The following is a 55041-nucleotide window of genomic DNA, read 5'->3' as shown; positions in this document are numbered from 1 at the left end:
GCTTTTTCAGGGTTCAATAATTTAGAACTTGAATAGTGAACATTTTGGTGATTTCCTTTCTCAAAGTGATCAGGCAGAAAAGTCAGGAGATTATAATAATCCTTCTATAACTATTAATATTGGTCAAGTGATTTAAACAGGGGAAATATCAATGCAAAAGTAGATCACATGCATGAAATAATTCTTGCAATGTTTGGATGATGCTATATTATTGATTTATCTATTATATATATATATATATATATATCAGATTTCTAGTGGATGATGTGCCCATAAGGAGGTATCCAAGGAAGAGCGCTGCAACATTTCCTCTAAGGCCAATGTGGGTGTATGGTTCAATATGGGATGCCTCATCATGGGCAACTGAAGATGGAAAATACAAGGCTGATTATAGATACCAACCATTTGTTGCAAAGTACACCAATTTTAAAGCTAGTGGCTGCTCCGCCTATGCACCGGCTTGGTGCCGGCCGGTCTCTGCCTCGCCATCCCTGTCCGGCGGCCTAACCAGCCAACAATATAGAGCAATGAGATGGGTTCAAAGATACCATATGGTCTATAACTATTGCAGGGACCCCAAAAGGAACCATGCCTTAACTCCAGAATGTTGGAGCTAGTGAACTTGGTAACAGTTCGTTTAAATGTTTACTTCTCTCGTGAAAGAATTTTACTATTTGTCCACTTTTTTTCTTGGTGTCTTGAGATGGGTCCCACTTGCCGACAAATGTTAAAGCAAGGGTGGCTGAGAGTCCAAGGCTCCTAAAGAGAAGAGGAAAGAAGAAGAATTCCTGTATTTTTGGTGTGCGTGGCGCTCTCTTGAGTGTATATCAGCTTGGAAAAATACGAAGGAAGAAAAAAATTTTCTATAGAATAAGAGATGGGAGAATGGGATGATAAAGGAGCCAAAGATATGGGGTCATGGGGTTTGAGTGTGTTGTTTCAATTTTCATTTCTCAATAAAGGCAAAAGTTTTTTTTTTTGTTATTATTATTTTTCTTAATATATAGTAAAATTTGATTGAATTTCTGTGTCTGAAATGAGTGAGGGCCATGAAAGTTGGGGCACTTCAGTTCTTCTTGATACTTCATGGTTTGGAAGCATATGAAACATGGGTCGATCAAAAACGAGATCATGTTAGAATATGATGATCAATTATTCATTAGGGCACAAAACCCATGAATGACTAAATAGATTTATGGGGAATCCAAGAAGTACACCAAAAACAAATTGCAGAAAAAATACTACTACGACTACTACCAGTAAGTGGTAATATTAATAATGCTGGCACATGACAAAAACCAGTAAAAACTTGTGAATCAACAGTGACAAAGTTTTGGATACCCCAACCCCAAGTCAACTTCACTCTGCCCTTTTGTAACCTGACTGTTTTCTTTTCTCTACTTATCCATTTCATTAGACTGAAAAATGATTTGGCCTAATCAGCAAAAAAAGTTGAGAGCTCCAGAGTTTGTTTCTGCAAACTGCAACTCCCAAAAGCACCTGTCATAGTTTGCCTTGTTATATATTTGCAGAAGCTTCAATTCCAATAAGAGGATGATTGTTGTCATTCTTTTGTTTCTCTGTTGCTTTACTGCATGACATATTAGGCCTTGTAAAGCTGACAGCTCTTTTTTTCTTTCGATCAAGCTCGATGAAGATGGAAGGAAAAAGATTCCTGAGGGCATTGTATTGGTGGGTTTTGAGGATTTGATTTAATGCAATTTTCAACTCAATTTCTAATCAAGAAAGGCGGCCAGCCAGCAACCTAGCAAATAATCTAAAACAAGCTTGACACTAACGCTAAATAATAGCTGCAACTGATAGAACGATGATTGGAAAAAAAACATGAATTTGTTGTCTTGATCATGGCAATTATCCATAGAGTAATGAATGCAATTAGAGATGCTTTGCGCAACAATAATTCAAACGAAAGACCCCATGTTGGCTAAATGGAAGTATGAAAAGCATGGGGTCGTTAGTGAGGAGCTTTACAACTCTCAAAGTTTAAAATGGACAGAATGAAAATGATAGAATGTTCCCAAACCCAAAAATATGCGATCAAGCAAAAGTCCAGATCTTTTGCACTGGGCCTTTCGTCTTGTTGGCATTTCCTAATAATTTAATTCATTATGATTTCTTTTCTTTTTCCTTGAAAAATACAATGACTTCTCCTCTTTTTGAGGTCTAGACTAGACAACGATTAATGCCTCTAAAAAGGAAAATATTGTATCTTCTACCTCAGACTGGTCAGGATCCTTCCTCAAATTGTATCGAATATTTCGTCTCATAGTTCCTGGAACTTCAGTCTTGATTACATAATTTATGCAATTGCAATGTAAATATAATATGAAAAAAAAAAAAGAATAAGAAGAAAATTTCACACAACTGCACAAACAAATTAAGCACATTCGGATGTTAGCAACTATATATCACAATATTGTTACTATACATAGCTGTTCGTAAGGTTCCATTTAACTAAACCATCTAGTGATTGCAATGTATAACTATAATACAAAATAAGCAAATGGAGTTGACAAAAAAGAATGCTCACTTGCTCAAAAAGGTTTAAAAAGAAAAATAAAATTAGAAAAGCTACTACAAAATTGAGGATTAGCCCTATTATTCAGGGAACGAGTAAACTATGGGAATTGATCGCCTCTGGGAACGTTCAGAAACCTGCAATCATGTACGAGGCAGTCATCATAGCAATACTCTCCCAACCATCAGATAGCCCTAAGCCTACCGTCACTAAAAATGGTGTTCTTTTCAACAGATTCCCAGTTGCCATCTGAAAAGGTAACCTGAAACAACTACAGAAATGAAGTTCACCTATTTTAGATCACGATTCCTGAATAGTTGCAATATATCCTCACTTAAACAACCTAGCAAACCACCATTGAAGGTTCGTGCATACTTCACATCATGAATAGGATGCTTTGGCAATTTAAGACGCTGAACAACAGTAAAAGATGGCAACTCTTGCAAGACCAATTCACCAGTAAGTTCATCCCCTGATGCAAACAAACACCCATGATTCTCTATGTTCATAATTGTAGACCTTGGTAACCGAATATCATTGACATTGGCACATGTAACACCCAACTTCTGATAACTGTTGCTTCCAGCTCTCTTCAAATGAACATGGGAACCCTGAACCCCTCGCCCAATAAGTGGAGTCAGTAGGGGTTGAGAAGATGCCATCTCATTAGGAAAGTCAATTCTTGGGCGATATGAAGCAATAATGTCATCACTGCTAGGGCAATAAGAAAGAGAAATACACACTCCTTGATAGCCAGTCTCCGAAAGCAAAAATGGCCTACAAAAGAATCAACCAAAAATTTTCAGACAGCATAAAAATTGGAGTAATCAACTACAGAGGAAGTTACCTATATTTTGGCCCTAAAACATTGTTAACCTCAAGGAATCAAGAATTTGATAATGTTATGATAATATACACAGGAAGCATATAACTACATTTCTTAATCAAATGATACAACTTACCTTTCCTCAGAACCACCAAAGCTCCACTGACAAATGCCAACTGAGGATGCTGATAGAATGGCTGTAACACGTGAAGGAGCAATTGAATTGTGTAAAGAGTGTATGGTATGAACTGGGTTGCTTGTCAGCCCGTTCACAGATTCCATAGGCCTTGCAGTTTGGCGCATATCGAAAACCAAAAGTGAGCCATTCTGCATAAAACTTTAAAAGATTAGTTCAATCTACCCAGCTTCATCTGGACAAGAAAACAAGCACATTGTTAAAACCTGCAGCCCAGCATATATTTGATGTGAATTGTTGAGATCCCATGAACACGACCAAGCAGCAGCCTGAAAGTCCAATGTCAGAACTATAAAAATTTAACAATCATAAAGCAAGTATTAAAAGATCCAGTCATCAAAGTCATGATAAAGCTAAGAAAAGGGAATACTATATTGACAATATTAGTAACTTGAAAGGGCTTAAAAAATGGCCTTGACATGTATGAATCAATACATACAAGTAGCAGAAACATGCCTTGAAACAGAAAAAAAAAAATACTAAACACACTAGTTCTTACCCACTGAAGCAAGGATGAGTAGAGTAGGCAATACGATATTTCTAATTGAACTTGCACATTCCAACTCATGAACCATGTGATAAGTTTCAGGGGAGGATTCATCTTTTAAAGAGTTAAACAGGGCTTTATCAAGTTCAGTTATTTCAATCACTGCTTTTACATAGTACGCACTCCCAGAAATATTATTTTTATCTATCAGTTAACACCATCATCTGCATGCAAGCATACTCACACAAAAGTGAGGATCTTATGCATTGCCTAAAAATCTGAAAGCAACTTAAATACCATCAAGTAATTTATATGCTCCAAGCAAGAAGACTTATTCTAATTCACAATTTTAAATGCAAATATATCATTCTTTTCCATAGTTATCACAATATAAGTAAATATGCTCTATTAAGGGGAAGGATAGACAAGAATCAGAAGAGTTCTCAACCTAATCAGCATCTTAAATCAATAAATGAAGTTATAGCTGACAAAAGGAATTTTTACCGGTAGATCATAGGCAAGGATAACATTGTTGCTTTCTGTGCTGCAACAACATGAGTGGTCAAGTCAATTAAGGGAAATTGCGGAATAAGTTGTAGATAAATTTTCAACGCCAAGAATTGTGCCACCTGAGAACTGATAATTTCTTTCCTAAGGAAGCAAAAAGCGCCAAGCTACGACCAAAGGGACAAATGCGCAGATCCCTTACAGCTTTGGTACCATAAGGCAATGAAATGTCTTGTCTCTCATATGGCACTACCAAGCTCATCTGTGAACCCATGTTTAGAAATTCAATAAGAGACATTCTTAGCAGAAAGTCCAGGTAGTGATAATATAGTCACATTCCATGTTGAAGCTCAGAAACTTTACTTTGGTAAGAACATGTGTTCCACCCAACCCTTGCAGTCTTCGTGTCATTAATAAAATTTCACTTGAAGCATCTACATCAAATAGCCGTGCACCATCCACCTTCAGCTCTTTCTGCAAGATTAAAACAATAAAGGTACATGTTACATGGCAAGAAGAAGAAAGAAATTAGCCTGGGGGAGGAACTGGCAAGGAAAGAAGAGAAGAAAAATTCAACCTATCAAAAGTAATCAAATTGAAGTTACGTTATGAAAGAGAATCAACTGCGTATAAAGCAAGATGCCAAATATTATAAACATTCAGTCCATTTTCTAACCACAACAAACAAGATTAAACAGAAATTTTCTAAGAGAAAAAGCAGACTTTAGGTTTGTATTTCCAAAACCATGTTTTCAGATATAATGTTTCTAATATGAAAATCCTTAGAAAAGTGAGTGTGAGAGAGACGTTATTAAACTAATAAGACATAGAAAGAAAGTTAAATGAAGCAAGTTTTATAGAGAACTTTGAGGAAAGCATGGAAAATTTAGAAAGAGCTATATCCAAGTAATGGTAAATGCCATGCATATTTTCACACATAACCATGAAAATCAACTGTGTGCAACTTCAAGAAAACAATTGGGGTTTCATAGCTAAGCTAATAAGTCACACACATTTAAGTGAGTTGTCAAGAAAAAGAGGGATGTAGGAAAGGGGAGAGATTAATACCTGCAAAATGAAAGGTCCTTGCCCATTGAACTCTGAGCCTGGGCTGTGCCCTACAGAAAATGATGAATAATTGAATATTATACCAGAATTAATGAAAAAAAAAAAAAGAGGATGGCGGTCCCTTAAAAAAGGGAAAAAGCACTAACCCTTGTATGTCATATTTAATCGCTTCTATTGAAGAGGAACATAATATAATCTCATGGTTAAAGATTAGAAGATAAAGATATTTAATCATATGAGATTATCTCTTCTCTAAACAAAGGCAGAAAAAGGATTACCAAGAGATTGTACTTGATGGCCTCCCATTGAAGGTGCACGTCCTGATTTCCCACTCTGCACATCCAATAATAGCTCCAAAAAATTTGTTTTCTGCAAAGCCAAAAAGTTCAAGACAACAAACTACTTTGATTATTATTTTAAGAAACAGGTCAACCTGCAAAACATATGAATTATATGCGTCCAGCAACCAAAGATGATTTCAAAATTTTATTTCTAATTCTATCACATGATCTGAAAATCCATTTGCAAAGAAGATTAGAGACTTCAAAATCAATGGTACACCCAATAATATTTCCTCAAACTCCAAACCATACACAACACTTCCTCATAAAGAACATGCATATAACTGACAGCACTAGTTGCTGTAAATGTGAGATAGGATTGCTACATGGCCCGTGAAGCACGCTCAAACTTAAGGACCTAACTGCTATTGCATAACACAGAGCACAAAAGAAAGTGCAGGTGAAGTGGAAAAATCAACATGCAACAAATGAACAGTAACCAAAATGCAACAATTGAGCCACATTAAAGATTTAGTAAAACAGAACTAACATTTACTGTACATGTGCCAAAAATAAGGAGTACTTAATAAACAAATTCAACCAAACATCGTAGTTTTATGAGTATGTATAAAGAAACAACAAAAGCCAATAACATTTATGACTAACATACCTCTTTAAGCTGGTGAAGTTCTTGTTGCAACACAGCTTCTCTCTTTTTCCATTCAACTTCTCTCTTTCGCCATTCAGCCTCTTTATTACTCAAATCAGCACTCTACAAATTTCTTTTTTAGAATAAGATCAAAAAGATTCATAAAATGGAACATGACAAAACAATACCAAGTTAAATGACATCTTTTTCTTTCTTCTTTTTCCAGTAAAAGGTCTTACCTTCTTTTCAAGAGAGATGCACTTAGCTTTAAGAGATCGAATTATCTGCATAAAACAAGGATACACCATTAACAATAGACTTCTGTAATGTTTTTTGAAAAAACTATCCTCGGAAATTTACTATGACCTGTTGTGATTCTCCATCAATAGCAACAACCCGTGATGCAAATAATTTCCTTACATCCTTTAAGGTGCATTTCCTGTTACATTGAGGACACTGAAGAAAAAAAGATGACAGAAACAAGAATGTTAGATAAATATATGACCAGTCCGTAACAATAACATGGTTTGATGATGAAAACTACCTTTCTTGTAGTTCCACGTTGTTGTAACCATTTACAGATGCATGAAAAACCAAATATGTGCCCACAAGGAAGACAACTACGGCCAAAACAATTGGAAGATTGAGCATATTTAGTAGCCAAAATGTAACATAATGTAACATTAAAAAACAACCCACCTTTTATCTTCTATCAGTAGAACACATACAACAATACAATCTTCGATTTCATAAACTAAAATGCAATACAGGTTCAATTGTAATTATTTCGTAGAAAAGCCAAGTCCGATACTATTTTGTTTTCCAAAAAAGTTAAAAGTTTTTATTTTTAATTATTAAAAATTACAAACTAAGGAAGTCATATTTTGGCGCCAACCACGAAAACCGAAACGAATTTCAATTAAAAACCCCAAAGAGGAATAGAGAAATGTACTCACCAGACATGATGGTCACCGATTGTAGTCCAAGCTTCCAAACAGATGGGGCAAAACAACCCATCAATGTCGCCACGATTCCATTCGTTACCTTGAGAATTTTCCCCACTCTCTCCCAAACTCGAACAAATCCTCCCTTCTACTCCTTTCTCTCCGTCCTTGCCGGATACCCTAGGCGACTCCATCACTGGAATGGACTCTTCTTGTTCTTCTTCTTCGGAATCTTCATCGCTTTCTTCAGTTTCTTCGGAATCTTCTTCTGATTCTTGATCTACTACAATGTAGATGTTAGGGTTAGGGTTAGACATTCGGGGATTTTGGATTCAGAATAGTTTTTTTTTTTTTTCCGTTTGCGTAGGGAGTCTTTGGCAGAGAAAGGGAGGCAACTGGAAGAAAAAAGAAAGGGAAAACGTTATCAGCGTGGGTACGAGCCAGTAAGGCTCCATTTATATGGACCGGAAAAATGATATAATAATAAATTTTATTTTAATTATGATTAAAAAATTTTAATAAAAATTTAATGTTGATTTTATTAAAATTATTGTTTAAATTTAATTGAATATGTAGTGAGCTTAATTATGTTGTATTAGAATGCGATAGGATCCAAATAATATCTAAAACTTTATTTGAATGAATTTATTATAATTATGATTTAAAAAAATTATTGTAATTATAATAAAAAAATTTTATATTAATTTAATTTCATTTAAATTGACGTTTAGATTTATCTTAAAAGTGTGACAAATTTAATCGTTCCACTGAAAATGCGGATGATCCAAACGGTACTAAGTCGGCGAGTGAAATTTTGGTAATTTTTAAAATGGGCTATCGGGTCTGAGAGCTTGAACCGACCCGTAAAATTTGACCTCGAGTCCGGATCTAACAACCAAGCCGAACCCGCCCATTTCATTAAGCAACGTTGAAAAACCGCATCTCAATTTCGAAGAGCAGAAAGAAAAAAAAAAATCGAAAATTTCCAAAGTGAAAAATCTAAAGATGGTAATTTTAACAATCCATTTTAAATTCAATTCTTTTTCTCCTTAATTCTACGATCAAAAAATTTTTTTTTTGGATTTTTCAGGTTTGTATAGCTTGCCTATTGCCGCTCTTCCTCGTCCCGATCGTCAACATTTTGCCTCTCCTCTTCGATTTCATCATGGTAAAATTATTTGATTTTAAACTATTATCTTTTTTCCTATTTGATTAATTCACCTCTGTTTTTGATAAATTCCTCTTCTTCTTTTTTCGTTCAGGGTAAAATTTTTAGGCTTTTTGGATGGGAATACCGGATACCGGAGAGGGCACCTCCGGCGTGTCCGTATAAACCGGCTGCAAAAACGGGAAACACTAGCAAAGTGAGTGATTATTAATTGCCAGCTTAAATTGTGAATCTTTGCTCTAAAGTTTGTTTATGCTGATTTATTATAATTACTGGAGGAAATACTGATTGTTGAGGGAGTTAGAGTTGTTAGGGTTTGATTCGCCGCCATTGGAAGATGCCAATTATTTTGTCTAAAATGCTTAGGTGAATACTGGAATCTTTTAAAGCATGGTTTTGGACTTTAAGCAAGTGAAAATTAAAGCAATGGAGGCCAAATGACGTGCATAAGATTGATCCCTTTTTTTTGCAATTGGGTGAAAGAAGTGTTAGGGCTTCCAAATATTTCATTAATGGACCTAGAAGTTCAATGCCTAATCTGGCCATTGCCAGAGGGATATCCTTCAGTGTTACTTATAGCTTTTATTTTGATCAAGGCCCTCGTAAATGGGTGGTTAATGTATCAATCTATTTTAGCAACTGTGCTTGCTATTGAGATGAGGATGGAGCTTTTGTGCTGTAGACAATCACATTATCTAGCTTACAAGTTTAAATTGGCTTGCTTGCTAGCCTGTTACCTTATGGTTTAGCAGTTTGGAGAGACAGGGTTGTAGCGGATATGAGGATGGAAAGGATAGGTGAAAGGAAAATTTATTAATCCCATGATTTGGTCAGAGTGGGAAGGAGATGAGGGTGTAAAGAACTTTTGCTTTTAGTGTAAGGGAGGGGAAGCGATAATCTAACTAATAACTTTGTTATTTTTCTCTTTTGCTTTATTGGATGAAAGCCTGATAAATAGATGACAAATTTGGGAATATAATCTAATTTTGAAAATTGTTTAAACGTTCCATCCTCATCCCCCTCTCTTCCCAAATATCCTAAGTTGAGACAAATCAATTTTGACCCTTGGAACCAGGGTTTTGTAATTGTCAAAGACTTGAACTTTTATAAATAACTTGAAATGAGGACATATTTCTTTGGCTTTTCTAGTTTGTCACTTGCACAGGTTTCTATTTTTCCTTTTGTAATTTGCGAAATCTCGAGTATTCAGGGCTAGGCAGGTTCAAGTCGGGGGAAATTTCTTTTCTAACAGGTCGGAGTCGGGTTTCATAATTAAAAAGTTTGAGCGGGACCAGTCAGGGATCGGGTAGAGTGTATGAAGGTAGGGTCGGAAGCGAGGCAAGCAAAAATTCACCCCAACCCAACCTATTGCCGTCAATAAGACTGATAGCATTAGTTTCGTGGAGTTAGTCTTGTATCATTCTTGCATAGAATATGCTTGTTTGTATTCTTTCCGAGTTTATGTTGTGCGCAGAACATCCTGCGACTGCCAACACTAATCAGTCTTAAGGCTGTATATTTTATAAAGCTGTTGGTCAGAACTCTAAATAATCATATGTTTGCTATCTGGTTGGTGGTGGTTTCTGCTGCTGTCCCGGCTTTGGACTCTCCTAGTTTCTGCACATTCTGGTGTTTAGCTGTACTTTATGTCCTTTGATTTGCTTAAGTTTTCCTGTTGTTTTGACAGGTGGCCCCGGAAACTGAAACTGGTGCAGCTGAGTCTGGGTCGAAACCAGTGGAAGTGACAGATGGCAAGCAGGACTGATGCTGAAGTTTGGAGTGCTTTCCATGGAACGAAAATCAGCCATAAACATAATGATCCTGTTGAAGATAGACTTCCTAAAAGCTGAAAATTTTTTGTTGTTACGATAAGATGCTATGATCATCGAAGCTTTAGTGAAACAAGCATTTGGAAGTTATGAAATCTGTTGTGATCCATGCTAGTCTTGGTTAGAGTAAACCTGAAAAAGAAAGAAATCTTTCCTCTATAATCCTCCTCCAAAGGTAAGTCCAATTGAAGCATCTGTTGTCTGGTCCATTAGCCCAAAAGCCCACATTCCAGCACCATGGCCCTGTCAATGGTCCACTATGACCCATTCTTGACTTTTTTTTCATGACAAGAAAAGAAAAAAATCCGACATTTGACTAACCTACACATAGCAAGTGTCACCGGCCTATTCTTTTTTAATGATAAAAAACTCTGTCGGCAACTTAAGCGTACATTTTCTCTGCAAAAAAAGTTTATTTTAATATGGTATAGAACCCAACTTTTTATTACAATTTTATGAAGCACGTGACTAAGTGCTAGCTTAGGACTATGAGAAAATTGGGTAGAAATTAGATTTTCAAAAACCCCTCAAAATGTAGGAATGAAGAAAGAGACGGTAGTTGAACTGTTTAAGTGGGCATCTAAATAGAATCATGTGACATGTGTTTGACTTTGAACTTAGGAAAAAAATTAGCAAGACCATGTGGGTAGGTTAGCAAAAAAGAAATCTTACGGAGACAGCCTAGATCTTGCTGTAAGAAGAAGGAAATATAGGGGAAAATGCCTCGAAAAAGAGTCAATCTAGTCAAAGAATTTTGTTTAATTCGAAAATCTTCTAGTCTTGAATGGTTTACTTAGCTGCTAGGGTAAACTTCGAAATATAAATATAATTTTTTTATACAGTGAGAATGGATAATTGCAATATTAAAAAACAATTTTTTAAAGATAAGGGATTTTATTTTTTACTCAATGTTATTTTTTATTCAGATCAATTTAAAACAAATTTATTTATATGAATTTTAATAAATTCATAAAAAAAATTATTTTTTCATACTTTTTAAATATATTCAAATTCAAAACATTCAAAAATATTATGCTTGCAAGCTAATATTATGAAAAATTTTGGTTTTGATACTATTCGGTTCATCACTGTAGTACGACTAAATTAGCAACTTACTGCTATGTTGGCTTAACACTATTGATTGGTAAGTTGTAAAAGAAAAATAAAATAAACCAAAAATTTATTCTTTCAATTGTTAAAAAAATAAATATGGCATCAATAAGGATATATAATTATTTGAATTTTATAAGGTTTATTGAAAATTTTGCTCGGTTTTATTCGGGATTTTAAGAGGTTTAAGTGTATAATTTCTTTATTAATGTATAAAAATATTAAAAAACTGTCGCTTATAACATTTTGCAAATTTTCATTTTAAAATTTTTTGTAAATAAATATTTTTTACTATTTAATTTAGTAAACAATAAGTAATTTGATATATTTTAATAGGTTTTTTAAATTTTCCAGATTTTTTTTTTTGGAGTTTTATTTTTTATTGTTTTATGTTTTTCCTTCTTTAAAAAAGAAACCAACACGAATACCAACAAAATTAAAGGGCCTAACTGAATAACAAATATCATTTAATTAGACCTTCAATTAGCCCTAACATACCATTTCAATTGAAAGACGACTTTTATATATAAATATAAATAAAATATATATATAGATGGCTTAATCAAACATTTTCCCTAAAACTTTTAGGACAAAATGGCAATGCGAAGCTTGTGTCGTCTACCCTTTTCTCTGCTTTCCTTTTCATGTTCCATGGCCCAAAGGACACCTTAGTTCACATTAACACAAAAAAAAAAGAAAATGAATAGAAAGAACAAATGACGAATCTCAATGCATCTTCTCAGAAGTTCAATGGGAATCCATGTCCACCCACTGCCTTAAAAGTCTCCTATGTCCCACGCTCACCCACTAAAATTCACAATCTCACATTTCTTTAATTCTCAACTTGCTCCCTTTTTTTTTTTATCCCATCACTATCTCCCCTCCCATTTTCATTCAAAACTCAGTACTTCCAATTACTCTATATATGAATCCCACATTAATATTATTAAATATGATAAAAATATATATAGAGATACTATCCAAGTTTGATATTATATATTAACGTTTTGGAATGAGGGGTAGGTACAATGCATAACCCATCAATCCGCAAACTTCTCAAAGTCGTTGTCTAATATCACTCGGTAGTCCAACAACCCACTTCCCAAATAATAAAATGCGCTGCGAAACACATGTTTAAAATAAAGTTTTAAAGATAATAGGGTGTTATAGTTTATTTTTACATAACTTGAGGAATCATTTACCAATTTAAAAAAAAAAATTTCTATAAGATGGGGATAAATACGTGGGAGATTATCACTAGGTAGAAAGATTGTTATTTTATGACACAAATGACAATTCATTTTGTGCATGTTTTCCTTTCATTTTTGGTTTCCTATAAAGGAGAGGTGTGTTTTAAGCAAGCGGATGATATCCCATCATTTTCAACCGATCTTGGGTCACAAATTCCTTTGTTTTATGGTTCTTTTTTAATTAAAATTTCATATTTTGATGGGACTTTCATTGCTTCCACTTGTTCAATTGGGGTTATTTTAGGCACCCATTTTTGAAATTCAAAAGCCAAAACTGACTTTGATTGGATTATCATAGCTTTGCCACCTTGGCCCTGCCTGACTAGGATATGTTGGCGAGCCAAATTTGAAGAATTACTTTCTTCATTTTTTTTTTCCTGTTATAAAGGAGAAAATTTGAAGAATTTAAAATCTTTATTCGAATTTCAATTTCGTTCTTGCAATATAAGTTATGTATTAGTAACATACTTTCTTATTCATTAGTTATTGTTAAGATGGCTATTTTCTTTAAAAAAAATCATAATTTAAGATAAAAATTTATAAATTATGAGATTTAAATCTAAATTTATTAAATACATATGTTAATGATAATTATATAAATTAATTGAATTAAATTTTAATTTTGTTAAAAAAAATTTGAAAATAATTTATTAAGCAGTATAACTTATTTATGATAAAGATAAAATATATTAATTTATGATTAAATCTTTATTTTATGATAAATATCTCTTACTCTATGCATTAAATATTAAATCAAAATTAATACAATAATAAATCCAAAGCTTAAATTTATTGGTTTATATAATAATTTTAAAAAATATAAAATTCAAATCATATCCCTTATAATAGCTCTTTTTTTATCTTCATACCGCAGCTTTTTTTTTTATATAAAAATATAAATATATAGTAGTGTTGCTTTTGTGGCAAGATAGTAGCGCTGCTTAGATTTTGAACACATAAAAGTGAGCTTATTTGACAGAACGACTTCAAAAGATACAATGATTAAAGAGAAAATTATACTCTATGTGCTTTTGCAAAAAGGGAGACAGATTCATTTAACCTAGCGTCTATTAGTCAATTGGAAACTTTTCTTGTATACCATGGCGATCAAATTTAATTATTAATAAAAAATTGGAATTTAATTGTTTTTTCAAAGTTTGTGATGAACAAATTTGAACTTCATTGAGAACTCCACGTTTAGAAGGCTAAATTATATTTCTAAAGTGACCCTTATTAAACATTAAATTTCATATACTCGTCACAAGTTTTTTTTTTTTTATTTGCGGAAAGAAGAATTAAACAAGAGATTATGCAGTAATTATTGGATCATATCTTCGGATATATTTTATTGCAGGTTTGCTTGACAAAAACATGTAATTTACAGCATATAAATCTACTGTGATCCAAACTCGGTTCTCTAAATACAACTAACTTCAACTTAAATTATGTTAAATTTGACATTTAATTTGTAATATTTGACATTCAATTTTTAGATATATGATAATTTAAAAAAAATTTAAATTCATTAATTTCGTCAATTGCCATTAAAATTTGATGAAATCGCGATGATTCAGGTGACAAATGATCCGTATTTCTTAAAGATGACATATCTTGCGCAAAAAATTTGAATATATATCCTAAACAGCAACATCAAATTTAAGAATGACCCATTATTCAAAGAGGTACCTTAATCATGTTCTAGCCTTGACAACTCTTAAACCGTTAACCTAAATGCCAATTTCAAAACCTGTTCCCGTCAATTGGGTAACTACTATTTTACCCAAATATCTCACTTATTAATGTGGTGGCGGCGGTGGTGGTTGGGGGGAAGGACGGCGTCATTGCACGGTGTCAAATGTGACCTCCATCTCTCTTTTGTGGGCACACAAATTTCATTTCACTTCGTTTGAGTATCATCCCCAATTATAATTGTTGCATTGACGATTACAACAATACATCAAAAGCTGAAAGGATTGGTGGCTTCATGCGTACCGTCTGTTTTGTTCTAATTGTTTGAGACAGGCTTTTTCTTCTTTCACCCTATTCATTCATAGCTTCTCTGTGCATATCTGGTCCAATTTAGCTGGAATTGGATAAATATTTTCAAATTGGACTTATCTTAAGACATTATAAAATAAAAAAAATATTTTTTTATTTAATTTTAATTTAAAAATATCAATATAAACAATATTTTTAAACAAATAATCAAACTTTTTCTAAAAAAAAGTCAAATTTAGACTAATTTTAATAAATGATGAGATTAATTTTGATAAAATTAAAAATAATAATATAAATTATTATAATTATAATTAAAAAATATTATTATAATTATGGTTAAAAAAATTAATAAAAAATTTATACTAAATAAATTTTATTAAAATTAACATTTTAATTTAATTAGTGGTATAATAAATTCAATCACACTATATTAAAACTAAGGTGAAATCTAAACCTAACTTTAGACAAATACCAATGGAAAATCAAAGTTTGAACTAGATCAGATTCCAAGGTCCCTCCCTTCCAAACCAAAAAGTGAGTATCCTTTTTTTCCATCTAATGCATATACTTTTTCAATATTCAAAGTCCATCTAATTCCCACGTTAATTAATCCAAATTATTACTATCCTCCACATTGGTGAATGGTGCCTTATGGCCTCACCTCTCTCCATTAAAAATAGTCACAGGTACAACTCCTTGAATAAATCATTATTGATGAACGAAAATACTACATTATTACTTAACTTTTTTTTTATAAAATGTTAATTAATACTTAATAACACTGATTAAAATAAATTTTTTTAAAAATATATAATTAATACTTTTTTTAAAATTGACAAAAATAGTATATTAAATGAAAAAAATAAAATAATAATTAAATAATCTTTAATAGGTGTTTATATACATATATCAATTAATTGGATTTTTTAAATAATAACCCTTGATTTAAATAATTAAGATTTAATTTATCCTAATTCTATTATAAAAAAATATACCTTTTGTTTTTTTTTGTTTATATTTTTAGATATTTTAAAATTATATTTTTGTAATATTTAATTTTTTAAATTTAAAAATTTTTAAATTCTAAAAATTTTATTAAGTTTTTATATTAAAAATTATAAAAATTTTGAATTTTAATACTAAATATAATAAAATTAAAATTTTATAAAAAGTAATAACATTCAAATAATTTGAGCTAAAAGAATTTTCAACGATGACGTAGAAGTGACATATGACAAAGGTAACTTTTCACGAAACCTCGGTTAAAGTGCAATAGAAAGTCACGTGACCCACAGGGACCATCCAGAACATACAACACGTGATGGCGACTGATGGCCCGTGTGCGGGTGAGTCACGATCGGGTAATTGAAATACTGACCACGGAGTGCTAAAAACAGGTAAAATCAAATATCTCGCCATTTATCGTGATATGGAAGAGTTTTATTCCAAGGTCTCCGTAAATGAATTAAAACATAAGCATTTTTATTTTGTATTTTTGAAGATTTAAGAATGTCCAATGATGTTGGACCGTGTCAGTGCCACACAATACTGTTGGAAAATATAAGGATAAGGTGTCCCAAAATGTTTTTTTTTTGTTTAAAAAAGAAAAAAATTAAATTAAAAAGAGGATAAGGAATGATTGGGGATGGTTTTGCTATAGAAAATGCTCAAATTTGAGAATTACATTTTTTTTTTTACCTTTTATGTATACCCCAATTGTTTGTTTTGAAATTTTGATTAATAAATTTCCTTTTCTAAACAATCCTCAAATTGATATTTGCTTGAACACGTCCAAATCACAAATTTTTTGTTATAAATATTTTATTTTTACGTTTGATTATCATAAATTAAACTTTAATCATTGAAATTAAGATATTATAAATTTTTTATATCGGTCATTTGACCTTTTAATGTGTTAATAATTAGAATTCATTTGGCCATTTTTTTAAAACTTGTCAACACTTTTACTAGTTATATATATATTTTTTAATTAAGATATCTAGGTAATGGCATTCAAGGAAAAAGATGTAAAAAAAAAAATGATTCAATTAGTTATGATTCACTTTTCAATTCTAATTAATCATAAGTGATGATGTTAAGTTGGAGTATTAATCAATTAATATTTAACATTATTATTCCACATGCAAAGTTTTTGGTGCACCCAGAAAATGTAAAAGTCTATGTACATATATATTTACATTTAATGGTTAAAATATACATATTTTTATAATGCTGCGAAGGGTATTTTCAGACTTCATTTAGACTTACACTATGTTTAATAAAAATGAAGGAAAATGGAAAGAAGGAAAAAAAAAAAAGAAAAAAAAAGAAAATTAAAAATTTTTTATTGTGTTTGGTAAAAAAATAATGAGAAAGGAAAAAATTAGAGATAAAATTATAAATAAAACTCTTACTTCAAGTGAAATTTGTGTTTTCATTTTTCTATTTGGAAGGATCCATATTTGGTTTGAGAAAATATTTTTTGTTTTTAATTTTAGAAAAAAAAATTATTTTCTATTTTTTGTTTTTTAAAGAATGTATTTGATAAACGAAAATAAAAGTTATTTTCTAAAAATGTAAAATAAATAAGTAAATAAAATATTCAATGACATTATTGTTAGTGATATCTAATTATAAATATAATATATATTTATTAATTAATAATATTTAAAAGTGTTCAAATATGATAGCTTACAAAATATAAGTAAAAAAAATAATGTAATCATTTATTTTCATAATTGAAATAACTTTTTTTCATATTTCAATTCATTATCATTTTTTCTTTTTAAAAATTTGTTTTCATTTTCAATTATCAAATATGTTTTTACTCATATTTTTTATTTTTCAAAAAAATAAAACCAAGAAAATGCCTCAAATTTCTAAAACTAGATACAATATTTTGAGGAGAAAAAAGAACAAATTCATTCTTTCTCTTTTCATACGAAAAAAATTATAATTCGAGGACGCATAAATAAAGTACAAAAATTGAAAATTGAATTAAAAGTTTAAATGATATATTATGCTTGCAAGCTATACTATTTCGATTTCAATAAAATTCAAGTTCGATTTAATTATTATCAAACTAAAATTGAACAATTTAATTTATTGAGCAAATCAAATTTAAGTATTATAATGTACGATTTGAATAAATTATTAATCTAATCAAATATTTATAATTTGATATATATTTTTATTATTTTATTTAAAATTATTATGAATTTAATCAAGTTTTTATAATTTAATATATTTTTTATTATTTTAATTAAAAATTACTATTTATCATTATATATATCAATTTGAATATAAATAATCGAATTTAAAATCAAATATAATAATAAAATTTAATTTTTATTTGATAAATAAATTTAAATAATTTATTTTTATTTCAAATTAAATTAAAAATTAAAAATTAAAATTTGATTAAATTCGAATGAATTTCTATTAATAAATTTTTATTATAACTCTAAGTCAAACTTTGTACAAATTTTGTTAGTACAATTTGTTTGCTCTTCCTGTTAGATTGTAGTAGTCTTATTAGTACAATTTATTTTGCTCCTACCCAAAAGAAAGAAGCTACAACCGAAGAAGCAAAATTATTGTCACAGGATGTGATAGTGGATCCTGTTTTTGATTTTCAATAATCGACATGGTAATATTGGATACTGGAGTGTGGGAGATTTTGAAAATATTCAACACCAAGCATCAAAGGTCATAAAGAAAGTTAAAAAAAAAAACAAACAATAAAAAAATGAAAAATAGACTGACAAACAACAACTACAAGTGAAGCACAAGCAAAGAATAGGCAAAGCAGCAAAACACTGACTCTCTCTCTCTCTCTCTCTCTCTCTCTTTCTTTTTGGCCAATTCTCTCTCTTTCTGTATCTCTCGGTGCGTCGCCTGCTTTCCGTTTTTCTTCGCATTTCATCTGCCTACACATCACTACTGCTCCTCTGCACTTCTCAACACGACACTGCAACTCATTGAAGCAAAGCAAACAGTAAAACCAAAGCACCCCAAATAAATAAAAGCAAAAATCTTTCACTGTTTCTTTCAGGCTTTGAAGAAGAAGAAGAAAGATATGGGTATTCTACTCGACGACGTAGTGATCGTAAGGCAATCAGAGAATGAAGGAGAGCCTAGTGTTATCACTATTAACTGCCCTGATAAAACTGGTTTAGGCTGTGATTTATGCCGCATCTTGCTCTTTTTTGGTCTTAGCATTGTTAGAGGAGGTATCCCCAAATTTTCTTTTTTCTTTTCTTATACAATGATTACATGTCTTTGAATTTATAAACTTTTTTCTTTACCAAAAATAAGTAGTTTTCAAATTTTTTTTTGGCTATTTGGAAGCCAACCCGTTTTTTGATACGTGTGCTTTATTCATCTTCATTTGAGCTTTTGCTTTGTTTTTGTGAAACAGGCTACGAAGAATTTTTAGGTTTTTGTTTAACTTAAATGAAAAAAATTGGGAATTTTCATCTTTTAAGATATCACTTTTGGGCTGTTTGTAGCAAAATGAACCAAATGATGGGCATTTGACAAGCTATTGGGAGTTTGATATTTTGACTTAATTTTGGTAACATGTTGTATACTTTTATGGTCTTTTTTTTTTTGGGTTTTTTTTTTTTGTGAAGATATATCCACAGATGGGAGATGGTGCTACATAGTGTTTTGGGTGGTTTGTAAGCCAACTACAAGATGGGATACTTCGAGATGGGAATTGTTGAAGAAAAGATTAGTTGGGGTTTGCCCCTCTTGCTCTTCGGCTTCTGGGATTTCTTATTACCGTTCTGAATTGCAGCCTCCGAAGCCTCCTGATGTCTTTCTCCTCAAGCTTTGTTGTTATGATAGAAAAGGCCTTTTACATGGTAAACTTTTTCTTCTTCTTTTGAGAACAACTTAGTGTAGTTTCAATTCCTATGAAGTTTTGGTCTTGATTTGGTTGATTTCTTTTACAAGTCCATCGAGATATATCCTTTTTAAAAATTCTTTTTGGGAATTTTTTTATGGAAAAATTAACATAATATTGAATTTTAGAAATTCAAGATCTTTTCCTTTTCCCTGTTTCTTCAGCTATCAAATAGGGCTTTAAGAAATGGTTTCTGTTTTTGCTTTCCCACTTATGCAATTTCTTCATGGTAGGGTTTTTCTCTGAAGAAATTGATTGCTGAAATGTGGTCTAAACTATATTAGTGAATTAACTTTAGACTTTTTTTTTTCTTGGCAGATGTGACAAAAGTTCTTTGTAGTCTTGAACTCAATATAAAGAAAGTGAAGGTGTCAACAACTCCAGATGGGACGGTGGTGGACCTATTCTTTGTTACAGATACCAGGTTTTGTTTCCTTGATATGATATCTCCAAATAAGATTCTGTGCTTTACTAATCTTTGAAAACTAGTTTTATGTTTCAGCTTATGTTAGCTAAGCTGATGCATCTTGCATCTCCACCTTGAGTTTCCGCAACTCTTTTCTAAAGGAGCAAAATCTTGTGTATATTCTTCTTAATTTTCAAAAAGTAACATCCTTTGTTAACATTGTGATTTTTTTTTTCCAGGGAACTATTACATACAAAAAAGAGGCAGGAGGAGACTTATAAAGCATTGGAAGATGTTATGCAGGCTGCTGTGATTAGCTGTAATATTGAAAAGGTTGGACCTGAAATTACTGCATGTTCTCAGGCATCTCCATTTCTCCCATCGGCAATAACAGAAGATATTTTCCACTTCGAGATGTCCAAGGGAGGACTCCCAAGTGTATCACTAACTTCCAACAATGTTTCTGTCACGATGGACAACTTGCTCAGTCCTGCTCACACGCTTGTTCAGATCGTTTGCCAAGATCATAAAGGTCTTCTGTATGACATAATGAGAACTCTGAAGGATTACAACATTCAGGTAGATAGACTCATTGCTATATAATAAATCAATGTTTTACTGAATTTTTAAGCAAGTGAGATGCTGCTGTTAATCATGGATATTTATCTGATCTTTTATGTCCGGGAAGATTGTTTTTAGGATCATTCTAGCTTGAATTATTTATAATATTATTGTTATGGTGGTTTGGATATATCTATGCTTGTTTGAAAATTCTGATATGTGAAATTCTTGACTGTTCAATGGGTTTTATTCTTCAGTCATTTTCACGTGGCTCCGCATTAGTTATGTTTGTTGCTAAGTGTCCGGCCCAGATGAATTGATGAAACCACTCTTGCTATGCTCATATAGTCAGTATTCAGTATTATGATGTGTTATCTGTCAACCATGATTGACATGATTCCTTTAAAGTTGTGCAAACACCATTTTACTTGTTTAATTTTTGGTTGGGAAGAGAAGCATTCTTAGCCCATGTAACTGAAACTAGTTCCACCAAGTTAATGCCTCAATTTCATAATGTAACTAGATTTCACATGGACGCTTCTATATAAAACAAGGAAGAAAGTGTGAGATTGACTTGTTTATAATGCAAGCTGATGGGAAGAAGATAGTTGATCCTAGCAAGCAAAGTGCATTGTCCTCGCGTCTGCAGATGGAACTGCTCCAACCACTCAGAGTAGCTGTTGTGAGCCGAGGTCCTGATACAGAGCTTCTGGTTGCAAACCCTGTAGAGTTATCAAGCAAGGGCCGACCTCTTGTTTTTTATGACATTACCCTTGCTCTAAAGATGCTTAACACCTGCATCTTCTCGGTACTTCCTCAGCTCTGTGCTGTATAAGCTTCTTTAGGGGTTTTCTATGCCTTCCTTTATTTTGTTTTCCCATGTGAATAAATGCTTTTTTGTTACTTGAAATAGCAGGTCATTGGGATGTTGAACTTAACTGTGCATTAGAGCTGATGTCATGTGGCTGCATGTTTTCATGTTTTCCATATCTAATCTGCAATATATATTTATGCACCAATTTCACAATTTGATAATGGAGTTCCAACTCCTAGTTTGAGTGGGGGATTGTGAGAGTGCAATAATATGCATATGTTTTCTCTTTTACTCCTCTTTGCAGTTGTATAGTTGTAGAATATGGTTGACTTTTACTGATATGTTACCTGTCTGTCCAAACATGAATCCAATGTGTATTATATTGCTTGATCAGAATAAAATACTAATTTATTTCGAGTCTATTAATGTTTCTCAGTTTTTCTTTTGCAAATTGCATGTATAACTTTTTTGAGGTTGCATATATTTCAGGCAGAGATTGGGAGACACATGATTGGAGATCGAGAGTGGGAAGTTTACAGAGTTTTACTAGATGAAGGGGCTAGCTTATCTATTCCAAGACGAAAGGTTGAGGAAGGAGTTTGGAAGCTGTTGATGGGTTGGGAATAACTATAATGACAACATTGTTCCTCCTGGATGGCCAAGGCCCCTGCACATTATACTTTACCCTGCCACGATGTAAATTATGGGTTATATGTCACTAAAATTTCGCATTTCACATTTCCAGCTTCCGTGAGGCTAACCTTGTGATACAGAGACGAGTTGGTAGCGAGGAGATAAAGGCATTGTAAAGCTCATATGGCAATGTATACTTGAAAGTTGTATCAGAGGTAGATATCATGCATATCTTGTTATGTAAGTATCTTTGGTGGGTCAGTTGGGTTATATGAAAGCAATCCGACGAAATATCTGAATCAATTTTTATTTCCCTGTGCGTAAAAATGCAGAACATCATGTTGAAAAGAACATCAATTTCCAGTTTCCGCATATTATCAGTTATGCCATAAGATGGTGCCAAAAGTAGCTTCTGTGCTAACCTTTTGTCCGTAAAACTGGATAGCTTCACCTGCATATTGATGGACAAAATTCTTTGCGATACGGTTACTACTTGCTTGAATGTGAATCTCACCATCAAAGACTGTCAAATACACACGATCCCTAGCAACCGAACCTGGAATTTGGTTCACAGCCGTCTATCTCTTCTGATGATAAAGAGAATCCCTTCTACATTCTTCCAAGCAAGATAAGGGGAAATTGGTTCCTGAATTTGCTTGTTGGAGTTGTCTACGCTGAATAAAGGTTTTCCTATTTAGGTTTTCTTGCCAAGGCATTCAAGAAAGATAGGGAGACGGTGACGGAAATTTAATATTTTGGCTCCAGTCCACTCCATGTCTTCATTTATATTCCCTCTTCTTCGTCTCCAATTAAATTGATTCCATCAGTTTTGTCTCCTCTTCTATAGTGCCAGTGGATGGAAAATTTTAAAATTTTGAAAAAATTTAAAATGAAAACATTTCAAAATGTATCATTTTACAATATTAGTATTTGTTATTATTTTGTTTGGATGAATATTTTTTTAAAAAAAAATTTAGTCTATTGGAGTTTGATGAAGTAAAAAGAAAATTTTATAAAAGAACAATTATGATATTAAAGATAAAAATATATAAAATAAAATACGTAATATGAGTATCATCAAACTTATAAAATTATATAGATATTATTAATAGGATAAAAATAAAAAACATATATTAGAGTTAAATAAAATTATATTTTTTTAATTTTATATTTTATAATGAATTATGTACGGTAAAGATAAAATGTGTAAAAATTTTGATAAACTACCGATTTAAATAGAATTTTAAGAAAAAAATTGAGGTATTTAAATTTTCTTTTGAAATTTTATCTAAATTTTAAAATTCTTTCTTATTTTTACCCAAAAAAATAAATTCATTTGAAACTTTTAAAACTTAATCCCTCCTTCAAATTCATCTTAACACATACTTAATATTGTGAGAACTAGAGATGACGACAACCCTATTTATAATCACGGATATTGAACACAAAACCATGTTTGTTGGGGACTTTGCTCTTGGTATGCAATTCATCCAAGAGATCATGAATGTCTCTTTAGAGTACGGAAAAATATAATGTCACATTGGTAACAGCTGTGGTTTTATCTGTAGCATGTCTATTTCGATCACTTCCATATTGTACAGATTGTCATTTTGCATGTGAAGATATTTTCACCTTGATTTTTTTTTATACCCTCCAGGGATAGGACCAATGGTGCCCCAGATTCCATCTTTAAAAAATTTCATGGTTCAATGATGATGTTGTCTTTTCATATGTTCACCTGTAGTTTGTTGTTATCCAAATAAAAAAAAAGCGTGCTTTCCTGTAGTTGACATAGATGTAATAATTCTTCTAATATCTAACTCTGCTCGAGTTTTGACAGAACTAAGCATTGTGATGAGATTTTCTTTTAAGGTTTCTCTTGTCATTAACCAAACAGATTGTAAACAAAGCTTAGCCATGGAAATGGAAGCACTGACCAAAATAAAGTTCAAAACAATTCTAAATTTAACCAAGCTATTAGAAAACAGGTGCAATTTGAACAAGCAAACAAGGTTTACAGAGGGAGAAAGAGAGAGAAAAGCGCTTAAAAATCTAATGAGCATTTTTGTAAATTACACATTATCTTGTCCTTTCTATATGTTGTAGCAATTTTGACTTCTTATAGCTTCCAGTATATACCCAATTTGTGCAAGATGCCTGAAAGGACTCCATAGAAAACGATTTCTGCAAATATCACATACAAGAGGGTTCCTAGTCTCTCCGAATGCCATACATTTATGAAAACATGTTTTTGGATCCAATAGACCTGAGAGTACATAGGATTTTGTTTTGAGTCATATTTCAAGAAAGTAAGATAAACCAAAGTATTTAATCTTAACAAGATGATGATGTTACTTACAAGGGTGTTGTCGGTTGACTCGTAATACCATCCATTTACAAATGCTGCAAGGATGCCTTGTGCCCCTAGCACAAATATCAGCATGGCGTTCATGCCAATCCATTCCAGGAACAAAAATGGTGTCCTGAAACCCCAAACATCAATCTGTCCATTTATTCACAAGGGAAAACAGAAAAAGAAAGACTTCGATTAGCATTAACATTAACAATATTGACTAGTACTCGAAGAGTTTGTGAAATTGTTTTACCAGGATGTAGAATGCAGAGAATACAATTCCTGCTGCACCGGCTGTGAAACACACATAACTGAAACTGTAAAGCTGCTTGTTGATGGGAATAGCTGCAAATTTGTAGAGAAACAACATGTGTTAAATTCCATCTTGCATGGTCCACAGGCAATTGATTTCAAACATTAATCTGTCATTGGATTCAAATGCTTATTCCATGAGTCTCACCATCTGTAAAATGAAGAATGATGGCTACAATGAGTAAGACTAACGCCATCGAAACCCATTGCTTTAGCCTCTCAGAGTGACCCTACAAAGACCGCTTTCAATTTTCAGTTCCCTCCTTGAGGCTGATAGGAAACTGTAATTCATGATACATTTATATAGCTTCACATATTTCTAACCTTGAAATGAATTAAAACATGCCCATAGTGGATTCCAATAGTGCCGGAGAGGATAGCCAAAATTGAACTAAAAGAGAACAGGAACCAATCAAATCATTGCATATGGATTACTTAGAATGAACTTTTGGTTAATCAACAAACCTTAGCAAGCCTTCTGGTTCAAATGGAGCACGGCACCAGCTTGGGGCATCCTCACGGAAAGGACCAGAACTTGGAGAACTATCAGTGCAGGCCTACAATTTTGTTGAAACAAAGCAAAATTTGATGGCAAGCAGTGATGACTTTGCTAATCTATAGGAAAACGAAGTTAACAAATTGCAGACCACCCTGGCCAGAACTAACCTTTAGGCGTTGCCAGACAGGACTTGAGTAGAGATGATTAATGCCCCAAACCTCTCGATCCACGTAACCAACAGCATTGCAAGCAGGTCCTAGGTGCCCTCTCATACCACATTTGACCTTAAAATTGTAGCAAAAAAATCAATCATTAGTTTTAACCATGATAAACTTAATTTATCTGCATTCTTCATCATTCAAGCTACAATTCAGTACCGTGTATCGTGTTGCTTCATTATGTCCGTGCACCACAAAACTCCAATCTGGGACGTATAGAGAATATGTTGTGACCATGAAAATGACAAAAGCAATGAATCCTCCAATCCTAGATTTTCATTAGATAAAGTTTTCGTAACTTTAGGTGAACCGTGGAAGCAAGGATACTAATTTCGATTGTAGAATTTCTCTTACAACTTTATTAGAGTAAAAATATAGGAGTTGGGGTTGGTTACCATTGCCAGCGGTATGCAGCGTAAATTGATAAATGTCCAGGTTCCAAAACTGTCGGTCTGCGCTTTATGGTGAGAATCTCTATTAAGGCTACAATGAAGTAAACCAATGCTATTCTCTGCTTACACACAAGAGATTCATTATTAGCTCATAGATCAATTTTAGGAACAAATTTTAGACGAATGCATTCGCCATTATTACCTGGAGGATGCCACACCATCGGATTTGTTTCATGTCAACTCCATAGGAAAGATCATTAGGTGCATGGGAGTATCCACCTGCAGATTTCAATTACAATATTCACTAAGCTTTGATTCCTGTCAAAACCAATTATCAGACTAGGCCCATCTACCTTTAAGTTAGCCATGCATATCAATGAAGGCTGATGCTATTTGTGCAATGAAAAGCAGCAGAATAGGTTTTCTTACTTCATTAACAGATCTTATTAAAATTATGCATTGTAAAATTTATCATATTTGCTAGCTTAATTACAATTTAGAAGTCGACTTCATTTTAAATGGCCTTGTCCAAAATAAACTATCAAAGAAATACAAACATAAAAAGATTGGATAAAGTGGTAATAAGCTTCTGTCTTAGCTTCAAATGGTAATGATTGGGAAAAATTTGGGAGTGAAGATTACCTTGCAACAAAATTCCCCAAAATAGAAGCTTTAGTGTTCTCAAGCTTATCTTCTTAACTGCATCCTTGAACATGGGAATTTTCTGCAACAGGAGAGCAAAATATTTATGAGAAGACATGAATTTTAGTTTGAGTCCCAAATAAGTGCCTAATACAATTCTAAGAAAATAAATTGATTTATTTGTAATAATAAATGATGTGCACGCAGATGTATAAATTTTTTGCACTACATTTAGACAAAGCTATTGAGAAATTCAAAAGTTGAATTACGATGTTTATTTTTTGGAAGAAAGATTCAAACTAAATAACTTGAACTGAAAATACATGCATTTTATCATTGATCAAATAGCCAAAATTCTAATTATGAACTTCAATTTTTCATTAAAAGAGTAACTATTTTAAAGTTAAGATACTTGGGTTTTAAATGGATATTAATATGGGTACTAACATTGTGCATGTTATTGGCAACAATGACTTGTGATTTGTTAGTAGAGTCCTATATTTTTAGTTTTAATTATCATAATTCCAATTTTGACAAGTTTAAATGCAAAAAAATATTGTGCATTTTATTATGTCAAAAAAAAAATTGTGGATGTTATAAGTGTCCAATATTCGGTTGGTACTAATCAGATCCTATTTTAATTCCTCTATTCTAAAGGAACCAAGAAACAATTCGAATACAAAGGATACAGATTCTACTTGAGGCCATTCCGTTTTGTTTGCACTCAAGTATTATAGAACCGACAATAGGGCCTTGGACAGAGTTACAAGACCAAACACAAAGGAAGAACATGAAAATACTAACCGGAAAATAACATAACAAAAGGCATCAAATTATGTACCTTGAAAGCCAAAGCTATTGCCACCCCAACAATGAAGAGAAAAAATGGCATCACAAAGTCAGCTAGAGTGCAACCATTCCATGGTGAGTGATCAATCCTCGCATATGCTCCCCCGGCATCATCCACCAATATCATCAGCTACACCAGAATACCAGAAATAAATATTAAATGATCATGTGATTATACGAATTTTTTTTTTTTTTAATTTTAGATTGGAGTCTTAACGCGTGCTCACCACGATGGTAAGTCCTCTAAATGCATCCAAGGTTGCAACCCTCTTGGTCTTTTGCTTTACTAGTGGTTGCTGTTCCAAGTTATGTTCTTCAACCTTCTCTTCTTTCTCGTTGTCAATGTTACCTCCACCTTCTTTTTTCTCCACCTTCCCATCATGCTTATCTTTACATTCTTGATCAGGAACAACTTCTACATGAACTAGCCCTTCTTCCATCTTTCCAGGATCCGCCATAACTGCCTATAGCAAGGTTCCTACTATAGTTTCTGTGATTTCCCAAATGTCAAAGTTAACAGAAATTAAGACAAGCTTGGAGGATGATAGCAATAGTGACTAGTGAGAGCCTAAAAGGAGGCCAAGAGAGACAAATTTATAATCAGAGGGGCCGGCAATCGTTGGCGCCTGAAAAGAACAGTGGGGCCTGAAGAGATACTTCAAAGTGAGAGTGAGACAAATGGATGAAGATTGATTCGGAGTGACCGATCTAAGGACAGGTCATCCCATCATGGCCGTTTAAGACATGAAACAAGTCCCCAGTTTCCATGGTGGCTGGTAACTGTCATAACAGCGTGAGAATTGGGACGGTAAAAAGAACAAAATAATAATAATAGTGTGACTAATAATTAAGGCTTTTTAAATTTTCCCTCATTCTTTGCTACACCATCTCAACTGTCAACTCCCCTGTTTTGTAGTCCTAGCTGTTTCCTCTGGTGTTTGATTGGAATTATCATACTAGGAAAATCTTTTAACCATTGAAGAGGAAAGAAAAGATAGTTGCTTTCTATAATAAATTTTGGCATAGATTCAAGTGAAAGTTTAATGTCGCATTTTAAGGTTGTCTTTGGCTGTTTCGTTTGGTGATCATTGCAAGAGAAAACTATTTTTTTGTAGTTTGATTCAATTTATTCATATAATGTATATAAAGTTTAAATTTCAATTCTTTAACCCATTTTTTTATTTTTAAGTTGTAATTTTCTTATAAAAAATCAATTTATCCATTAAAAAAAAAGATAGTTTCAGGAAATTTTTTTAAATATATTTTGACATATATTCACTCGAAAAATCATAATTGTTGTTGAATAAAAAATTAAAATTTTAATTTATACACTCTCTTATAAGTTTAATATATCATAAATAATAATAAAATTTTAATACGATATCACAATAATTATAATTTTTTTTTTTAATATACGGTGAAGAAATCAAATTCAACCACTCTATCGTTATAAATTATAACATATTGGGCACAAAACATTATGGACATAAATCTTTGCATATGAATATCGAATTCAGGCCTAGGAGTAGGAGTTCAGAATGCAAATTGGCGCTTATATAAGATAATAATGTGGTCTCCATACTCAGGCGACCAAAGTAATATAGTAGGACACAAATCTTTTTTCTTACATATTCTTCATCGTGAACAATCACGACAAATTAATCTTGGTTGGTAGCATTACTTTCAATGAATAGATGACATTTATTTTGTTAAAGTCTTAATTGATTGTGATGATCACTTCCCTACAAAATTGGGGTCCTATATATATAAAGTCGTAACTATTTCTAAATTGGACTGCTGCAGGATTGCACTTTCAAAATTCCATTTTTTTATTGAATGAAACTTATCTATCAATGAATCAGTCCAGTGATAAAATGTTAATTTGATAATCAAAGAGAAAAGAGGTGAATTGTAACCTTTTGAGAGTGCATAACTTATTTTAATTAAACAAATTTTTTTTTTTTGTTCAAATAAGAGCGTTGGTTTTAGACTAAAAAATTAATAAGAAAAAGGCTTATTTTGAGAATTTTGTGCCATTTTTTTTTGGCCAAAGGATTTTATATTTAATTTAACGAATCAAACTTGGTAATACAATACCAAGTGGATATAACAAACTAGATATTTATATTAGGTGTAAGGTCTTTTTCTTGACCTCAAGCCTTATTAAAAAGTGGAGTGATATCAGAGAAAACATACAATGTCAGCCGGCATTAAAATGCTGAGATCAAAACATCAGCCTCCCACTTTTTTTTTTTCTTTTTGCTTATGATCCAAAATAGAGATCAAAATTTAAAAAGATAAAAAAAAAGAAAAAAGATAGAGATCAGGGCTGTCTATTTTATGAATTGTTTAAGTTATGGTTGATACACTTAAATTGCTCAATAAATTTTTTTAATTTTCAAATTGAATTTACTTATAGGTGAAAAAAAAAAAGAAAGAGAGAGGTCAAAGTTTATGACCAATAAGAATACAATTTACTTAATCGAGCTCTGTTTAGATTGGATTTGGGCTAAGATTACACTTGAAATGAGCTTATCATTTTAATGGTAAAAAATAAAAATGACAGGAAGTCTTTTGGGCTCCCAAGTTCCAACCATATCAAAGTATAGTTTTGGTAAAGTTTGAGGTGTTATATTTGTCTAACTCAAAGATTATTCATTAGTAGCATAATAAGATTAATCGATTAATTAATTACTTATTAACAATTGGATTATAAATTAACTCCAATATTTGGGATACCTTACATTAATTTGAATGAAACGACAAGAATCTGACTTGTCTTGATAGCTTCTTAATTCAAACAAATCAACGATGCAAAGTGCTTGGAAATGGAGATTACTTGTGTTTGATGGTAAGAGAAACATATTTTTATAGAAAGTTTTCAATTGCGCTGACCCACAAGATGAAACAAGAATTTGATTCTCTTGAAACATAAAATCCAAGGATGTTCCACCAATTAGTTCGATACAAACAATCTACGACAAAACGGTTTCCAAGTGACTTGATCTCCAAAACATGCCAAAGCTGTTTATTCATTAATGTCTTCAAATGTGGACTGTAATCGGGGGTGCCAAAGCTCTGTAGTGGAGGCTGCTTATACTGAAGTAAGAAAATGGTCCTAAATGAAAAAACTGAAGACGGTAGTTGGAGGGAGAGGGGGATGAAGAGCTTTGTCTTGGATGTACTTTCCAGCAGATTTTTCATGGTTTTTGCCACACTAATTATTATGTCTGTCAATGGTTCAGGTTACATGTTTGGTCTATATTCTAATGACATTAAATCAACATTGGGTTATGATCAAACAACCCTCAATTTGCTAAGTTTCTTCAAGGACTTGGGTGGTAATCTTGGAATCTTGTCAGGGCTCATCTACGAAGTTGTGCCACCATGGGTGGTTCTTTCCATTGGTTCAGTAATGAATTTCTTTGGGTATGTTATGATATGGCTATCAGTCACTGGCCGCACAGCCAAACCCCAAGTATGGCAGATGTGTTTATATATGTGGATAGCTGCAAATTCACAATCATTTCCAAACACAGGTGCATTAGTCACATGTGTTAAGAACTTCCCTGAAAGCAGAGGCAGCATCTTAGGCCTTTTGAAGGGGTTTATTGGTTTAAGTGGTGCAATCATGACTCAGTACTACCATGCATTTTATAGAGATGATACAAAGGCCCTAATCTTGCTGCTTGCTTGGCTTCCAACCATTGTTCCCCTAATTTTTCTTCGAACAATTCGGACTATGAAAGTTGTTCCGATTGTGAGAGAGCTCAAAGTTTTTTACAGATTCCTCTACATTTCTCTTGGACTTGCTGGATTTATCATGGTCATGATTATTTTGCAAAACGAGGTCAGGTTTACCAGGATGGAGTATATTGGAAGTGCTTCTCTTGTTCTTATTTTACTACATCTCCCCTTTGTTATTGTAATAAAAGAAGAATATAGTGTTTGGACCAGCAAAAAAAAAGCTTCAAATACTCATTCCCAATTGAATGTTGTGACTCAAAATCCTCTAGCAGTTCCAGAAAGGCCAGCAGAAACAACAAAGGAGCCGTTTGCTTGTATTAAAAACATTTTCAAGCCACCAGAGAGAGGGGAGAACTACACCATTCTTCAAGCAATTTTTAGCACTGACATGCTAATTCTCTTTATTGCAACAGCTTGTGGCACTGGAGGGGCATTAACAGTTTTTGACAATCTGGGACAACTTGGTAAATCATTGGGCTATCCGACTCATAGCATATCCACATTTATATCACCAGTAAGCATATGGAATTTCCTTGGACGAGTCCTGGCTGGTTATTTATCTGAAATTGTCTTGACAAAGTACAACTTCCCTCGTCCCCTAATGCTCACTTTCGTGATTCTTTTGTCTTGTGTTGGACGTCTTTTGATTGCCTTTGCAGTTCCCAATTCTCTTTATTTTGCTTCAGTAATGACAGGATTTTGCCTAGGAGCACAATTGCCTTTACTGTGTGCCATTATATCTGAACTCTTTGGTCTTAAACACTACTCTACAATGTACAATGTTGGATCTGTTTCAAGCCCAGTTGGATCTTACATTTTCAATGTGAGAGTGGCTGGTCATTTATATGATAAGGAAGCTTTGAAGCAAATGGAAGCTTTGGGACTTAGTAGGAAACCAGGACAGGACTTGACCTGCAGTGGGGCTAAATGTTACAGATTGGCTTTTCTAATCATCACGGCAGCTAGCTTGTTCGGGGAGTATTGTTTCATTAATTTGGTGTTTCGGACAAGAACATTTTACAAAGGTGATATCTACAAGAAGTTCCAAGAGGAAGTGGAGTCCCAGATAGATGTGGCTGCAACAGCAAATGGTGTTGTTCCATTAAGGGAAATGGAGAGAGGACAACTGTTACTCCCCCAGAAAAAACAGCCCTTTCTGCTGGATAATAAAGAACCCAACTCCTTATTGGCAAATACTTGAATTATTTAAGCCTGAAATAGAAGAACATCCAATTTCAATTTTGATGTTTTCTGTTTTATGTCAATGAATCACTTATGTTTAACATTTTTTTTTTTTTTGTGGTCTGATTTGAATTCTTCATGCAATTCATACCTAGCCTAGACCAAACCAGGTTAATTTGTTGGCAGCAGAAGATCTCGGCATCCAACCATTGGCACGCAAATTTCTTACAGGATGGGTAAAAACATAACTCATATATAAATCCAACCCATTTAGCTGGGCCTGCTGTATTTATGAATGTTGTATCCCCAGTGGACTATTTTAGTTGACAGCTAAATGTCACTGCAAATCCACTATTGGCCTAAGTGGATTTTGCTATGCCAATATGCATAATAAATTGTCTGAGGCCTGAATCATTGTTGGGTTTAGTCAGCAAAACTATCAATCCACAGACTAGAATGGAGCTCCTAAGGGGGCGACATAATCATAACTACAATGGAGAATAAGACTGTGACTTGGATATATATTGCATGATCTCGTTTACACATTGCTGCAGCTGTTAATTAAAGAGGGATGCTATTGGCGGACACTGACTATAAATGTGAGCTAAGTTTCTTCCAGCCTCGAAGATAGCCAGGCCAGGTTGCAATACTGTTGACCTTAGAAAAAAAAATAGTCACATCTGATTTTGTTGCCAAGGCAGTTATTAATTATAGAAATTGTTTTTAAAATTTTAATGTTTGGTACTATTCTTGGTGTTGACGAAACAAGGGTGGTTTTTCTCTTGGTTTTACATCCAATCAACCCCTCGAGTTTTTTGCACTAAAAAATTCCTTATGAAATGTGATTCCACTCGGAGATTGGTGCTTCTGCCATTAGTAAAAAGCTTTGCGGGTTTTTGAGAGTGCTGACTTTGGCATAGGCTATAGGAAAACATCATCTGGAATCAGATTCCCTGGTTTGTTGTTTTAGATTTTTCTTTTTCGTATGGAATATGAATTTTGAGATGCTAAAAAAAACTTGTCGATCAAAGACTACATCAAATCCTCAAAAGTTTTATGCTTGACTAAATATTTGCAAACCATTTTCATTTCAACCTCTTCTTTGAGCATTTGTCTTTCATTTTTTTTTAGAAATGGTTCAAACCAAATCTTACATTTCTTACTCCTATGTCCTAGCAGTTAAATTATCCATTTGAATGATGGATCGTTCGGTTCATAAAAATAGTTCAAACTTGAAATTAAACACAACCATTATCATGATTAACAGAATCATAAACTGTTGAGAATCCAAAGTCTTGCCTATAGCCACCTAGTGGATGCCCCTACCCTGCCGACCTGGGTTCTAATTTTAGCTCACTCGGCCTCAATTTCCCTGCAAAATGTAAGATGTGGCAGGTTGTCGAAAACCCCAGGTCAGGCTCCTCCCTCCCCCTCCCCTAGACCTTTGGCCCCTATCTATTTCTCCATAAAGAACAAGAAAGTAACATGTCTAAGCCCTTTACCTCTAATATTTAACTTCCATTATTTGTATTGATGGACTTAGTTCCATGTTTCAGTAGCCCTGCCGAGGAATGGGCCAAAAAACATATGGGATTTGAAAAGTCCGATCATGAATTTGTCCTTAATTAATGGATGTTGAATTAAAAGTAGCACTTAAATTGATAATCCAGCAAAATTCGTTTTTTTCTATCATATTGACATGAAAAATACTTATATTTATATTTTTAAAGGATTTCAAGTAAGATAATATAAATTTGAAAAATAAATAAGACAATTTAATTTTTAATAAAAAAAGTAAATTTATTTAAAAAATCAAAGATGACTAGTTAACATTCTTTCTTGAGATTTGATCCGAGTGCATATAATATTTTTATTCATCACTAATGATTTAAGTTTCCTTAGCTTACATATTTGATGTATCCAAATTTCAACTTATAAAAATTTAAATATAAATATAAATTTATTTCTCCATTTTAATTTGATTTTCTAAATAAGATATTTAAATATTTTAAAGAAAGATGCGTTCTAACATTTTGTATTAAAATATAAAATTAAATACTTATCAAAATTTTTTGGTCTATGGAGGGAATCAACCCAGATCACGACGTAACCAAGTTATTCCAACCTTTGCAAATTCCAATTCCAAAAGAGGGATGGTATGGTATTCAACTTTGTTAGGGAATCAAATCACAGAGGAGCTAAGACTGTACTGAAAAAGAGCAATTAATAATTATTTCTTCTTTTTTTTTTTTGTTAAAAAGACTTTAAGAGCAAAGGAAATATTTCATCTCTATAGTTAAAAAAAGCCATCAACTTACAAAAAAATTTACAAATTTTTTTAAATATTTTATATCTAAATCTTAAATCTTAACCATTTGTATTAACTCCTATTAAGATAATTACTTCGTATTTCTTATTATAAAAAGTAAGTAAAGTTTTCGTCATTAAATTTAAAAGTTATAAAATTTTCTTTTCAATTTGTATTTTCTTTATTTTGAAAATTTTTGAAACGTAAAATTTTTAGATACGGATTAAATATAGATCGTCAAAGAAAATTTTTAAATTTAATAATTATCATTTTTTTTTATTTTTATATGATTAAATATTTAATCTGAGATTAAACATTTAGATGTTTATTCAATTTATAATTAAATATTTTATCTTATATAAATAAAAATTAAATATTATTAATTTATAATAATATAAAATTTTTATTAATAGAAACGTGGTTGTGAAAAATACATATCTTGATAACGTATAAAAAAATAAATTCAAGCTTATTTGGCATTTTTATGTTGATATGTCACGTAAAATTTTTTAAAAAAAGTCAAAATAATAATTAAAAAATTAATTTCATAAAAAAAAAAACTTTTGACTTTTTAACTTTTTTTTTTATTTTTTTTTTTTGTTTATTGTAGCTTCAGATTTTTCTTCTCAGCCCTCCCTCTCACCATTTCATAGATATGCAGAAGATTGACTTTTTTTTTTTTTTTCAATTTTTTTCTTTATTTAACTTATCTCTTTTAGCATCCACTTTCTTTCTTTTAAGTGTAACTTTCCTTTTCTTTTAAGAGCTTTATTCACAATATAAATTTTGTGTGCTTTAATTAAAAAACTTTCTCTTTCTTTAAAAAAAATCTTCAAAATCTCTTTTAACCTTACCTTAATCAATTTTTTCAAATCTTCAATCTACAAAAGAATAACTCAAATTCATGAAAATTAATCAAAATTTAAACAAGTTATCTAACAAAAAAATCCAAAATCACAAAAATTAATCAAGAAAATCAACCATTAAGCATAAACCCAATTTAAATATTGAAATCTTTTTCTTTGGGGCTATTAAAATAATTCCTTCTCGCATAAAAAATTGGCTTAAGTAGCAACGATCATGTGTCACAGGTCAAGACTTAAGTTTCGAACTCGCGCGATTTCGAGACCCGGACATTCACTTTTTCGGTGTCCCAAATCAGTCTGACCGTCATGATTTACACATTTGTGAGGTATTATCTGCTTTGGCTATTCTGACCTCACGGTTTTGTCCTACAAAAGACGCCTCACAAGAAAGAGGTCGTATGAACTCTTTTATACTCCAATGACCCTCCTATTATGTTCAATGTGAGATTTATGATTCTTCCTTAGGTCCGTAATATTTTTTTCCACCCAATCTCATGACGTTCTCATCACGGAGGTTGACCACCCTACCTACTTCCCTCAAGGTACTTGACGTGGGTCGAACGATTTAGGGTTAGTTCTGATATCAGAGGTTGACCACCCTACCTATTTCCCTCGAGGTACTTGACGTGGGTCGAACGATTTAGGGCTAGTTCTGATACCACTTGTCACGAGTTGAGACTTAAGCTCCGAACCCGCGCGGCTCCGGGACCTGGGCATCTACTCTTTCGACGTTTCAGATCAACTTGACTGCTACGGTTCAAACTATTGTGAGATATTATCTGCTCTGACCCCCTGATCTCATGGTTTTGTCCTACAAAAGGTACCTCACAATGCAGAGGTGGTGTGAACCATTATATATCCCAGTGACCCTCTTATTATGTTCGATATGAGATTCAAGACTCTTGCTTAAATCTGTGACACATGCATATGACTTAAGATACGTAGTGAGAAACGATAAAGTTTTAGAGAGAAAAAATGAAAATGAAAAAGAAAATGAAAATGAAAGTAATATTAAAATTTTTTGTTTATATATATTTTCAATGAGATAGATTTTTTTATCAGTTGTCGGCTTATTTTTATTATATTTTTTTGCTACTTGTTACCGTTAAAAGAGTTAACAAACGCTTATATACCATTTTTGTTAAAACATTTTAAATTGATCACACTTATAAACATTAAATCTTTATTCGGATAAAATAATATGTTTAATTTTAAATTAAGCAATATTTTTAAATGTAAAAATCTAAATTTAGCATTTAGTTTTTTTATACACATAAAAAACGTGTTAGACTCTATGGCGAATTCTTTTTTTAAAAAATAAAATTAGTAAAAATTGAATTTTAATTATTAAAATTAAAATTTTAATGTTCTATTAATAGAGGGGGCAAACTTTATTGGTTGGATTTAATATCAGTTACAAAATAATTTTAAAAAAAATTATGAAGATTTTATTAAATTTAAGAATTTGTTTATTTATATATGTTTATTTTACGTTAAACATATATAAATATAGAAATCATCGTATTATAATTTATTTTAACATATTAAATATAAAATTATATTTATTTTTAAATATAATAATTATTTTTCTTTTTATTATAATTCATTTTACTATTATTATTATTATGTTTACATCTAAATACATATATTTACAACTGATTTTAGTTTTATTGTTATAATAACTAATTTCATTATTATCTTTATTTTTAATATCACGACTTACCCAAATAGACTCCATAATTTGGGTACAATACAATGATAATCCAACTTCATTGGATTGATGAGATGAATTAATTTATTTCAACTTAGGTGATATTAACACTAATAGTTCTGACTTCAAAAACCAAAAAAAAGAAAGTTCAGGATATTTTGTGTTTCTGTTAACAGCCATTTCAACCTACCTGAATGTCCCAATACATTCATATAACTATTTAACTCGAGAGTTCTTTACCGGAACAATCATTTTAGTTACTTGTACATAGATCTCAAAGTTTTTTTTTTTTTTTGAAGTTTAGATCTCAAAGTTTTTATGTTTTAATATTTGAAGTTGTTATAAATTAAACCCTGATTGCTCTTAACTAAAGAGTCCAGCAATCTTAAAAATTTTGTAATTTTTTTATATTTAAAATTGATAGAATTGAATCTTGATAAAGATTTAACATCTTATTAACAGATATCAACACTGTTGACGACAGTTCGAAAACCTTTCAACTTTGCCACTTCAATCATTTTTGCTGACAGGTTTGGTCTTTCACGAAGGTTAATTTTTACCTATCTTTGCTAGCTCATTTTTACATGAAACAATTTTGGCCCAATCTGCGATAAAAAGAATGTCAAGGAACAAACATATATAATATGTTAGTGGGAGAGTGGAGGAGGATTAGAAATTAGAAGTCCCTGGAAATGGCATAAAAATTTGTGTGGCCTGTCGTTTTCCCGATTCATATAATTGAACTGCACTATGTCTTCATCTGATTATTGTATTGTATCCCCCTATCTTTTATCTTCTTTGAAATCGCACCCCTCCATTCTCTGTCAACTCTCCAATCCAGTTTGAAAATTTTTATTCAAAACCGCCTTGCCTCATAAAATGAGCTATAAATATGTGCTTTTCTAATCTTCCTTGCTAGTACCTAGCCTGCCTAAACTTAATTTTTTAATATTGCTGGACGTTGCTAGTAAAAAGTGAAAAAAGAAAAAGATGGTGGCGGATAATTTCAGTGGTGGTGGTGGAAGTGGTTGTGGCTGGAGAGAGATGAAGAACTTTGGGTTGAACATGATTTTAGGACGGTGGTTCATGGTCTTTGCTTCACTGCTTATCATGTCCGTTTCTGGTGCAACATATATTTTTGGTCTCTATTCGAATGTTATTAAAACATCTTTGGGATATGATCAAACTACTCTCAATCTGCTAAGCTTTTCCAAGGACTTGGGTGGCAACGTTGGGATCCTATCAGGGCTGATCAATGAGGTAACACCGCCATGGGTGATTCTCTTGATTGGCGCAGTCATGAATTTCTTTAGCTATTTCATGATATGGCTTGCTGTCACTGGCCGCACACCCAAACCCCATGTATGGCAAATGTGTGTATATATTTGCTTAGGTGGAAATTCACTGGCCTTTGCCAATACTGGTGGTCTTGTTTCCTGTGTTAAAAACTTCCCTGAAAGCAGGGGAAGTGTTTTAGGCCTGTTGAAATCTTACGTTGGCTTAAGTGGTGCAATCCTTAACACAGCTATACCATGCTTTCTATGGTGATAATTCAAAGGCTCTTATCTTGCTCATTGCTTGGCTACCTGCTGCTGTTTCCTTTGTCTTTCTTCGAACTGTTCGGAATATAAAGATTGTTCGCCTTTTTTAACATGTTTTTCATTTCTCTTGGCCTTGCTGGTTTCCTTATGGTTTTGATCATCATACAGAACAGGCTAAGTTTCAATAGAATTGAGTATGTAGGAAGTGCTTCACTTGTTACCATATTGCTGTTTTTTCCACTGGCTGTTGTTATCAGAGAGGACTTCAAGATTTGGAAAAGAAAGAAACAAGCCTTGAATGATGTTTCTCAGATGAATGTAGTAACAGAAAAACCACCAACCGTTGAATTAGCAACACAAACACTGACAGTAGAGTCACTGCCACAAACTGTTGGAGATCCAAAAGATCCAGAGAAGCATGTTGGTTGCATGGAAAACATTTTCAGGCCACCAGACAGAGGTGAAGACTACACTATATTGCAAGCACTTTTCAGCAGTGACATGTTGGTTCTCTTCATTGCCACGACATGTGGTATTGGAGGAACATTGACAGCTATCGACAACTTGGGTCAGATTGGTAACTCATTAGGCTACCCTAGTGGTAGCATAACCATCTTTATTTCACTTGTAAGTATATGGAATTACCTCGGACGATCAGTGGCTGGTTTTGCTTCTGAATACTTGTTGACAAAATACAAGATGCCTAGGCCATTGCTGTTCACTTTCGTGATTCTCTTTTCCTGTGTTGGCCATGTTTTGATTGCCTTTGCAGTCCCGAATTCCCTCTACTTTGCTTCAGTGATTATTGGATTCTGCTTTGGAGCACAATGGCCATTAATGTATGCCATCATCTCTGAAATTTTTGGCCTTAAATACTACTCCACATTGTACAATTTTGGTTCTATGGCTAGTCCTGTTGGTTCTTACATTCTAAATGTTAGTGGCCGGTCATTTATATGACAAAGAGGCACTGAAGCAAATGAAAGCTTTGGGTCGTACAAGGAAACTAGGGGAGGACTTGACTTGCACTGGAGGGCAGTGTTACAGATTGGCTTTTCTCATAATCATAGCCACCTCATTGTTTGGATTCCTTGTTTCTTGTATTTTGGTTTTCGAACCAGAAAGTTTTACAAAAGTGACATTTACAAGAAATTTAGGCAAGAAGCAGAGGCTGCGGAAACAGACATGGCTTCAACTTTAAAACATGTTGAATCCAAAGCTACTACAGATGCTGCAACCATCACAACTACCTCAGCCAATTAACCAAAAGTTATTAAAGAAAAATGGGGAGTGAATTGCACTTAATTCAGCTTGTATTACTGTTTTTTCCTCTTTTTTTTTTTTGCCCTACAATGATGGGAAGCATACCCTTTTGCAAGATCAAAGGTTCAACCTTTGAACTTGAAAGAACTCATTCCCCAAAAGGAGTACTTAACCATAAAGGCTAAGACTTGTGGCCAGTTGCAATGATTAATAAATATGCCATAATATGATATAACTGTATTTCAGTATTTTCTTTTTTTACTTGTTTCTCATTTTATTTGCAGAATACTAACACACAAATTGGTAAGATGAATTAACAATTAATCCAAATTTGATCTAAGGACTATACATGCAAGAATTTGATCTCTTAGGCCTTGTTTTCCTAAAAAATTAAAGGAAAAAAAAAAGAAGATAAAGTAACTTTTGAATTTATTTTGGAGTTATCAGCAGGTATTCTGGTTCAGTAATCTAGCATTGTGTTTCTCATAGATATCCCAACCCCAAAAGGCCAAAAACCTGCCTCCCTATTTTACAATCACTGAATCATATATCAATCAGACCATGGAAGCAGACAATATCTGGTGATATCATTTTCTTTTGGACCTCTCACCACAGTCCCACCAGACCTTGTTTCCAAAATTCTAACCCCACCAGGCACCAGGCCATTGCCAGCTAGGGGAAAAAAATGAAAAGAGAGAACCACCAAGAGTTCTCAATCTCTGTCATTTAATATGGTTAATCATTTCAGGCCCACGAGGCAACTTTAAACTAGGATTGATTTATAAAGGGTAGCTGAAATCTAATTGACTTTCCCACTCTTTTGAAACTTGTATATAAAGGAAATATCAGTATCAACATCATCTCTTGTTTGAAAACTGAAATTTCTGTAAGATTTCTAACCTCAAAAAACTTATCAACTGCTTGGCTTGAAATAAATAAGCTTCCACATTCCACGTGATGCACGTTTCCACCTTAGGCCATATGATAAATCTAATTAACTCGCCATGATTTTAGCTTGCCAACTTATTTTGTTGGTCCAATGCTAATGCTCATTAACATTACCATATCTGCTAATTTGATATGCAAGCAATGAATGTGACTTCCAATTTGTGGTTGAAGATAAAAGAAAATGGACAGATTGATCAAATTAGAGGGATGCAAAATATCACTTTTCATATTCTCAATTATTGATAAAAGTCAAATCTTACAAGAGCAGACGGTGGATTAACCACTCCATCAAGAGGACAAAAACTACGCTTTCATATGAACACACTGATTTGCTGTCATACGAATGTGGTTTCTCAATTATTATTTGTCCGAGGATTGATTTCGTAGAGAGGTGAGAGATTTTACTTTTCACAGTTGTATTTTGTGATTGAATCATTAGAAATTAAATAATAAAACGCAATTGTAGCACCATAAAAATTTCTTCCATTACGCGGACAAATGAACCCTAAATTAATGATGCAGAATTGCCTAATGCCAAATTTTAGGTACCAAAAGTTTTTCATTAGCAAACCAACTAGCAATGGCAATCCATCAGGAGCTTGTTTTCCATGGGCCACAGCTTCCTAATGCAACTCGGAAAATCCAATGGCAAAAGTATTCGAAGTGGCCTGTTTTTAAGTTTTCAACTAGTCAATGGGCTCACATGTATTCATGAACAGAAGATCTCGGTGGGCTAAGTTCCTTGAGCCTAGGCCTATCAGGAATCTTTTTCATTTATCGCAATATGGTCATGGCGTTTGCTTAAGAGAAATTACCGGAACCTCCTTTTAGAAAAAGACAAATTACAGAATGATGAAATAGTATTTTGTCTTGTTGACTCACATATAGTTTTCTTTGATGGAAACTCTTAGTGGCATTTTTTCTGTATGATGTATTTCATACAGGAAATCTCTGAATAAAAATTAAAATAATTAATACTTATCTAGGCTAAAAAATGAGTGAAAATTATGGTTAAAAAACCAGTTGAAATTTAAGTGGGAAAACAATAAAATCTATTAAAGTGCTAAAAGAAAAAAAAAACATAAATACTAGTATGATTATTCAATGACATATGTTTTACTTTTTATGAATCTACAAAATTTTTTGACATAAAAAATTATAAATATTAAAATTTGATTTCGAAATCTATTAAATGTTATATTTAAAAAATTTGTGCTTTGGGTTTAATTAGTTGTATCTAGAGATTATGGTCACTATCATTATTTATTTTAGTAAAATTTTAAATTGTTAGACATGATGATAACTTCATTTTGGAGAAGTTATTGTAATTATTAATCATATATATATATATATATATATATGATTGTATATACTAGAATTCACCCACGCTAACTTGTGGGAAGAGAGTTTTTTATTTTTTTAATAAAAATATTATGATCTATAGTATTGATAATAGATTTATCAAATTTCATATATATTAACCTGTTAAACTTTGAGAAAGATCATTATAAACTGTAAATAAATCAAATCTTCTAAATAAATTTAAAATTTACAAAAAAAAAAAAAAAAAAAACTTATACTCGATCTATTTGATTTCAAGTAAAAGAGTTTCTTAATCAATGAATACATATATTTTAAAAGTTCATGTTTTGATAAACTTGAAACTTAGTTAAAAGCATTTGTCGTATATATGCATAAGGCAACTGAATCTATAACAATTAATAAGAAGTTAATCCAACTAAAATTAAACCATATCACAGATTAATGATGTTATTATTTCTCACCTATAGTCACATAGCAAAAAGTTAATTGAACCAACAATATTCATTGCTCCTAGTGCCATCATTTCTTTGTTTTGATTTAATAGACAATCTTTCATTGAAGCAAAAGTTCTCACATAGACTATAAGTTCCTATTAAATTGACCTACTAAAGAAGAAAAAAAATGACAACATAAAAGGTTTAGTTAGATGCAATGTCATAGTTAAAATTTTTTGTCAGTCAATATGAATAGAAAACAAACAAAATAGCTTATTGGTAATTCTATCATACCAGTCATGACACCAATCCTCAAACCTTGAAGAAGATATTTTTTACTAAAATAAATTTGATTCACAAATGAGAGCATGATTCCTTTCTTAATGTTTTTCATCTGCAAAGATAAAAGTAGCGGTGATAACAGTTCCGTTCAATTTTTATAGATATTGCATAATATTATAAAAATTTAAAATCTAATCCGATCCGAATTTAAAATGAACATTCATTCGATACGAACTGAATTTTATCGATTCAATTTATCAGTTTTTAATTTTTAATTTTTTTAATTTTTATATATTATTTTAATAAAAAACTTTAATATACTTAAGTAGATTTTAATATAAAATTATTAATTTTATTTTATAAAACTTTAAATATATATAAAAACTAAGAAAAATATATAATTTGGTTTGGTTCGATTTTTTTTTTGTCTTTTACCTCCCGATCTGAAATCAAATCTGAACATAATATATACATTTAATATTTAAACTTGATTCGAACCAAATAAAAAAAAATCGATCCGAATCGAACTAAACATTGCAATTTCAAATTAGCTTTTGGATTTCTCAATTTTTTTCTCACCCATAGATAAAAGCACACAATAATGTCACTATCATTACTCAATTCCAAAACTACAACAAAATTTGCCATTACTCTAAGCTATTAAATTATAAAATTACACTTAAAATTATCAAAAGTAAAAAAAAATGTTTAAAATCTGAACTTCTTTCTTTTCTGAATATGTTATATAAATGAAAAAGGTGAAAAGAACAACATATATCATTGGAGCTATCGCAAGTACCTAAAAAAATTTGTTGTTCATTTTTCCCTATTTCTTAAAGCAAGTAAAAGTTTGCAAATACTTATATGCTTGTTCTGATCCATAAATAGAAATAAGACTTGGAGACTCTTACAATGTACTTAATAAACATAAGAAAAGACAAAAAGCTAGCTCCAATTATGATAGTCAACCATTTCCACTACAAAGTAATATTATATAAATTTAGTAATTAAAATGTGGTGGGTGATAACATTGATAGTAGTTGGAAATTCTTTAGAATGTAGGTTGGGACTATTTTTCAAAAGGAGAAAATCAAAACGCTTTTTTAAGAAAAAAAAAGAAGCTAAGATGGAAGGTTGATTACTTTAAGGGCATTGCCTAATACATAATGCATTACAAAAATAATATTTGGTTTCTTTTGTAAATGTTTTTATGCCAAAAAACCCTTAAGCTATTGGATGGCAATTGTAACAGCGGCTCTAGCCATAAAACTGATAATTGAAGTAAGAATAAGAAGTTAATCAAGAAGCCTAGCCTATTATTTGTTTTCAAAAGTCAATTTAATGAATTATAGAAGTAATAAAGGAACTATACAAATATAAGTATAACAAAGTTAACAGAACAAATATTGTGGCAAGGTATTGTCAGACTTCCATGAGTAGAATACATAGTTACCTGAGAAAATCAAGATTACTTAAGTGAATTCAAAAAAAAAAAAAAGCTAAATCACTGGTTTAGGCATTCTTAAAAATAATTAGATAACAATAATATCTTTAAAAATAAACAGATGACAATCATAGAGTTAAGAATAACTCAATAATTGTATAATTACACCAAGGTTGAATGCAAAAACAAAAAATCAAAAGCTAGTAAATAGCAAAAGAAAGATTCAAAATTTACATAAAGCCTAAATAAGAAAAACATCTTACCAAGAAAGTAAAAAGTAGCAGAGAAAAATTTTAATGAAAAATAAAAAAAGGTACCTTTAATTGGCTTTGCTAGAGAAATATCTTGTGAACGTCCAATGAAATCTCTAATAAGAACTTCTAAACTTCTCCGAATATCATCCAACTTACCAAAAGAAAAAAAAAACAAAACTATCGAGTAAATCATGTTTAAAACTAAATAACAGATTCTGATAGTGTATTAAATATTTGCATTTTTTCAAATATTTCAAATAAAACCCTCAAATACCCTACTAAAACATTATAAATCCATAGAATTTGATTTTGTAACGGGAATTGCATAAACTTATGAATTTGAAATCGAAAACCTAGTTATGAAGTCTAATAAAAAAACTACCAAAGAAAAAGAGAGAGTAAATTGCTACTCAGCTTCTTCGTTGAACTACAAACTGAAGGGCGCATGACGGTGGTAATTCGTGACTCAATATCTTTCTTTACCTCGCTATAACAACTTAATATAACCACCAATTGTTCGATAGACCACCATCATTCACGGCTTGACCTTTTCTTCCTCTAGTCTTCCTTTATCTCTCTCTTTCTTTGTGACCTCTCACCAACGAAGGCCGAATCAATAATAAAGGTCAGATCAGACTCTTTTTCCTTTATTTCCCTGCTTTTTTTCCTTTCGTTCTCTTTTTTTCTTCTCTTTTCATGATTTTTTTACCATTCTTTTTTTTTTTTTGGTTTGTTCTTTTTCATTTACCTTTTTTTGGAATCTTCTGTAACCTCTTATAGGATTTTATTTTTTGTTTTACAATGAAAATCCAATAATATCCTTAATAAAATGAAAAACTCTTTCTATGTCTTAAAATGGACAGCTGATGCATAGAGATGAACTTGAAAACAACTTTATAAGGTAGTTAGATATGCATATATATATATATATATATATATTACAAGATACAAATAAAATAAGCTTAACATTAATTTTTTGACACGTAATTTATTTAATTATAAAAAATTTTAAAAAATTTTAAAAATTTAGACTTATCCATGTTTTTCAATTTATAAATACTTTATCATGATTTAAATTAAACAAAATTTTCTTTTATTATTCAAAACATTAATTAGAACTACTTTATTAATGAACCTTTATTATATTATTATACAGATTTTTTAATTTATAATTTTAAAAATAAATGGATGTTCATAATATAATTTTTCAACAACAGATTTCTTATATAATTCATGCTTGCATTTTTTACACTTGCATGTCTTTAAATAGCAAAGCATTTTTAGTGATGCGAGACAAATTTTAAAGCATAATCGACAAAATAAAAGTTAATGTTACCCAGGGACTGTTTAATTGGACAGCTTGTGCAGTTGTGCTTAATTTAAAAATACATCAATGCCCAAAAAGTTAAGTTTGACAGCCAACAATGACTCGTCCATATGAATCTTATGAATGATTGTATTTTGGATAAGTATATATGAATCAACTAAATGGAAAAAAAAACCACATTAATCGGTTAAAAGAAGAGAGCACAGATATGTTGATGCCGTCCAAACAATGAAGCACACATGTATAGTCCCTTTCGTTAATACTATAACGTTTATCTAAACCTATGAGAATGGACAAAATCTAATTATATAACTAGTAAGAACGAAATTAAACACGTTCAAACTAAAGATAGCTTTATTAAATTAAAAACAAAAGATAATATATTGATCGATTTGATAAGGGTTTGACATAGTGAAGCTTTTAATTCTCAGTACCTTTCTTTTTTTTTTTTTTATAATCTCAGTACCATTCTCTTGATAGAGCAAGTTATGAGCATTTTCTATTAGCAAATATTCTAACTCTTATCAAGCAATTTGAAGCTGTGGTAGATCCCAGTAGAGTTGCATAGGTACTTTGGGTTGGAAGGAATCTCCTTTGAATAATTACCTTAAAAGGAAAAGTACCTTAAAGTAGCAATAGAGTAGAATACACAATTATTTTCTTCAACTTTTGGAAAGTAAACTTTATTGTTCATTCCTCTCACTTCAACTGCTTCTAAAAAATTGCTCAAGGACTTGCATAAAGCATTATACCACTCAACTTTGCACTTTTAAGCCTCAATTTTCATGTAGTAAGATCCCATTTTTTAATGTAGACACGTTTTTCTTTTTTGGATGACATAAAGATAACTATCAATTTGTTAGAAAAATAAAGTACAACCATATATAGTTGATTTTAGACCAATCAAAGGTCATGGGTCTTTGTCTTTTTTTTTTTTTTTACATAGAGCCCTAACTACTTAATAAAAAGAAGTAGGGATGTTTTAATGTGGTGTCACAAAAAACCAAGAAGAAAAGAAAGAAGAAAAATAAAAAAATAAAAAAAGAGAAGGGAGGGTTGAACAGAAGTCGATCTATGATCTAATTAAGCTAAAACTTTATCAGTAGGTTTATGATTCAGAGTTTTACATTCTGAACGATGAATGTTAGGTTTGAAGCTCTCTAGAAATAAATCTAAGGTGTATTTGTTGAGTTACCTATTTGATGAGATTTTTTCAATTGTTTCTCTAGTTATTGATTAGCTCTAATTTTAGCTAGAGAAAAACTTAGTATATCAATTATTTGATAGTGAAGTTTTTTTTGATGATCCGTGATTTTTTTTTACACTAAAAGGTTTTTCAAGTAAATCTTGGTGTGCTTTATTTTTTCTGCGTTATTGATCATTAATTGTTACCTATTGCAATGGATTTATTGTGATATATTACTTATGTATTGTTGTATTTATTACTTCAGACCTAATAAATAGATCAGAGTGAGGGCTATTTTAAGACATTGATACAGAAGTAAATTATGTTTGAGATCATAGAAAGTGATACAAGTTTCATGATAAAATTGACAACGTCAAATTATTCAATTTGAAAGCTTATGATGAAAGATCATTTATACTGCAAATATTTATATGAGTCGATATTGGGTGATTTGACTAAACCAGTAGCTATGAAAGATGAAAGATGAAAGAAGTTAGGCAGAAAGATATTAGCTATAATCAAAAAATAGATTGATATTAACAGGTTTTATCATGTAGCGTAGGAGGCAAATGCCCACACTGTTTGAAAAAAATTAACAATATTATATGAAAGAAAAAAAGGTATAAAAAAGTTATGTTTGTTAAAAAGCTTGTAACTTTATAGTACAAGGATGAACGATTTATTATAAAACACTTGAGTGATTTTTAAAGATATATTTAATCGGATAACTACTATAGAGCTTAAGATGGATGATAAAATGAAGACGTTATTTCTTTTGGATTCATTGCCATACAGCTAGAATACTCTAGTTGTAACTATTCTTAATTTAACTCATAATTACAATGTGACATTGAAGATGGTAAATGATAGTATGCTTAATGAAGAAGTAAGGTAAAAAGATGTAGACCTTGAAAATTAAGCTCTGATCATAAAGAACAGGGGTAGAAACATCGACAAAGGTCAAAAGGTCATAGTAAGTCTAAACATAGATCCAAGTTTAGAAATAAAATGAAGTGTTTTTATTGTGGTAAAGCAAGTCATATAAAATGACACTGTAAAATCTTGAAGCAAGAGTGAAAAGATGAGAAAGATAAGAGTTTAGATGATGATAATATTGTAATAGTGAATTCAGATAGTGATTCAGTTACTTTGATTTATACACATGGTGATTGTAATCATGTTAGTGATTCTGACATTGAGTGGATAGTTGACACAGGAGTAATATATCATTGTGTTCCTAAGAGAGAGTACAACTTACAAAATAAGAGACTTTGGTTGCACCAAGATGAAAAATAATAGTGTGTCATAGATTGTTGAGATTGGTGATATTATTGTACAAACTAGTATAGGCTACATGTTAACTTTGAGGGATGTCATGCACATTATAGATGTAAGAATGAACTTGCTTGCTACTAATGTCCTTGATAATGAGGGATATGAGAGTCGACAAAAGAATAAGTAGTGAAAGCTTCTCAAAGGATTTATGATAGTTGCAAGAAAGAAACTATGCTACATAATGTATAAGACATGAATGTAATTTAATAACAACCAGATAAATATCGTTAAAAATGATGCTTCAACAAACTTATGACACAAGAAGCTGACACATATGAGTAAAAAAGAGTTACAGGTTTTGGCAAGGCAGTCTCTCATTCCCTTGACCAAAAGTATATCTTTTGATTTATGTGATCATTATTTGTTTGGCAAGCATAATAAAGTTTCTTTTCGTAAGAGTTCTCAAAGAAAAGAAAATAGATTGAAATTAATTTATTCTGATGTATGTGGTCCCATTGAGATTAAGTCATTAGGTGGTAGCAGATATTTTATTACTTTTATTAATGATACTTCATATAAGACTTGAGTGTATATGTTAAAAAATAAAAGCAATGTATTACAGTATTTTTAAAAATTTTATACCATGATGAAAAAGTTGATAGGGTTGCCCTTGAAGTGTATTTGGACTAATAATGATGGGTAATACACATCCAATGACTTTGAAGAGTACTGTTTAAAGCATGAGATCATGCATGAGATAACAAAACCTAAAACACTACAGCATAATGGTGTGGCTGAAAGGATGAACTTCACCATTGTAAAAAAAATTAGATGTATGTTAAAGATAACAAAATTATCAAAGCCATTCTAGGGTGAAGCAGTCAACACAGCTTGTTATTTGCTTAACAGATCACCATCAGTTCATTTGGACTTTGACATTTCAAAAAAAGTATGGATAGGAAAAGATGTTTCATACTCTCATTTAAAAGTTTTTGAGTGTCAAGCATTCATGCATGTGTCAAAAGAGCAGAGGTTAAAGCTTGACAGTAAAGTCACATAGTATGTTTGTAGGATATGATGATGAGAAATTTGGCTACAGGATATGGGATTCAATGATGAGAAAGACAGTCGAAAACATAGATGTGATCTTTCATAAAAAAGAACCATAGCAAACCTTGAGAAAAATGAGAAGATTACATAAATTATTGTTAAGTGTAATGTTTTAACACCAACAAGAGTTTCATAGAAAAGAGCTACAAATAGTGAAAATGAACAAAAAATAAAATTGGGGATATGAATGAGCCAGCCACAATTAGTAATGAGTCAGATGCAATCAATTTTGAACAAGGGAAGTAATCATCTCCACCAAAGAATGTTGAGTAAAAGAGCTACCTTCGACATCAAGTGGTATAGAGTTTTAGCCTAAAAAATTTACTAGAGAGCACAAACTATCGACTAAGTATCCAAGTTCAGATTTTATTTTAGTTACCAGTGAGAGAGAGTTAGACAGCTTTCAAAATATGCAAGCTACAAGAAATGAAGTCATTGCAAAAAAAATAAGACTTATAATCTTGTTAAACTTCTAAAAAGAAAGAGGCCATTGAAAAATAAATGGGTATTCAAGTTAAAAAATGATGGTGATAAACTAGTGAGGTATGAAGCTCAATTGGTGGTGAAAAATTTTTCTCAAAAATTGAGCATCGATTTTGATGAGATCTTATCTCTTGTTTGAAAATGGTTCCATTCGAATGGAACTGAGATTAGCAACTAGTTTGAATTTTGTACTTGATCAACTTAATGTCAAAACTGTATTCTTGCTTAGTGACTTACAGGAAGATATTTATATGAATCAGCCTGAGGGTTTTAAAGTGAAAAGAAAAGAGCACTTAGTTTATAAATTAAAGAAAAGCTTGTATGCTTGAAACAAGCTCTACGATAGTGATATAAAAAGTTTGATTCTTTTATGGTAAACCACAACAATAAAAGAATGACCGCGAATCCTTATGTGTATGTCAAAAAAATTTTTAATAGTAACTTCATTATTATCTTATTATATGTTGATGATATATTGATTGTGGGACGAGATGTAGGTATGATTCCCAGGTTGAAAGAATAATTGTTTAAGTTCTTTGATATGAAGGATTTAAGTCCAGCAAAGTAGATTCTCAGTATATATATTATCTAGGATAAAAAAGTTGAAAAGCTATGATTGTCACAGAAAAAGTATGTTAAACGAGTATTTAATAGATTTAACATACAATATATTAAATCAATTAGCAGTCCACTTACCAACCATTTTTATTTGAGTAAAAAATCTTGTCGGTGTCTAAAAAAGAGCAACTAGTTATGTCTAGTATTCTTTATTCTTCTGCAATCGATTCTTTAATGTATCTTATGGTTTGTACACGACCTGACATTGCTCATACAGTTGGTGTAGAGAGCATATTTCTTTCTAATCTGGGAAAGGTTCACTGAAAAGTAGTGAAATGAATTTTCAGATATTTGAGAAGCACCTAAAAAATGTGCTTGAGTTATGACGTTCACAACCAATTCTAAAAAGGTTTACTGATGTGACATGACAGGTGATATTGATGGTAAAAAATCTACTTCAGGGTATTTGTTCACTTTTGCAATAGGAGTTGTGTTTTGGCAATCTAAGTTACAAAAGTGTGTTATTTTGTCAATTACAAAGGTTGAGTATATTGCAGCAACCGAAACAGATAAAGAAATGCTTTGAATGAAACGTTTTCTTCTTGAATTATGGTTGAATAAAAAAGAGTATGTGATATTTTGTGACAGTCAGAGTGCTTTAGATTTGAGTAAGAATGCCATGTACCATGCTAAAACGAAGCACATTGATGTTAGATATCACTAGTTATGTTCAATGATTGAGAAACAGTAGATGCTATTGAAAAAAATTAATATTGATGAGAATGTAGCATATATGTCGACTAAAATATTTTTCAGGAAGAAGCTTGAACTCTACAGTAATTTGGCTGGAATGAATTCCTTGGCCAAGATAAGTTCTAAATGAAACTGCTATGATGATGAATCTCCTTCTAATGGGGTTGGAGAGGGATATTATTAGGAAAATGGGATCCAGTCTCATATAATTGGTTTTAAACCAATCAAAGGCCATGGGCCTTGGTCTTTTTTTTTACACAGAGCCTAACTATTTAATAAAAAGACGTGAGGTTATTTTAAGGTGGTGTCACAACAAACCAAGATGAAAAGAAAAAAAAAAAACCAAAAAATTTAGAAAAAAGGGAGAAGAGAGAGTTGATTGAACAAAAGTTGATCCGTGGTCCGATTGAGCTGAAATTTTGTCAGTAGGTTATGATTCAGAGTTCTACATTCTGAACGATGAAAATCGGGTTTGAAGCTCTCTAAGAACAAATCTAAGGTGTCTTTGTTGAGTCACATATTTGGTGAAATTTCTCCAATTGTCTCTTTAGTTATTGATTAGCTCTGGTTTTAGCTAGATAAGAACTTTGTATATCCATTATTTGATAGTAGAGTTTTTTTTTATATTCCGTGATTTTTTTCTTTACACTAGATGATTTTTCACGTAAATCTTGGTATGCTTTATTTTTCCTGCATTGTTGATTATTGATTGTTGTCTATTGCTGTGGGTTTATTGCAACATATTATTTCTACATTGTTATGTTTATTGCTTCAGACCTAACACAATTCACCATCATTTTCTTTCAGGAAACCTCGACTAATGGCATAAGTTTCACATTCTTCATCATATGAACGAATTAAACAAGATCTATGATGAACTTTTGGAAGAACTATCCACTCACTTTCATTGTCATAAATATCAAATGCCATTGCCTCTCCCTGACGTCCCATGTGCAAATGTATTGTCCCTCGTATAATATGGGGGGAACAACTAGATAAAAAGAATATCTCAGTCGTATACAATTCATGAAGTGTTCAGCTGTCTTCGCCACGTTTGAGAATGCCAAAGCATGGACCGTTTTGATAAATTCCAATGGCAAACCAACTTTAGGAATTGAGGAAAAACACAGTATTGCCAATGCACCATCCATATCATGAGAATAATGAGGAAGTTCTATTTTTTCCCTTGTAAAGAGATTGAAGAATAGAACAGTGAAATCATCTCTAGTTAGAAAGCAACCAACCATAGTTTGAGAATCATATGCTTGCGCTTGATAATTCCGGAATAAATACTTGATAAATTCCCTTGTACAGAGGGTGGAAGAATCTACAAGTACCATTATCCAGTAACGACAGCATAAATGCAGAACGAGGATAATTACGTAGGGAATTGGGCGGCGCCGGAGGTCTAATTAGATTGATTGAGTGCCATGACTTGCATATGGCTCAGAAGATGGGCAGAATTAATTTGTTTTAATTTTTTTTTTACTGAAGCTATGTAAGCGTCAAAGGAGGAAAACCAACCTATTCTCCCCTCACATCCATTGCTTGCTATCCGCGGAAAAGATAAAGATTAGCTGACTTTCTATGAGATATCAACGAGCCAATGCTACACAAAATTGATGCCGTAGATGAGCAACACAATTGTTTGCACTTGTTCGTACGGATGGTTGGTATCGAAAGATGTCCATTCAAACGATTGCTGTCTTTTTTACCTTGATTCAAATAGCATAGTTAAGCTCCCTTCTGTAGAATCCAAACAAGAATTGTGCTTTTTAACTTCACCACCAAGTGATCATAATAGCCGAGTAGTGTTCTTCGACACTTCAAGTAGCTTCCTTTTAATTTGCAAACCTGGGGATGATGAGTTTGCAAAACAAGAAGCGGGACATGAACTTGATGACTAATGGAAATTTTTTACAGTGCACCAAGGAAAAGTTTACTGTCTGCTAAACACTAACGCCCTAGCTAGAATTGATTTTGTTGGTTCGTAGATTCAGTTTACATATTTGATGATGGAAAGTCATATTTTTCCATCAGCACCGGAAATTTATCGCTATTCAATATATTTGGTTGAATCTTGCGATGACTTATTACTCGTAGAGAAAAGGTATTATGGTTTTATAGATGAGTTTTTTGGATTTAGCGTTTTTCCGATGGATTTTTCGAGAAAGGAGAGAACAAGAGTGAGAAGCATTGGTGAACTAGCTATTTTTGGTTCCTACGAGAATCACCGAGGCACTTCTTGTGTTGCAGCAGAATATGGAGTTGAACCAAATGTTATCTGCTTTATTGAGCCTGCTGAGGGATGCAAGTATATGTTCAGCTTAGAGGATGAAAGCATTACAATGACTTTGCCTTGTTCTACTATAAGTCGTTTAGATTCAATGATGGTATGGATAATCATGTAATAATTTTCTTGTTTCTTTTCCTCATGATTTTTCTATTATCAATTATTTAACTCATAGACTTTTTTTTTGGCTTAAATAACATTTATTCTTCCATATCTGAATTTCCATGGTTGAATCCGATTGCGGTCACATTTTATGGCATGCCACTTTGACTGATTTAAACTTTACAACATATTCAAGGCGACTTCAAGAGCAAATACTTGCGTAAAGGATCAGTTCTTGAAGGGTTCACTGATGAATCTTTCATCTGATCTGCCTCATGGATGGGGACACAGCTAGTTTTTCAATAACTCATTAATCCATTTTTTCTTTACTAAAATTATTGACCGATTCCTATAAATTGACCCTTTTATGTTAGACCCATTCGTTTGTTAAAGTCAAAGTAATTGATGCTTGTTCAACAAATAGTATATATCAAGATTTTAATGTGCTGAAGCGTACTATGTCTCCTACCTACTCAAGGTGTGAGCATTAAAAATAAATAAATTTATGATTACTTTTTCCTCTTAACCCAAATGCCCCACCTCACACGGCTATAATCACAGTAGGGAAAGATTCTGTCTGCAATTTATATTGAAATTTTGAAATAAACGAGATGAAATTCAACAAGATGGGAGGCTCGGAAAGGGCTGCTTCTTTGTTATATAATCCAATGCCAATATCACATGTACAAAAAGGAAACAAAGAAAGTTTCAGATCTCAGAATTTTATAAAACTAAATAATTATAAAATTAAAGCTTCAGTTCTTTCACTATCAAGTTGTGATAATTTTAGTCAATTTTGAGTTCATGTCAATGGATAAATATGCCAAGTCAATCCAATTAGATTTCAGTGTTCCTTTGTAAGCAATAGCAATAAGACAGTGATTTGAAGCAAGAATTTGGTGGGGGGTTAAGCTTTCTTGATAACAACAATGACATCATTTTTAAGATTGAACAATACTTCTTTTTGGCCCTCATCTTATCTTATCTCTTTTGCACCAAAATAGACGTTCCAAAATCCTATCCCTTACACATGCACAGGATTTATTTAGTGAAAACCATACTGCTTTTGAGTTCCAATTTATCCAAACTTATTATCTTATGTCTTTCTATTGTTGCAATTTTCTCAAAATTTTTTTTTGCAATAGGCTCAATATATTTTCCTGATTCACTAGCACCTTGCAGCATTTATTTTCTGATTTAGTTTCCTTAGT

General features: G+C 31.9%; 5 protein-coding genes and 2 pseudogenes across 8 annotated transcripts in view; 5 read left to right on the top strand and 2 right to left on the bottom strand.

The window, feature by feature from the left end:
- LOC111311022 (putative xyloglucan endotransglucosylase/hydrolase protein 32) overlaps positions 1-984 on the top strand; it is a 2111-nt gene extending 1127 nt beyond the window's left edge. Inside the window, exon 4 of the mRNA XM_022910397.2 lies at positions 251-984. Within this exon, the coding sequence (XP_022766132.2) occupies positions 251-617 (367 nt within the window). The 3' untranslated portion in view covers positions 618-984. The remainder of the gene's footprint in view (positions 1-250) is intronic.
- A 1402-nt stretch (positions 985-2386) lies between these two features.
- Positions 2387-7923, bottom strand: LOC111311812 (Transducin/WD40 repeat-like superfamily protein). Of its 2 annotated transcripts, XM_022911540.2 has the most exons (13): positions 7510-7923; positions 7098-7173; positions 6920-7009; positions 6793-6837; positions 6575-6676; positions 5902-5992; positions 5624-5673; positions 4919-5029; positions 4678-4817; positions 4553-4592; positions 3768-3830; positions 3502-3692; positions 2387-3316 (listed from the first exon to the last, which is right to left on the bottom strand). In XM_022911540.2, exons 1-13 carry the CDS (start codon positions 7812-7814, stop codon positions 2830-2832), a joined length of 1791 nt encoding a protein of 596 aa, XP_022767275.2. In that variant the 5' UTR covers positions 7815-7923; the 3' UTR covers positions 2387-2829. The 2 variants fall into 2 exon arrangements, with proteins under 2 accessions (XP_022767275.2, XP_022767276.2); XM_022911541.2 differs by lacking the exons at positions 4553-4592; positions 4678-4817; positions 4919-5029.
- Positions 7924-8373: 450 nt separating this feature from the next.
- Positions 8374-10603, top strand: LOC111311021 (uncharacterized). Its single transcript, XM_022910396.2, has 4 exons — positions 8374-8505; positions 8588-8665; positions 8760-8861; positions 10353-10603. Exons 1-4 carry the CDS (start codon positions 8503-8505, stop codon positions 10428-10430), a joined length of 261 nt encoding a protein of 86 aa, XP_022766131.2. The 5' UTR covers positions 8374-8502; the 3' UTR covers positions 10431-10603.
- Positions 10604-18624: 8021 nt separating this feature from the next.
- Positions 18625-23125, top strand: LOC111311811 (ACT domain-containing protein ACR10-like). 3 transcript variants are annotated; one of them, XM_089760250.1, is made up of 7 exons: positions 18625-19084; positions 19487-19720; positions 20080-20185; positions 20407-20746; positions 21252-21536; positions 22032-22390; positions 22508-23125. In XM_089760250.1, exons 1-6 carry the CDS (start codon positions 18931-18933, stop codon positions 22167-22169), a joined length of 1257 nt encoding a protein of 418 aa, XP_089616376.1. In that variant the 5' UTR covers positions 18625-18930; the 3' UTR covers positions 22170-22390; positions 22508-23125. The 3 variants fall into 3 exon arrangements, with proteins under 3 accessions (XP_089616376.1, XP_089616373.1, XP_089616379.1); XM_089760247.1 differs by having other exon boundaries at positions 22032-22415; XM_089760253.1 differs by lacking the exons at positions 21252-21536; positions 22508-23125 and having other exon boundaries at positions 18785-19084; positions 22032-22305.
- Positions 23126-23976: 851 nt separating this feature from the next.
- LOC111311020 (uncharacterized) lies at positions 23977-28160 on the bottom strand. Its single transcript, XM_089759086.1, has 12 exons — positions 27668-28160; positions 27433-27570; positions 26592-26673; positions 26152-26228; positions 25953-26068; positions 25717-25825; positions 25507-25623; positions 25306-25397; positions 25165-25231; positions 24989-25070; positions 24782-24873; positions 23977-24678 (listed from the first exon to the last, which is right to left on the bottom strand). Exons 1-12 carry the CDS (start codon positions 27896-27898, stop codon positions 24295-24297), a joined length of 1587 nt encoding a protein of 528 aa, XP_089615212.1. The 5' UTR covers positions 27899-28160; the 3' UTR covers positions 23977-24294.
- A 2236-nt stretch (positions 28161-30396) lies between these two features.
- Positions 30397-32477, top strand: LOC111311019 (protein NUCLEAR FUSION DEFECTIVE 4-like; annotated as a pseudogene).
- A 5469-nt stretch (positions 32478-37946) lies between these two features.
- LOC111311018 (protein NUCLEAR FUSION DEFECTIVE 4-like) lies at positions 37947-40270 on the top strand (annotated as a pseudogene).
- Positions 40271-55041: the final 14771 nt, after the last annotated feature.

This window comes from Durio zibethinus, chromosome 1 (assembly GCF_047325235.1).
Source record: "Durio zibethinus cultivar Kanyao isolate XHJ-2024 chromosome 1, ASM4732523v1, whole genome shotgun sequence".
In the NCBI taxonomy this organism is placed as follows: Eukaryota; Viridiplantae; Streptophyta; class Magnoliopsida; order Malvales; family Malvaceae; genus Durio; species Durio zibethinus.
Note: the sequence above shows the minus strand (reverse complement) of the source record. Positions and strands in the feature narration are given on the sequence as shown.

Bases quoted from the DNA above. Each gene is read 5' to 3' on its own strand.
- LOC111311812 (XM_022911540.2), bottom strand. From the start codon at position 7,814: ATGTCTAACCCTAACCCTAACATCTACATTGTAGTAGATCAAGAATCA. The intron at 5,993-6,574 runs GTATGTTAGTCA...TTGGCTTTGCAG, and splicing joins AACTTCACCAGCTTAAAGAG to AAAACAAATTTTTTGGAGCT. The intron at 4,593-4,677 runs GTGGCACAATTC...ATGTTGTTGCAG, and splicing joins AAGAAATTATCAGTTCTCAG to CACAGAAAGCAACAATGTTA.
- LOC111311021 (XM_022910396.2), top strand. The intron at 8,666-8,759 runs GTAAAATTATTT...TTTTTCGTTCAG, and splicing joins TCCTCTTCGATTTCATCATG to GGTAAAATTTTTAGGCTTTT. The intron at 8,862-10,352 runs GTGAGTGATTAT...TTGTTTTGACAG, and splicing joins AAACGGGAAACACTAGCAAA to GTGGCCCCGGAAACTGAAAC.
- LOC111311811 (XM_089760250.1), top strand. From the start codon at position 18,931: ATGGGTATTCTACTCGACGACGTAGTGATCGTAAGGCAATCAGAGAAT. The intron at 19,085-19,486 runs GTATCCCCAAAT...TTTTTTGTGAAG, and splicing joins TCTTAGCATTGTTAGAGGAG to ATATATCCACAGATGGGAGA. The intron at 20,186-20,406 runs GTTTTGTTTCCT...TTTTTTTTCCAG, and splicing joins TTCTTTGTTACAGATACCAG to GGAACTATTACATACAAAAA.
- LOC111311020 (XM_089759086.1), bottom strand. From the start codon at position 27,898: ATGGCGGATCCTGGAAAGATGGAAGAAGGGCTAGTTCATGTAGAAGTT. The intron at 27,571-27,667 runs GTGAGCACGCGT...ATTCTGGTGTAG, and splicing joins TTAGAGGACTTACCATCGTG to CTGATGATATTGGTGGATGA. The intron at 25,398-25,506 runs GTTAGTTCTGGC...ACAAAATTGTAG, and splicing joins CTGTCTGGCAACGCCTAAAG to GCCTGCACTGATAGTTCTCC.